Source organism: Vidua chalybeata, chromosome 3 (genome assembly GCF_026979565.1).
Source record: "Vidua chalybeata isolate OUT-0048 chromosome 3, bVidCha1 merged haplotype, whole genome shotgun sequence".
Lineage (NCBI taxonomy): Eukaryota > Metazoa > Chordata > Aves > Passeriformes > Viduidae > Vidua > Vidua chalybeata.
In genome coordinates this window covers 67,759,592-67,818,688 of record NC_071532.1, presented here as the reverse complement: position 1 = coordinate 67,818,688, position 59,097 = coordinate 67,759,592, and the positions used below count along the sequence as shown (strand labels likewise).

Here is a 59,097-nt window from a genome sequence, read left to right as displayed (position 1 = left end):
GCGGGATGCTGCCCTGTGATTGGTCGGTGCTGCCCCGCCGTGCGGCGGGCGGGGCCGGGCCCGGCCCGGCTCCAGGGCTTAGCGCTGTGGGTCCATGTTGGAAACGGGAGTCCTTGTAGGATTCGTGTGGTTAGATGCTGCTAAATAAAGCGGTCGCTTACAGAAATACGGGGGCACATATTGTGTTTGCGCTCAGATACAAGCCAGGCGTATTGCTGCGTCTTTATGATCCGATGCCGTAGCAAGGCTGTGCCCCCTCAGCAGAGAGATTTTTAGACAAACGCGGCGCTGCTTTGGGGTTCAGATTTCATGAAAGCACTTTGACATCACAGAAACATTCGCGCCTTTTAATGTTATGTCTCGGTCTCTCGAAGATCTTTTTTTTGTGAAAAGCATCACTCTGCAGGCTTACTTGCATTATGGAAGTGCTGGGCAGAGGTAACTGTAGGAAGAGTCACGCAGAATCACAGAATCAGGTTGGAAAAGACCTCTGAGATTGAATCCGGTCTATGACCAAACACCACCACCGTTCTTTCCCTAAATATCTCCAGAGATGGTGACTCCATCACCTCTCCAGGCAGTCCATTCCAATGTCTAATGACCCTGTCTGTAAAGAAATTCTTCGTAATGTCCAACATAAGCCTCTCGTGGTGCAGCTTGAGATATCTCCTCTCATCTCCTGTCACCTGTTGTCTGGGAGAAGAGGCTGACCCGCACCTAGAGCTTCCTTTCAGGGAGTTGTAGGGAGTGTAAGGTCAACCTTGCCCTGACCTGTAGGTCAGAAGCAAAGGACAATCCCCACCTTGTGTGTTCAACCTTTGATTACCCCTGCCAGCAGCAAGTGAATGAAGCAGAATTAAATTAGAGGAGGGGAGAGTAAAAATGGCATCTCTCCATACACAGAAACAATCTCAGTTCATCACCTGCTCTGCCAGCATTACTTACCACAATGGAAAGTTTTTCCACATGCTGGATGGGAGGCGTAGAGAAGCTGATGAGAAGCTGTCACTGCTGACAAAGCACAGGGAGGTGTCAACTGCATGATAAGGTATGGTGCTATATATGATTACCAGTGCATAGCTAAGTCATGCGGTCATAGCCAGAAGTTTGTTTCCCAAGGAAAGGCAGGAGTGTAACCATTTTGAGGTGATTATTTCTTCCAGAAGGCAATAGATGATTCAGAATTTCCCTTGAGACAGGTAGCTAGCAACTGAAATTCTCAGAAAACTTCATCACTCCTTTACCAAAGTAATATTTTCCAGAGAACTGCAAGTGCTTTGCTTTGCAGTTGCAGATGTGGATCTTTCTGAGCAAGGCCTGATCATGAGCCGGCAATTTTCCTGAACAGGAGAAAGAACACCATCGATCTTTCACAGTCAACATTAAAGACATTTACTAAAATTAGAGCAAACTATTTAAATTTTGCAAAGTGTTCACATCTTTGGTCACCTAGTAATCAAAACCAATGCTGAGAAGAAAGGGACGCAGACATAAAAAAGAGAATTTATCTGTAGAAGGTTATTTTACCCGGATTTATTCTGACAGTTTTAACATTGATTGGAATATGGACTACCTTGGTTTTGGTAATAATAAACTCTTCAAGTAGTTCCCATTGTCCTCTTTGACCAAGAAAAATAGCCATTATTGCCCATTTTCACCACTAAGGCATTTGTTTTTACTCTTTCAATTTTACAATGTACTGACAAGACTATCTTTTATTATAATTTGTTTTAAGTCCACAATGCTGGTGAGAGAGGGCTAAGAGCACCCTCATTATGGTGACCTGGCACTTGTAAGCCAAGGCAGTATAATTTCCCCTCCACCCTATACTGTACACAGTTCCCTAGTGTTGCAAGCAGCCATTTTATCCTTTCTTCTATAAATTAATTGTGCTTTGCCAGTAAATTTTTTGGCCCTCAGTGCTGCTGCTGGGAGGCTGTCCGAGAGAAACCTCTCTAACAGCTGGAAGCCTTTTAAAAATGTCAAACCTACGTTTCCTTGTGACCAGTACCACGTCCATCTTTTCTTCCTGTGCAAATACTGTCCTGAAGTAGCCTTTCCCGCTCTCCTGTGTGTACCCCTGCCAAAAGTATTTATAAACAGCAGTCTCATCCCCACACAGCCTTGATTTTGCTGGACTAATCCAGCCATGCTCTTCTCATTCCCTTTGTGAGCCCCACCAGTGAAGGCTGGACTAGTACAAATGAGGTTGTGAAAAAGCCCAGAACGTGATCTGTGCCCTGATTCCTTCTCTCTTGACTGAGCCCTACTTCTACTTTCTGAATCCGTATGTTGGCCACAAAAAAGCCACTAAAAGTGTAGAACCAATTAAACAGCTTCAAGCACAGGCCAGCTTAGAGGCTGGTAAGAATGAGGCTACCGTCTCATTTGTGCAGAAGTTTTGTTATGGTTGAAAGATGGAAATGGGCACATTTGTTTCTTCTTGAGATTGGACTATACAGCAGGATTCCGTTTCAAATTCAGAAAGGTGGAAAAAACTGTTTATGTGGCACAGGCTGTCAGACCTGCTGAAAAACAGCTGCCTGGCATCTCCTCTCCAGGTGGTTCCCAGAGGAGAAGCAGCAGCAAGCAGCCATTTACAAAGCACTGACAGTAAATTGTTCAAGAGAAAGAGACAGAAAAATACTGTGACATTCCCATTGCTCTTCCAAGTTAGTGGAACAGTTGAGATACCAGTAACACATATTTAATAGCATTCATGTTTTCTTTTAAAGTGTTTTACCAATTGTATTATTCATTCCTGGTCAGAAGAGAAATGACTGTAATATTTTTAATATGCAGTGCCATATCATTTGTTAATTGTGCTGACACAGAAAGTTTGAGTAGCCCTAGCAATGGAAACAGAAAATTATGGGGTTGCAGATTGCAAGCAGGACTTTTTTCAGCCTGCCAGCCTAAATGAAGATGCCACATTGTCAATCATTAGAATCACCATTTCTTCCAAATCTCAAGTCACTGTAGTTAAGTTTCACTGGAGGTGAAAGATATATCAAGCAAGACTGAAAGCTGAGGAATTGAGTATCCTCACCAGATCTCTAAATAATTTTCCAACACAGATAAGACATGATTTTCTAATGTAAAAAGGAAAAATTTGGTTTTTAACACTTCAGTGCCAAGAAAGTGATACATGCAGAACTTTGTTCTTCTTTCTAGGTTTCCTTGCACTTAAAATACACTCCTATTTTCTTTCCAGCATGTTTCATTCCTTGGGCAATCTCTTAGAATTCTCTCTTCATTTGTTAGTGAGACCAAAAGATAGGTGGTGGGATTTTTTTATTTTTCTTGGCCGCATTTGGAAGTAGCAGCACCTTTTCTTAATTCACTCTCTTTGTAAGCTTTTACTTGTTAATCTAATAGGAAATTTTTTATTCTTAGGGATCAAGATAGCATTTTTTTCCAGTAGATCTTGAGTGGGATATTAATAAACATATGCACTCAGTGTGGACTTCTGTCTGTCACATTTAAAGCCAATGTTGCTTCACTTCAGAGTGGAAGGATGGCTCTCAGAATTCAAAGGGATACAAGCAGAGAAACCTTAGGATGACTAGAGGTCTCATATATACTGTATTATCATCTCTTCATAAGCAGAGAAAAACTAACAGACCTGTGTCAGAATGTGTAGAGATATACTTGGGATTTTTAAACATATTAATGCCAGTGCAAAGAGCCTAATGAAAATGGGACAGAATACCAGAAGATTTCTAATAAGGATAGATTAGAAAGTCCCCAATTGATTCATATCAATTCAAGTTCATATGTTATGATTCCTAGTAAAACTCTGAATTTTGGAATCTTTTATGTCAATTAACTTCTAAACCCCTATAGTAAAAGTATTAACCTTATTATATTGGTTTAAAAAAACAAAGTACATAACTAAGGGGCTCTATCATGATTTTACAGTAAATCTAGAGAGCATGCTAGGAATGAAAGGAGGGAGCGCTGACTTCTGCATTCATGATATAATTATTTGGCTAGCTCTGTTTTGTTGGGGGTTTTCTAATTCATTTTTATAGTACCATATTCCAAATGGTACTAAATGAGAAACCCTGTGCTGCTTTTCTTGAGTATAATCCAAGAACCTGGTCCCAGAGTAGTCTGCACTGCTTTATTCCATGTTAAGAGAACCCTTGCAAAAGCTATTCCCTACCTTCTCTTCACAGACTAGCAAGTATGAACACTTACTTGACAAAATCAAAGTAATTCAGAATTCAGCAAGTAAAAAACAGTAGGAGACAGCAAAGTAAAATTGTTTTTTATAGAAACTAAGTTTTGTTTTCTTATAAAAATAATGGGTTTTTGTGAAATAAAGTGGTTAAAGTGAATGAATTAAAATGAAATAATTCTGCATTGCTCACTGTGCTAGAGTTCATCATTATGCCTCTGTACCTCAACCTTATTGCTCAAGCAGTGTAACCACATGTATATCTTTCTTAGGATATCCACTTACTCCCTGTGAATTGTGAAACAAGATGCACAAGCTTATTTCATTTGGGGAGCAGGATGCAGTATTGTGGGCTGGCTTCAGTTTGACAGAAAAAAAAAAAAGAACAAAAAAGCCACAGGATACTATTAACTAGTGCCTTTGTGTTCACATTTGAGAATCAGTATGACAGCTGGTTTAGAAGGCAAGCCAATACCTCCAAAGCAGAGATTTAGAGAAAGCCTTGAATTCCAAAACTGTATAAGTTGTCCATAATTATGGAGAAAGCATAAACTCTAACTCCAAATATAGCAGCCTAAAATTTCATCCTTTGGAGCTGCACAGTCAGTGTAACTGAGTTTCCTTGTCTTCATTGGTATACGTGGTTTCAGTCTTCCTGCATTGTTGGCATTCTCATTCTAGCACTATCATATTCCATCCACTGTATTTCCTTGCCAGTTGTTAAAGTTTTTGGAAGTTAAGTAATTCGAAACTTTGCATTAGAATCCACTGGAAAAGGCAGTACCATGTAATGAAAAGGAAAGATGTTTCTTTGCTTACCCTTGAAGTATATAAAAGAGAATACAGCTAAACTGCTCTGCTAGTTTTCTGCTGTTATATTCATTCCCACAGAAGAAATAGAATTGTGCTAAAAGGATAACCTGAACCACATTGAGTTCTACTCTTAAGTTTTCAACTTTTTCCTTGGATTTAAGTTTTGGCAGAATCCATCCTAAATGCAAGCTACAGCTACAGAACAGTATTTGATGACAGGTCTATAAAATGTGCATCATTTATATAGAGAGAATATATATTATTCTTTAGTGTTGCTCCTAGCCAATCAGATTCTGATGCCCTATTACAAATGTTTTCAACAGCAAATATTCATAAGGGCATCAATAAATCATCTTAGGGAGGAGACATGGGACAAGGAATAACAAATACCAGTTGTACCAAGTGAGATGTAAATATGGGAAAACCTTTGAGTGATAAAGACAATTACATAATCAATTTTCTGAAGATACTGTGTAGTCATTAGACTAAAATTAAAATCATCAATTTTTTTTAAGAAAAGATCAGATAAACCTCTGTCAGAAATTTTGTAGGTAAGGTAGCATTAACGTGATGAGAAATTAGATTTCTTGTTTTTCTTTCCAGACCTAGTTTCCCATGTCTCTATTATTCTGTATGGCATAAGAAGGACCCTCAGTTCATGGACTAGCCAGTTAAAAGACAAAAGTAAACCGGGAGTTTTCATGACAGAAAGGTTATCCCACAAGGATTCATACCTAACACTGAGCTGTTCACAGTTCATAAATGAACTGGGAAAAGGCACGAATGATGATGTGATAATGTTTGAAGAACATATTTAGTAATTCAGATCTAAAGTTGGTTGAAAAGTACTGCAAGAGGCTTCCATAACAGTGTGAGCAGTGATAGTTCAAAAGCAGTATTCCAAAGCACAGAGCAGCATAATGCACAAGGGGATAAAAACATACAGACATGACAAATTCTAAAAGCTAGTGTCAACCAGGAAAAGCCTTGCAGTCACTGTGAGTAGTTCTCTGAACAAAGGTTCAGTGCTCAGAAGTGATTAATAACACAAGAAAGATTAACTTCTTTAGGAAAAGGATAAGAAAACATAATGAAAAACACATTTATAGTGCGGTGCACTACTTGCATGTTGCTTTCAATTCTAGTTATCCCATCTCAAAGTCCATATAGTAAGGATTACAGTAACATTCAGGATTGAACAAACAAAATCCAGAAAATCAAAATGGCAAAATACAAATACATCAACTGCTTTTTAATACAGAACACTGGCACTGTCTTAGTACGTCTGCAGTACTCAGATTTCTGGAAAATGGGGAGGCATACAGAAGGGATTATTGCTACCTCCTTGCCCTTTTCAGATACTTTTTAAATTGTGTGCTCATTGGGCCTCTAGTCTTGTCTACTACAGCTGTTCTTACGACCCTATGGAGAAAGGCTAAATACATTTGGATTTGTTAGCTGGGAGGATAAATTATTTGGGGGAAGGGAGGTGATAAATGGTAAAAATAAATTGAGACAAAAGGCATATTTGATTAATATTGTGTCATTTACAGCTATTGTATACTATGGTTCAGAGGAAACTTCCAGCACAGGAATTCAGTGGAACACAGTTTGTTAGAATATGAAGAGCTGTGCTAACAAAAGAAACAAGTGATCCAAGAGCTAAATCCCTCCTGCCTGTGAATGATTTTGTGTAACTATGGTGGAATTAGATTTAGAAAAACCTAAGAACTCCTATGCTGAGAGCCTCAATATATTGCTGAAGTTCTGGTTTTCTTATTTCCACCCTAATTTTATTATTTCCTAACTCCATCTGTGCTTCAGTGGCAAAATCCTAAATTATCTAGATTCCAGAACTCTATTTACAGCCAAATAGGAAATGACAGCATTGGCTGCTGGCTCACAATGCTGAAGAAGTTGAGCAACTCTGAATTTTAAAAGAATGCCAGATGGTCTAATGAGAGCAGAAACCAGAAGTTCCATTGTCCTGCATGGTTATATTTCTTTGGGGAGCAGGTTTTCTACCTGTAATGCAAGGTATAATATTTTCCCATCTTTATGAAAACTTTTATATTTAAGTTTTATGAAAACTATCACTTAGCTTTACTAGCTCTGTCCATCAACCAGTAAAAAATTTGCACTCAGTCAAATTTCAACCAGCCTAAAAAAAGAACTGACCAAAATCTTTTTATACTTCAGGCTACAATATTGCCAATACAAATCAGGAAAAAAAAATTCCTGAGTCAAATTCCTATTGTTAATGCCATATATAGAAAAGACTTAAGCTCTGACTGCTGAAGAAAAAACATTTTTTAAGCCCTTGCTACCAGACCTCAAAAAATTTATTGTCAAACCGCTACAGTGCTTTTGGCTGGATGAAGTAACAAGGAGAAGGTGACTGAGGCCTTACAGAAGATGCAGAAACAAGACTAGAAGCATGGGGATGATGCATTCACAATCACTTTTACTACAGAACATGAATGCCCTTGCTGCTAACTTCTTATCACTTGCTTCTGTCTTACCTTCACTCCAATTTTACACAGTCACTCAGTAAAATTAGAACAATCAAAAGTGTTAAATCAATGCTCCTAAGCTGAAGTGCGTTTAACTTCCACATTAATGTTTCCTTGAAGGATAAAGTGCCCTTGGTTTCCTGTAGCCTCTGGTAGTATATTGTGTCTGGTTGGGAGGGAGTTAAGTTTCCTCACAGCAGCCTGTGTGGTGTTGTGTTTTAGATTTGTGGCCAAAGCAGTGTTGATAACACACCCGTGTCTAAGCTACTGCTGAGCACTGCTCGCACAGCATCAAGGCCTTCTCTGTTTCTCACTCTGCCCCCACAGCACGTAGGCTGACATGAGCTGACCAAAGAGGTCCTGCACGCTGTGCAACATCATGCCCAGTTATGGAACTGGCGGGGAGGTTTTGCAAAGTTGCCATTGCTTGCAGACTGGCTGGGCATCAGTCTGCTCGTGGGAGGTGGTGAGTGCCTTTCCATCACTTACTTCTTTTTCTTCATCCTTTTTTCTTTCATTGCCTTATGAAACTGTCTTTATCTTGACCCATGCCTTTTTCTTGCTTTTGCCCTTTCAACTGTCTCCCCACCTCAGAGGGAGTAAGGGAGAAGCTGGGTGGGTGTTTAGTGGCTGGCCAGGGTCAACCCACCACCCACAGAAAAGCTCTGAGGAAAGAACGAGAAGGAAATGGGATGCATCTTACTGGACTAATTGCTTTGGCATGGCACTCTTCTTCAATGCTGTAGGTGGAAACAACCAAATTCTTATTGTTAGGGCCTTGGTGTAAGAAGTTACAATTCATTTTCTGTTTCCCATCTGCTGGTGTCAGCAAGAAGGCAGTATGGATCATTCTAAAGTTTGACCTCTCCTTAGTGTGATGGGGTGTCATATGAACTTGAACTTTCATCTCTTATCTTCCTTAATCTGAAACTGTTGTGTTTGATTCTGCACAGACCCAGTCTGATACCATGACATCCAAACCTAAATTCTTCCCTGACTGAAGTTTTTCTATTGATGCGTAAACCTGTGGTAAAACAAGCTCCTCCAGTAACCCTGAGACTTCTGAGGAACTGCAAGAATTTGGATTCTACACATGCATGAGCTTTTCAGGACTGTTGGAAAGCAAAAAAAAACATGGAAAGGGATTTTTTGTTTGTTTGTCCTCTCAGAGTAAGGAGACTCAAATTTTAGGAAGTGCATTTAGTACACTCTTTAAATAGAGCTTTAATAGTAAGTTAATGGAGACATGTTTAACTCAGAGTCTGTTTCAAACCACTTTGTTAGGAAAGTAGAAAAAATGCATCATATGTGTTTCAGTTCTTCTATAAAGTAAGGAACAATCATCTTTAGACATCCTTAATAGGGCTGTCTCAAATCTAATCAGTAACTGTGGGCACTCTGAATAGTAACCTTTCCTTTAGTAGTCCTTTCCTTAGTAGTACTTTATTATTGCAAAATGATAGCTGCTAGTGCAAACAAAATTTTCTTCATATAACCCATTGAGTCCCTCACTTGCAATGGATTTTCTGGCATAAGAGAAAACACTGGGAGCTGTAATTTTATCATGCTTGTTATAGAAGTAACATACTTGAAATAGAAATACTTGTGCTATCAATGGTAACAGAAACAATAACAGTATACTGGCATCAGATTACCAAGCTGTTCTCAGTAGTGAAATCCTGACCTTTGTATGTAAGGAACTGGATGCTTAAGGGAAAGAAGATAAACTAAGATAAAGAAAATTTGTTGAAATGGTGACTGTTGTGCTGGTTGCACTAAGAATCCATTTTGGTGCTAAGCTCACATCAGTCTGCTTAATTTTGATGTGTTGCTTTTGACTCTAGTCACTCCCAAGTAGAGATCAAGTTCTGCTCTTAAGAAATGAAAAGGCCTGGCTTCTTTGGGTCTGTGTCCCATTCCTTCAGCTTTCCCCATGTCCACGCCTCAGGTTCACTGCCCATCATCAATCTTCCCTTCCCCCAGTGCCCACAGCTCCTTCCTCCTGCCTCCCAGCTACCAGCTGGGTGAGAACCAAGGGGCTGCTTTTGAGCTGAGCATGTGCTGGCTGCCAGCAAACCCAACATAATAAATAACCTTTGAGCTCAGGCAGCAGCCTTTCAGTCACAGAAGTAATTTGAAGGAAGTAGTCTTTCCTTTAGTCTTTCCTTGAGCTGTTATGTTTCTTAAAACTTGGAGGAACTTCAAGCCTAACTTCATAGCCTGAAGTTTATTGTTTCTGAGCCAAATGTAACTGAAATGAACTTACAGATTCTAAAGTTATTAGAAGAGGGTCTGACAAGACGGGTAGGCAAACAACATATCACCTAAGCCCTGTTTCCTGAGGCTTACAGTCCCAGAGAAGTATCCTTGTTCCCAGAAGTTTATAAATAAGGTTTAATGATGGAAGGTATGGGCAATATGCAAAATATTGATCTCAGGAGTTTCCTTACCATTTACAATATTCAAGGGAAATCTCCAAAGCCATTTAGCAGAACACGCACAGTGGGTTTGATTTATTTGGATTCATACAGAAATTAGTAGACACTAGGAGCACATTTCAGGAGCCAGAACATGTGTCCTTGTTAAATATCTCTTCTCCAGCAGTTAGGTATCATTTCCCAAACAAATATAATTGTAGTTTATTGTCAGAATTATATATTATCCTAGACAGGATTATATGTAAATTAAAAAGGAAAAAGAAAAAAAAAAGTATTAATAGGTCTATACCATACAGTTCTACTGAATGAAAGATTTTCACTTCCTTTAGGACTTCCTGCATACAAAAGATCCTCTACTTGAATATCTACAGATGAGAATCATTGACAGTGTATGTATGACTGTACTTTCTGCTTTTATTAAGTGCATTATTTTTTCACATTTTGGGCATCCTAGGCTGTAGCTGACCTGAATTCAGATGCAAAAAGAACTGGTTTTGGCATGGTTCAAGTAACATGATACCTGTTCTAAAACCTGATAAAATTGCATGCTTTCTTTACTGTATAATCTTTTTTCCTTGATATCATTTGAATATTGATACCACATGTCATGCTTATCCCTTCCAAAGCACACTAAAAGGTAAGGAAAAAAAAAAAAAGCCAGATGCAAATTCACCTTGGCATGACCTTGATGGAAGGAAGACAGACATGTGCTGAACTCAGTGGCATTCCTAATTAATTTATTTATGACTGGCAATAATTTGGATTGCATTGAAAATATGTCAGGTCCCTGAAATAATAGAAAAATCCATCTAGTGTCAAAAAATATGTTTCAGAAGAACTTAATATCTGAAAGCATTCTAGTGAACATACAAATTCTGGGTAAACTGAAAATAGAGGAGTAAATTTGGTAAATTACTGATGAGGAAATAATATACAGTGACTGTAGCTCCTGTTGGTCAGGCAGCAGAGCACATCATACACTTTCACAGAGAAAGGGGCTAATAGAGAAATTCTGCACATATATATGAGAAACAATATTGGAAATAAAGATAAAATATGGAAAAAGGCCTCAGAATATGGGGAATTTGATTTCCCAACTCAAACTGATTGTGTGTAAAATGCAGATCTAAGTGCTGTGCCCTGACCACTGCAGGGTTTTCAGCAGGCAAGTCACGCAAAATCCCCTTCAGGACCTCTTTCCTACATACAGAAGCTATATGGACTTATTTCATGCGCTATTAACCAAACAAGTTCAATTTTTGTGTGTGGTTTCTCTTACATCAACTTAGACCTATTTTTATCCATTTATTTTATGACTATACATTTACACCATAAGCACAAATTAAGTTTTCAAACATTTGCTCTATTCAGAGTCAGTATTTCTCCTCAGCCCTTTATCACTCACCATTTGCAGAAGGCCACTTACCACCACAGTTCTGCCAGACTGACCCCAAACAGGTCCCTGGTGCCAGCAAGGCTGGCAAGCAACCCCCAGTGAAGTATCCAAGGGGATGAGCCAAAGAGCACCTGCACAACAGGTGTGGGTGCAGTAACGTGCTGCTGGATGGTGACAAGCAGCCAGGTGCTGGATCTTCATCAGTTCCAGCTGTGTCGGGAAGGAAACATCCATCTGCAGCCCTGCTGACAGCTAAACCAGTGTAAACAGATCTAAACCATGCTAAAGCCTTGACTGCACACAGCCTTGTGTAATATACTTGCTATATTGATTGGAAAAATCAATAATGCTAAGCAGGTAACCCCCCTGTGCAAGCACAATTATAGCATTCTAAAGGAGTTTTTTTCACTGATGGGATATTCCTATAAATTTCTCTCTAATACAATAAGAAATTTTATTGTAATCTACAGCATGAAGTAGTGTTGCATCCTGACCCAATATATAAGCATAAGAAATTAGTATCTTTATCTATCATCTCATCTCATCTCATCAATTTTAATTTAATATTATCTAATTGCACTGCAGTGTAAAATAGTACCATTTTAAAGTAGTTTTAGGATGCCTTTATTAGCCAAATATAGCAAAAGGAACAACAACAAAAAAAAAAAAACCTACTGAGCAGGGCCAAATGAAGCTGCAGGGTAGCTGGGAGGGTCGGGCTGTAAGTTATGTTGTTCCCATGCTGTGTGACATGGAATGTGCCACACTGAGGGGTGCTTGTAGCCCTCAGCTGTAGCCAGGTCTCCTGAATGCTCTTTGGTGGCAATTTGAAAGGATACAACTTGAAACCAAGTAAAACAGCAGAATAAATTGATAGTTTCTGATATTAAATTCCTTCAATCACAACATTTTATTTATTACTAAATATGTTTCAAAATTATACCCCTTGTTTAAAAAGTATCTTCCTCAAGAAACCTAGCCAGAATTCATTGCTATATGCAAATATATATGGAATGCATAAATACATAACACATAAAATTACTAACTTTTTCTAATCATAAGATTGCATTAACACGAGTAACAAGGCTGCTTACCTGCTTGGATGCTTCTATCAGTGCATTCACTTTGTGGGTGTAACTTTCAGGTGCAGTTTAGCACCATGTCTTCTGCATATTTACTTGCCACTGTAAAGGTCTGCTCTTCCTTTTCCCTTCGCCTGAATCACACAGTCCTAAGAACTTACTGTCCTGCTGAGTTGTGAAGCTGTGGACAAGCACAGTAGATCTGGGGAGCCAAAACCTGCAGGCAATAATGCATATTTGAGCACTTGCCAGTGCCCATGGCCACATGGTGGGCAAGTAATCCCGTGCTGTGCCTGTCAGCCACCCAAATTTCTAATAGAGTTAAGAACGGAATGACAGTCTTCCCAAAGGCAGCATCAGAGTTAGGGAGTTCAGAAGTGGCTTAATACTTGCTAGAATCTCCACCTAGGCAATCCACAATGTCTTAGGAATGCAAATATTTTGCAGCACTCTGATAATGGCAGGAGGTTTCTTCTTTGTAATCTTATAACAAATCCAAATCACATAATTTGATACTGTGGGACAATTTCTGCATGAGAATAGCAAACTCAGATATCTTTCTTAGTCAGAGGATTTTAAGCTGAAGTAATTCTGAAAGCTCCACCGTAATTAATATATATATATATGTGTGTGTGTGTATAGATATATATATATAAAGAAATAGTCTGCTGATAGTAAAAATAGCATATTTTTATGCTATAAAAATAGCATAATATTAAAAATAGCATATGAAATAGCATATGAAAGCAAGATATTTAATTTCTTGATTTAAATAATTTAGATACAGCATTAAAAATCTTTAGATGAGATTTAAGATTGCACATTAAGACCTGAATCCACCTACTATTTCTAGCCAAAATTCCATTTACTGGAATAAAAACATTTGGACAGGCAAGTAGCAAAAAGAAATGGCAGGAGCTGATCTCCCAGTAATGAATTGTATAAGGGTATCCCAGAATAGGGGCAAATTCTGGGACAGCACATTGACAGCCATAATAATTAATGTAATCTGGCTGCAATTAATGGGATTATGGCTACCCTTCCCTGCTTTTCCTTTAGAATAACCTTGTATAACAGAGAGAGTTTGATGGAAGATGTGTGTTTCCCAGCTCAGGTATCAGAAACCTCTGGGAAGAACCCTGCAGACAAACAATCCCTGAAGCAAAAAAAAACAGCACTTCCCACTGAAAGTCAAGACACAAAGCAAACTTGAAGTACACCCAGTCTCAGAAAAGATTTGACAAAACATGACTCCAAACTGCTCAGCAGCTCAAAACAGGACCATTTGGTACTGCGGGTGGGAAGGCTGAAGCAGGTCCCGTTATCCTTGCACTCTCTTGTCTGGTAGAGGCCACATTGCACCTTTATCAACCGTTGTTGATAAAAAATAAGGGAGTGTTATATCCCTTTTTTTTCCAAAACACACCCTGTCAGCTCCTGGCCCAGAGCATTTCTCACGTGTTCCTCACTGCCCTGAGTTCAAGCAGATAAACATGTGACTGTGCTGTACAGGGACTGCAGACCCTGCCTTCACATTACCTCAGTGAGATGCCTGTCTGCTACTGCTACTACATTTATGCAGAAAAGGCAGGAACACTCAGCAGCCAAGGTGTGTCCTGGACAGATGCAAATACCTTTTAGTCATTTGCATAAAGTTTCACATACTGCAAGACAATCAGTACAGGAGGGAGCACGAGCCCCGGAAGAGCTAAACAATCCCAGTGCTCAGAAGCCAAATTTGTGGCTTGAAAGAAGTTGCATTGGAGGTAGGGTTTGACAAGAAGGTACTCTGTCTGTTTCACTGATGGACTTAAGGTTTCTCTCAGATCCAGTTGTGACTCTGAGAAATTTAGCACACAATACAGAGAATAAGGAGTTTGTTGTCTCTATCATTTTTTGAACCAATGTAGCTCCTGAGCTGTGTGTGGCATGTAATCAGAATGTTTTCCACCTTTGTATAGTCTCCCTATTATCATCTGGAGTTATGTGGCAAAATTAACCACTTTACTCTCATACTAAGAATGCTACTTTTGTATTATGCTTATTACATTATCTTATATATTGTTAATAATCATACATGCTCTTGCTTTCTTTTTAATACTAGCATTTTCCATTAAATGCTCTCGTGTCATTTAAAAAAATCTATAGTGTATTATCTTCAGATTGCTGCCTATATTATGGCACTGTAAGAAACTGGGTGTTGGAAATAAAATGTTAAGCCACCCAAAGCCACTGCAGTTAATCATATTTAACACCTGACTGAACTGGGCTTACCAAAGCTGGGCAGAGCTTTTGGTAGAGTCCTGCTCAAGTCATTCTGTACTATTATGTGAGAGCCCATTAATAATTGCAGTTTCTATTAAAGCTGGATGTAATTCTAAGAAGCCAAAGCTGTTTGTATCTAGTTTCTCTGGTACCACAAGGGCTCTCGGAAGGGCTTATCATTCCTTTTTCTATGACCTACAGATTGACTACTGATCCTGAATCTATTTGCTTTTGATTGGTGTATCATCATGAAAAGCATATGAGAGGACACAGCAAAGAATATGCTCTGCTGGTCAACCTCCATAGTGATGCCATAGTTCTGAGTGGCTTTTTATTTACTGTCTTGAACCTGTAATGAATACATCCTCTATAGCAATCAAAGTGTTAACTTTTGTCATCTCTATCCATATTTCCTCCACAAAACTGATGTGAAAACTCAGCTTTTGTGTTGCCTGAATGATGTAATCCCCCCAAACAGCTCACATTTGAAATGGATCAAAACCCCCAGCTCTGAAGAGCAAGCAGAGTTCAGTGTTAAGGCAGAGCAGGCTTCAGTGTGGAGAGACACTGGTTTTTTGAAACAGGGTGGGATTAGAGATAGATTTACAAAGAGTCAAGTACATCAAGGAAAAGGGATAGGAGCTCAAGAATGTCCTACTGCATATTGCTTTCAAATGTATGATTTTTCCTTTGTGGAATGCTTGAACTTGACTTTTTCTTCACTTGAAAGGAACAGCCTCTTCTTTTCTTCTACCTCTTAGCATAAGAAAGGAAGGCTTTTTATGGTAGCTGGATTTTTTTCAGCTTGCAGACAAGGAAAAAAATCCTGATTTCCTCAGAATATATATTTTACCTATAGAAAAATGGCCCTTTCATCCTTCTGGATCGTTTTTAATCCCTCCACATATTTTTCTTAGGTTCCCAATCTTTTTTCACTCCATGAGGATATGCCCTTGGGTCATCTTGGTACATATGGTTGGGAATCTGCAACTGTGTGTACCTAGGCCTTTGTCACTGCTGGGGACATTACAATGCTGGGGACATAACCACTGCTTCCTGTGCTGAGTTTGACAGTGACTACGCTGTTCCAGTCCTCCTGCTTTAAGATCCACTACATCAGTTCCCCCTTTCATAAGACTCACAGGCAATCCCCAGCAATTTAGCTTCCCTGCAGTAATGCCTTCACCCCAGCAAGCTGTTTGGAAAGGGACAGAAATTCCTGCAGGGAAAGAAGTTTCAGGAATCTCCTTCCTGTTACCAAGAAAATCGAACAATCTCTCCTTTGATGGAAGCTCATAGAAAACTGCAGTCTCCGTAATTGCTGAAGGATGGATGGAGATTAAGGGGGAGAACGGGTTAAACAAGAGATAATAGACTTCCAGAGCCTCTTTATTCCACAAAGAATGCTGACCATGAGTATACACAGTAAAGGGAGAAATATCCTGGGGAGATCACAGGAGAAAATCCTGTTGCAGAAAAACAACATGCTTCAATAAAAACAGAAAGGCAGATAGGTGCATCTGTTATCAATCAGCTCTTTAGACAAGTTGAGGAGTCGTGGAGCAAAAGAAACAAGCGTTCCCTCAGGCTCAAATTCCTTCTTGGAATTTCTCAAATGTCCATGGCTGCAGAGCTGTAATTCCCGGTCTGCCCTGAGAACAGCAGCTACCGCCACGTTCCTTACCAGCCCGATTACCCAGCCAGGGAAACCGGCAAATCTGAGTACCTGTGCGGAACTGGCTCACTGGGAAAAGGCAGGTTTAGCCCATTAATCTATCAAGCCAAAAAGTGTTGAGGAATTCTTGATCACATACATACTCGCTCATTGCTTCTTTTTTTGCTTGCTTTCAATGAGGATATTTAAATTGCAAAATTAACTTCCTGTGAAGTTGTTCTGCCGTACCAATTCGGCTTTTCTCCCTGAGCACGGAAAACTGCAGAGTACATTACCGGTGTGCTGCGTGCCCATATGCCATTGCTAGCAGCAACCAAACCCCGGCAGTTTCGTTTAGCATAAGAATAGGTTTGCTTTGTAATGACAATGCTGACTGAAAAACAGACGTTTCTGTAAAAACACTTTCATTTAAAGCTTGACCACACGTCCTTGTACAGCACAAGCTTGACCACATGCCACACGCCCTAGTCCTCAGTTCTGACTCGCAGCCCCCTGCTCAATCCTAGCTGCCCTTACCAGCCATGCGCTCCGTCTGTAACTCCAGGCAGCCCCGTCTGCCTTGTCCTTTACTTGTCACAGAATCACTCAGCACCAATTCGATTGGAAAAGGCCTCTGAGATCATCGAGTCCAACCTCGTCCTCCCTGGCTGAGCGCAGGCAGGGTGGCTCCTGCCGCTCGTCCTCTGGCACTGCTCTCCCCGGCAAAGGCGCCGTGCTCCCCGGCAGCTCGAAAAGAGCAGGGCCTGAACTGATGAATTTCTAAGGGCAGGAAGAGAGGGGGAGGAAACTCAGAGAGAATGTTCTGGCCGAGCAGCGAGTGAATACACATTAGTATTTTGGTTTGGAAGGGCTTTTGTTCTGCAGATGCCTTCCTATAAATGTACCCCTGAGATCATGGAGGTGGCAGCAAAAGGAGGATTCCCCAGAAGTACCCTACATCGGTGCTGCATGTTCTCTTTGCTTCCAAAGTGTATTCTGTACTCCTGGGTATTTCCAAACCCTCCTCTAGCCTCTGGACTCTGACCTTAAACCAAGGAGAATTCAGTAATGAATGTAGTTAATTTGAAACCAATTATTGTTTCCAAGGTCAATAATGGGAAAACTGACTATCAGCAAATAACCCTCCTGAGAACACAATTCTGAAGGGATCCTGTGTTTCCCTTAACCAAACAATGCCATAGAAACTGACCAGATGTTTGCCTACTCAACTTGCCAACCTACTACCCTGCTTTTCCTATTGCTTAAAGCAGGCCTCACAAAACCTGAACTAAAAGTACACAGCAGTCACAACAGCATGCTTATTTCACTCAGACCAGGCTTAATAGGGTGTGTTGTTTTTGAATTTTAAGAAAATCAATTCACTGAGACATTCATATTGCATTTGCTAAAACAAAAGTTGGATATCTTCTTTTTGGTTTCTGCATTTGGGAAGAAAAGGCCAAGTTTCACTACCCACCCTTCAATAAAAACAGTCAAAGAAAAATGTTTCCTGTGAGTATTGTAGATCTTCCTTGATCAGCCAAGGTTTACATCATGGACAAATATGCCCATTTGTATTCAGAGGATGCAGACTCAGGATGCGCCCAACCTATTTCCCTACCACAACCTCATCATCCCCCGCTTCAGATTCCTCTGTTCCCCAGGCACCACCCTGATTCATAATCTCAAGAAAGTAGGAGATACTTGATAATCTTGCAGACCTGCACAACAACTGTGCTCACTGTGGATTTTCCAGCCCAATTGATTGCCTACTGTCTGGCTTGCTAACTTCTAGAGCATGAATGCTATTTGCTTATCTGTCATCAGAGTGGCTCTCACTTTGGTGTCTCTTTGATGAAGGACAGGGCCAGCACCTCTTCAGCATGCAATTTCATTTATGTGGCTTTCTTCACTCTGAATTTCTTCATCCAGTGCTAGTCACACAAGACCCACAAGCAAAACAGTTTCACCTCCTGGTGCAGTGAGTTTTAGGCCCAGAAACATTATTCCACAGTGTTATTTTTTCCAGCTCAAAATTAAATCATTATTTTCCTATCATGAGTCATCATTTTAGAAGGACTTAGTTAAGTTCCATGTATATGAGATATGCAGATGAGAAAAGTAAGGTACATTACCTTTTACAGATCTTGTGCTGATGACAGAAAGTTGCAAAGTATGGGTTTTTGTTAAATAGAAAAAGAAAATAAAAACTGTGCAACAGAGAAATGTGTGAAACTGATCCTAATGCCTCTAATGGAAAAATTCTGCACAGAGGAGTGCAGTGCAAGTTAGCACAGGGTGACATCACCTTTTGGTGTTGCTCCACCCTGCACAATCACACTTGGTGAGGCTGGGTTGTGTCAGGCTGAGCAGCCCTGCATGAGTGTATTCTGGTTGCAGTGTCAGCTGTTGCAAGCTGACAGCAGAGTTTTTCATGGAGCCACATCTATAAACCCTGGGCTTGTCAGTTTCCAACTCCACTTTGACTCCAAGTCAGATGCAGACATCAGAACTGCAGAGATCTTAAGTTAGATAATGAAAATTCCAGTGCTGGTGCTCTAAAGATGGAAGACAAATGGTCTCAGATCAATGTTCAGCCGGGGTCTTACTTGCCATTTTTAAAAATTTTTCTAAGAAACTTTTTAATATTTTCTCTCCAGTGAAGATGCATCAGTGTTTCAATCCCTGAAACAGCAAGGCATGATTTTTATGCAGACACTTTTTCATCCAATCTATGTGCAAAATTCTTAGCATTGTAAATAAAACATATTAATAAAATAAATTCTTCCATAGACTATGATTTATTATAACATAGCTTATAGGGTTCCTGAAAATGAGTAATAAAACTGTTACTATTCCTGCACAGATGGTTCATTTCTCTGCTCACTCTTCCCAGACTGGACATATAGTTTCACTGCCACGCTTCCACTTACTTTTCCAGTAGAACAAGCAGATCCTTTGGTGTACCTAGAAAATGGAATGAATCCTTGTCTAAAATATGTTGGGTGATTCATGCCCTAAACCTACCTGTTCTGCTACACTGACCACCAAGGGAAGCCCTGGGTGACTCATCTTGGTCATCAACATCTGCATTGCATATGTAAAAGTTAAATGAGATTCATTTTTCTGGTGGTATATGCAATTGCTTCAGACAGTTCCTAGCAAAACTGTCATATTTCAAAGAGCTCAAATGCATGTTTTTTTTCTGAAAGCCAAGAAAGCACTTGAAAGTCATTTGACCAAAGGAAAACACTGATCAGCCTTTCCACAAATCTTTTTGCCACAGAGTGATGAATGTCTTAAAACTGTCCACAAAGTAAATGCACACAAACACAGATGAGAAGAATGCACCAACAGGGAAACATGCAGAAATTTGGATCCAATAAACTGAGGCAGGAAGAAATAGAGAGAACCCGGGCAGGACTTACTGATGTTCTATATCAATAATATTTTCTAGTTTCTCATGTAAAACCCAATATGGAAAGTTTAGTATCACAACTGTGCTAGAAAATTAAACTGAGAAACAGAAAAAAATCATCACTTTAGTGATCCTGTCAAGTGAACAGTGTTAGGGTGCTGAATTACACTATTTTCTTGACATAAACAAACATGAATACAAAGAAAGATAAATAAGTTCCTAGATTATCTGTCTAAATCTTGCCATTTGCCTTATAAAACTAGAGACTGAAGAGTATGTCTGAATTAATGCTTTGTTTTAGATCACAGAAATCTGAAGTATATACATTTGTATATATCATATTTACAATTTGAAGAACTAATTTGAAGTTATCAACTTCTTGTACCCCGACAATATGAGGTAACTCTGAGTTAAGAAAATTGGTACAATATCCTACCATTGTTTATGTGGACCACAATTTGGTTATAGAGTATCTAAATCAGCACAGTTCTTCAGATGAAAAGCCTTGCAGCCCTTGTTGACACATGAATTGAAGAGAGCAAAGAGATGGTAGGTGGGAGAAGAAAAAAAAGGTTTTTAATACATACAATCAGGTTATATTTTGACACTGTCCCACATGACATCCTCCATAAACTGGAGAGACATGGATTTGACAGACAGACCACTGGGTGGATAAGGAGTTCCATTGGATGGCCACACTCAGCGCTGCAGTCAACAGCTCAATGTCCAAGGGGAGACCAGTGATGAGTGGTGTCCTCAGGGCTCCATATGGGGAGCAGCGCTTGTTTAACATCTTTGTTGGTGACACGGACACTGGGATCGAGGGCACCCTCAGCAAGTTTGCCAATGACAGCAGGCTGTGTGGTGCAGTGGACACAGTGGAGGGAAGGGATGACACCCAGAAGGACCTTGGCAGGCTCAAGAGGTGTGCAAACCTCGTGAAATTTAACAAGGCCAAGTGCAAGGTCCTGCACCTGGGTTGGGGTGATCCCAAAAACAAATACAGGCTGGGTGGAGAATGGACCGAGAGCAGCCCTGAGGAGAAGGACTTGGGGTGTTGGTGGAAGAGAAGCTCAGCATGACCCAGCAATGTGTGCTTAGAGCCCAGAGAGCCAGCTCTGTCCTGGGCTGCATCCAAAGCAGCGTGGCCAGTAGTTTAAGAGACGTGATTCTGCCCTTCTGCTCTGCTCTCCTGAGACCCACCTTGAGCACTGCATCCACCTCTGGAGCCCCCAACATGAGAGGGATGTGCACTTTCAGGAGTGAGTCCAGAGGAAGCCACAAAGGTGATCAGAGGAGGCTGGATCACCTCTTCTATGAAGAAGAAAGGCTGGGAGAGCTGAGGTTGTTCAGCCTAGAGAAGAGACAGTTCCAAGGACACCTTACAGCACCTTCCAGTGTCCAAAGGGGGCTGCAAGAGAGCTGGAGATGGACTTTTTACAAGGGCCTGTAGTGACAGGACAAGGGGGAATGGCTTCAAACTGAAAGAGGGTGGGTTTAGATTAGATATTAGGAAGAAATTCTTTATTGTGAGGGTGGTTAGGCACTGGAACAGGCTGTCCAGAGAAGTTGTGAAGGCATGCAACATTCAAAAGGTGGGTGGGGCTTTGAGTTACCAGATCTAATGGAAGGTGTCCCTGCCACTGGCAGGGCATTGGAGCTAGATCATCTTTAAGATCCCTTCCAACCCAAACCACACTATGATTCTATGATTCTGTGTTATAAGTTCCAAATAATAAGTTAAAAAAAAAATAAAATTATTATAATTAAACTGATGGTATTGCTTAAGGTGTGTCTTTCCATAACCAGGCAGCATATATGCCATAATATAATTGCACACAGAGACTGAAAGCACTTGTGAGAGATACTCTGTTGACCAAATGACAAAAAGGCTCCTGTACCTGCAGTTAGCAGTAAGTATAAAAGTTCAGTGTATGCCTTCCACCACAGCTGGCATAGCTGGTGCACAAATTCAAAGCTGCAATCAAAGGCAGTTGTGCATTTTAGACCTTAGCTAGTATTTTGAAAACACAGAGGGAGGGGCAGTATTAAACTACCGAAAAAATATTTATGAAAAGGAAGGACACAAAGTAGATTCCAGTTAAATTAGGAACTACTGATCCACAGAGAGGAAAAAAAAAAACAAAAAAAACCCACCCTGAAGTTATGAGAAACTGATATTTTTCGACAGGACCTTGTTGGGTTTTATGATGAGCTCCAGTTATGCACAACACTATGTAACAGTGTTGTCTGCCAGTCTCCAAAACAGCTAGATCACTTTTTAGATCATTCAGAAATATGCTCTCTGCAACAATTTATCTTAGAGAAACTTTCAGAAATCAGTCACAACCTTTGTTTAAAGGTTTTATTTTTGAAATGCTGACAGCAGCTTAGCTCTAGCATTGTCTACAGAGAACGCTCCTACAGAGATACTTAAATGATGCTGTCACACAGAGTAGAATAAATTATTTCAATTGTAAATCAGCTAATTATATATTAAATCTGGTACCTACCCTTCTTTGATAGAAAGTTTTTTTCTTGCTCTGGATGAAATATAGAAGTGTACCCAAAGCCATATAAAGAGCCATTTTGTTTTTATGCTATCAGTATCACTCAGTGTCTTAGTTTAAGATTTGTATTTCTAGTCATATGATAGCCTCAAGTTTTCACTTCATTTTTACAGTTTTGAAATGTTCAATGTACACATTGACAAATACCCCAGAGGTCAAATCCCAATTTATTAATGTCTGAAATCTCATTATTTTTGAATAATTCTCATTACTTTAAGACCTAACTGGTGATTTTTTATGCTTAGGCTTATTAAAATTGATGATACTATAACCAATGGAAATCTCTTCTTTATATAAATGAGCAATTAGAAACAATGTAAGCAATTACAAGCTAGATAATTTTTTTTCATTAATTTTCTGATAAATATATGAAATTTTCCCTTTGGAAGGCTGATTATAAATCACTCACAATCAATCTCTGCAGAAGCAATCAGCATAAAGAGGAGACAGACTGGCTTTCCTCAATCAAGTCTAAAAGAAATGAACTTGCTTTACCTCAAAGACAGACTAAGGGAAAACAAAAGCAACATAACTTTAAACTGAACTTTGGATATACCTAGGTTCTCTTGGGAGAAACATGCATTTCAGTGTTGTCTCCCCAAAAATCCTTTCAGCTTCAACCATAGGCCTTGTGTATGGGATCATAAGAAAAAGAGATGCATCTTTGTTAGCTCTGTCTAAACAAAACTCCTCCATGTGGTTTATATCACATCCTTCCAAGGCTGATTCCTTCAAAGAAAGTTTTCTATACAGCCCAGGTTGGGTATTTGGAAAGCTGGAGCTTTATTTCTTCTTTAAAATATTAAAATCTTTTGGGGGTTGGGGATTTTTAAAACAGATTTTTTGTTTTCTCTTTGCCTACTGTACCTTTCTTAGTTTAGCTGCTTATCAGAAGATAATGAAAAGGTCTCAGATATGAACTGTTAACAATCTACATCAAGGAAATGAGATGGAGAAACTTTTAATAAAGATCTCTTATATGTTGATTCAGTGTTAAACTACAGTACGTGCCAATACAATTAATTAATTTAACAAATACATCTTATTCTTTGTGATGTTTCTACTAGTCCCTCACCATGGGCAAACAGAGGGAAGAAGGTAGAGCACATGGCAGTCTGAGTTCCTATTGCAAAAATTAACAGAAAAAAGTTTTGGTTTGACAAGAAAAGTCAAGGATGAGGAGAATGGGCACAGTTCATTTTCTTCCCTGGAACCCCTTCTCTGAAGGTCAGTTCTGATTATTCTGTACCCTGGTAAGAGAAGACAGTAGATAATACTGTCAATTACCATTCCTTCCTTCCAGAGGAGCTAAGAGGAGTCTGCCTCTCTCATTCTGTCATGCCTGCTAATACTTCTCTACATTAATTGCTTCTTAGACTTGTGTACTTTTGTTGACCTCAAATTTAGTTTAAAAGTTAAATGTGTAAATGTTTGCATGAGCAAGGCCTGAGTTTGTGTACTGACATCCCTTAGACTGGACTAAAATGACTGATATGACCAGGGGCTTTTGGAGATTGGGGAAGGGGAGAAAGTGTGAGTTTTGCTCATATGTGTGAATTCTCTTCTTCAGTAACACAATCTTCTCAGGGAAGTTTATGAGCCTTTTCATTTTCAGGAGCACAACTACAAAACATTTCAAGCAACAGTTTCCTTGTACTTTTTAATTGCCTAAATGTAAGGGCTGACACAAGCTTTTAGAGCACTGAAAAACAAATACCAATAAATAAAAAACAGGACTACCCAATTCTCTTTCTTCAGTTCCTCTTTGAATATCAGTTGTAACTGGTTTAGACTTTGTTTGAATAATATAGTATCTGTAGTAAATTAGGTACAAATAAAAATTGAAGGTAACTGCAACTGAGCTAAAGGTATTTCTAAGCAAAGTTCATAGATAAAGATAAAACATTTATGTTGTATTTGTGAATTAAATTCATTATTGCATTCAGTGTATTACATTCATTAATCAAATACATATAAAACCTATATAGGCGTGATAATAATTGCATTGCCATTGACCAGTGATAGGGGGATTTGACAGATGTACAATGATTTGGTAAGGTAAAAATTGATTTGGCAGAAGATCCAAAAGCAAATAATATTCTCAATTTCACAAAGACAAGCTTTGAGAAACCAGAGAATTTATTTGTGAAGTCGGGGACTGAGGAATACAAATATTGAGGATAATATAATTATTTGAAGTGAAAAGGATAAAGGTATGTGGACTTTGTCTCAAGAAAGCAGAAAAAGTTTTACTGAAGAGAGCTAGTTGAATAAGTAACCACAAGTAAACCCCAAAACATTTGCCAAATGGCAAAGAGACTTAAGCACAAAGGAAATGTTATCTGGGGGATGAAGAAAAGGAAGGATAAAGTGAGAATTACCAAAAGTCAGGGTGAATTAGACTTTCAAAAATATATGAAAAGCAAATAAAAAAGATTCTTCATCGCCATAAACAAAAGACAATAAAGAAAAGGACTGTAGAGCTATGGAATAAAAAGTGCAGAGGAATGGAAGATAATCTTGGCAAAATATAAATTGCACTTTGCTACTGATCTGAAGTGAATGCTTTGCCTCAGATTTTAATGAGTACATTGACTGATCATGGGAGCAAAGTCAGTTTAGACAACAGCAGGAGTGTGGGGCAAAGCATCATTCAGAACAAGGACAGAACAGAACTCAAGAAAATTAATGCAAGACCCTGCATCTTCTCCACCCCATTTCTGAAAGGAACTCATGTGTGAGCTCATGGATCTACTGCCAGGTGGCTGGAGAGGAGCAAATTTCACACCCATCACTAAAGTGATGGGTAATTTCAGCAGTGGAGTTTTTATGGCCCATCATCATGACATCCAGGCCTGAAGAACACATATAAACCAGCAGCAAGTATAATCTAGGTCAAAATTGAAATTCCTAACTTCTTCATTTAATTCATCTTTTCCAAATGTAATTGATTGATTATTCCATTAGCCAAATATTCGCAACAGAATCTACAAACTAAACCTTAAGAGCTCCAGTATTTAATGTTTTTAATAAGACATACACTGTCCATGTATTAAAGCTATACTACTTCTGCTTTACAATTTCATACATAAAGAATTTTACAAGAGTTACTTAATTGTCAGCGCTTCCTTTTTTTTTTTTTTTTTTTTTTGTCAGCAAGTATCATTTATCATGAAATAAGTCATACGGCAGCACTACACTTACAAGTCTCAGTCAAATCTGAACTAACTGCAGAGGAAATCATAATGGCAAAATTATTTTGCAGGACAATTCTTCACATTTACCTTCCTCATTTAATTTAAAAGGATATTTCCTGGTTCTAGATAATAAATCCATTTATTGAGCAGGGAATAGCAGCATTAGGTGCTGAAATCACCATTTTGAGCTAAAAATAGCTCCCATTGCTGAAAGATCATTTCTGCTTTTTGCTATGCCAGTTTCAATTTCTACCATGTAGCAGAACAGCCCAGATTTGCTGAGAAATTCTGTTCTGAGACCTTTGACTCTCTGAACTGTGAAGCTGGCTGTGGTTGCTGTCTTTTCTGTAAGCAGAAACCTGAGAAGCGGGGCAAGTAAGTCAAAATGAAAATGGAGGAGCAGGGCCAGGTTGGCAACAGTAGGGATGAGTGCTTTTGTTTTGAAATGAAGTGAAAAAATGCCTTGAAAGTCATGTCTTCTCTATGCCTACACTGGCTCTGCAGCAACTTTCTTTCCTGTTCTTTTTGTAACAACTGGGGAAGACACTAAGACAGTGCTCCTCCTCACAGCACACTAGTTTTTACTTTTCACAGTGACATAGCAGAGATGCAGAGCATTAGCATTAATATAACTTTTACATAAATATTAACAAAGAGTGAGCACGATCCGTTCCTGCTCGGTGGGTGGAGGGCTGGTAAAGGCAGCTTTAATTCCCTACTCAAATCTCAGTTTTTCTTGGCAATGCCTCTCCTGTAAGTTGGCTACTCTAAATGACTTTGTTGCCACAGGCCCCTATGGATCATTCCAGCTGCTCAAAATAGCTGTTCAAAGTGAGAAAACCTCTACACAAGAACTATTCCCTAGGGAGAAATTTCAAGAAGTCTACAGTCCCTATGTGCTACTGGGAAAGTGTCAAGAGACTGGCTAAGAAAACAGAATTCATCATTGTCCTTTCCATACCAAAAAAAAAAAAATTCATACTTTTTCATCTTTCTTTCTGAACTTATTTGTTGACACCAAGCTTTACCCATTCAAGAATATGGGTAAGAGGGAGTTAGCTTCACACTAACTCTGTGAGCTCTATGCTCTGCAGCTGGTTATAGCAATGAAAATGGGGAGCAGCTTCAGCACCATACAGGCTTGCATTCTGTTTCTGACTGCCCCAAAGCTCTGTTTAGCTCTCTTTTGGTAGGCAAAAACTCTGAACCACTCTGACTGTTGGGCTTCGTAACACCTAACAATTAAAAAAAAAAAAAAAAAAAGGTTACAATAGTCACAACAGGTTTTTTGTAACACAGAATTTCCTCCTGCACACAGGGGAATGTACCTAGCCAGTTACAGCCTGTTGTGCCAGCAGATTACTACAAAAGAACAAGATCATAAACAATTTTTGGCCCTGTGTCTCACAATCATATGATGATATCTGAGCCTTCCCGTCTTCCCAAGCTATTCTTCCTCCAGATTAAATGCCTGATTAATGTTATCAAAACAATTTCAAAACTGGTCTAGTTAAATTAGTGCAACCCCTTTGAATGGATATTTTCAAACCTGTTGGTTCTTCAGCTCCTGTCCTGCCCTTTATCTCTGGGTAATCTCAGTTGTAAACATAAATTCAGCAAACATCTTTCCAACACTGACTCACAGAACCTCCCCCTAATCCAAAACAATCTCCTTCTGTCCTTCCTGAAACCTCAGCCTGTCCCTCAGACAATACTTTGTTCATGTCTAGTTGTCAGTCAAGTTCAAAAAAGAGCTTTCACTGTTTCCCTCCTTTCCCTCCTCCACCTGTTTTTTGTGTATCTGTCAGCAATCCAGACTCCTGTGAAGGAAGGCCTGCAGCCTTCAGCATTAATACAAATCTCTTTTTAGGTGATCTGGCTTCAAATATACAACATCACCCTGCTACTTTTCCAACACATCAGAAAAAATACTATTTCATCTTACTCAGTGTTGAGATCATTTCCCTCCTCATGTCAGCTGGTGACACTGAGCTGTATTGTTCCTTTTTAAACATTCAAACAAATACTTCATGTGGTTTCATAGGTTATCCATCCCACTGAGAAGCTTCCCAGAAATAAAAAAAGAATGTGTTTCTTTTTTTTTTTTTTTTTTAATCTTGTCCTCCTCTGAAATGTCTCAGAAGCATTTTTACAGGCAATTGGTGTACCTTAAAACCATGGGACAGCAGTCAGATCTAGTGGGTTAGGGCCACTCTGATTGTAGCGAACTCTGTCTGGTAGCAAGTGCCAAGTCCTGAACTGGAAAAGTCAGAAAAAGAACAAATTGAGGGGGCAGAACTGTTAAGACTTCAGGAAATGATGAAGTTTGTGAGCACGTGGTCCAAGACATGCTATGAGACCACACCATAGTCAAGATCAGGAAGTCAGAAACTCCATACGAGACAGACTCCATAACAAGAAAAAGATATATCTGGCTGGAGCAATGTCACACAGATCACTTGTAAACAGCAAGTAGGATCAAACACCTGACTAAAAACTACAGAGAATATTACATCAACAGAAGACAGAATTAGGAACTAGTACTGCACCTAGAAAGAAGGATGGGTAGACTAGTATTAAAAGTAAATGTGGAATACGGCTGGACTGAGTCCACAAACACTCAGATGTATTGCTATTAGCACTTTAAGCAGATTTAATCCATTGTGAGTACTGAAACTAGTGGTCCCGCACTCCCCATCCATAATTTCATGTGCATGCCCAAGCACAGCTTCTTATTTATACCAATACAAGCATCTATGTAGCTGGGACATGAACTAGCTTGGGAAACTGATGCCAATTACAGCTTATCACAATTAAAAACGATTAACCATCATTAAAACTAAGTAGGCAGCATTAAACTTGATGCAGTCCACTACACAGCCATGCAAGTGGTTGTACTAGCACAAGGAAGGAGGCAGCATGGAGGTACAGACAAACGGCTGAGAAATTAAAACCTTTTTATTTAGAGTTGTTACAGCTCACACTAAGTTAATAAAAACCAGTGAAGCCCCAGCACTGGAGAACACGATTCTCTGCCAGCTATTAAGGTTGTGCCATGGGAGCATACAGCGGCAACCAGCTACCTAGGGAATGATTCACGTCCAGCTGCCTTGGCAATGACTCACTGGCTCAGTGACTCACTCCTCCGCTGGTGGACAGAGCCCACTGCCTATTATGCCGTCCGATACTGTCTCACTGTCTCCTAGTAGGGACTCATTCATGTGTCCCCAGCCATCTGCTGCTGCCTGTCCCAGGTAGTGCAAGTACCGTAGGCTCATCGGGGAAGACGGGATTTTCTGTTCTTCATTTGGTCAGTTGCGAGCCTTTCCGCAGACTACGGAGTATTGCAACACTGAGTTTATAATGTGTAATAGTATCGCTAAAAAATGCTTTAGGCGACCATTGATCTATGTGGTTTTCAACAATTTCTTCTAAATATTAGGGAAAGAGTCGCAGGTTATGAAGTAATGACCCGCGCACACAGATCCGCGGTCCCTCCAGTGTGCGCCCACAGACGAACATGCCCTGCCCGGTCACTCGCTCCTTGTGCCGCACACCCGCGTACCAGTCACTCCCCATTTCTCGGTCACACACGCTGGGGTCCTGGAAGGGGCAAAGGGAACGGGAACTACGCCTGAACGCTCGGCTGAGCTCCTCTTACGAGCGAGGGAAGAGCCTTGCGGCGGGCGCAGCGGGAAGGAGCGCTGGGTGCGGGCGCAGCGCTCCCGCCGCGGCCCCGGAAGAGCCGGAATTCTCGGGCTCGCCCCTCGCTACGCGCCGAATGGTTTCGGGGGATGCTCCCCCGCCGTCTCTAGGCCACGTTCAGCCCTGCTTCCCCTGGCACGGTTCCCTGCCGACCACAGTTCGTGCTTCCCACCCATGTTAGGGGCGGCGTGGTCCGACCCCGGTGCCACACCGCGGCCCCGAGCGCTGCCCCAGCGCCGCCGCCGCCGCCCGCGCTCCATCTCCCGCTCCCCGCGGTCCGGCGGGCGGGAGGGCTGCAGCGGGAGGGGCCAGAGGAACCGGCATATGCCTCGACGGGCGTCGCCGCCACCCTATGGGAAGCGGAGAAGGGCGGGCCGGAGCGGCGGACGACCAATGTGCAGCGCGGCCCGGCGTGATGCGCCTACCTGCGGGAGTATAAAGGCGGCTGCGTGCGCACTGGCTTCTCGCTTACACAGTATGGCCGGCGACATTAGCTAGCGCTCGCTCAACGCTCTTCTCTGTAACAGGGGAACACACGGACTACAAGGAACCGAACCGCATCGCCCGCCTGCACCCCCGCTCGGACTGTAACCCGCTCACACACGCTCACGCCGCATCCGCCGCCGCGCACTCTGGGTGATTTTCACCCGTTTAAAAAAAATCTCCTTCCTTCTTCTACTTATTCCTCTATTATTTTTTTCTTTTTTTTTTTTTTTAATTAATATTACACAAATCCCCCAGAAGGTGAAACCCGCCCAGGACGGACTGGGACCCGGCGGCGGCAGCAGCAGCGCGGCCCGTGCAGCAGCAGCGAACGGTGGCGGCCGGGGGCGGCAGTTTGGTTGCCGTTTAATTTCTGTGGTTGTTGGTTGCCGAGTTGTCTCACCATGAAGGAGAGCGGTGCACACTTCTTCGAAGGGACCGAGAAGCTGTTGGAGGTGTGGTTCGCCCGGCAGCAGCCCGCGCAGCAGGAGCCGCACCAGAGCAAGGGGTCCGGCGACCTCCGCACCATACCCAGGTCCGCGAACGGCCGGGGCGGGGTGGGGTCGGAGCGGGGAGAGGCGGTGGCGGGGGCAGCGCTGCCCGTGGGGGGCGGCCGGCGGGGCGGGAGGGTCCCTGAATGGCCCGGGTGTGGCTGCGCTTTGGGGGGCGATGGCGGCCGCGCCGGGGGAAGGCAGGTTCCGGGGTGGCCGTCGGTGGGGGCTGGGCTCCCGTGCTATCGGCCGCCTTCCCGCTCCCCCGGTGACAGCCCCAGCATCTCCCCGCCGGGGGTGACCTTCCGCCGCCCTCCAGAGACCCCCGGGCGGGGAGGCTCCCCTCGTCCCGGCGGGCGGGAGGTGGCGGTGCCGGGGACGGAAGCCATTCCGCGCCGCCACCTCGTGCAGCCCCGCGCGGTTCCCGCTGGCAACATGTGGCGGCGGCGGAGCGCAGCGTGGAGCCGGGCGTGTGCCGCGCCGGCCGGGAGCGCCGCGGGGGGAGCGGGCGCGGTGTCGCAGTGCTGCTGGTGGCCGGGGCACGGCAGCGGCGCCCACCGCTCTGCGGCGGCTCGTCCCGCTCCTGCGGCCGGTTTCGGGATGAGAGGGCTCGGGAAATCCCTGCCGTACTGCGGAGAGCGGGGGCTCAGGAATCTCCCTCCCCGTTAGTGCGAGCTGGAAAGGGAGATCCCTGTGGCTGTCGTGGCGAAGGTTGATGGCTCCCTCTCACATGGCCGGTGTGGCGGCGACCTCCGGCACTGCGTAGCCGGACAGGTCCATAGAGCGGCTCTCGCAGAGAGAAGCAGGCGGTACCCGGGGACCTTCCCGTGTCTCCCAGCGGTGCGATGGGCACCAGAGCGAGGGAGGCACGGGGAAAGGAGTGCCCCCTCCTCCCCTAGCAGAAGTGTGGCTGGAGCCGCGGTTTACACGTGAGTGTCCTGGCCGCGCTCCCGGCCGCGCCGCCGCTCCCGTCGCTCTCCCCCATTGAGGAGCCGAGGCCAATGGGAGCGGGACGCCGCGGAGGGCCGGGCCGCGCCCGTCACCCAATGGGCATGTGGGGAATGCGCTGGCGCCGCGCTCGGCGCCGCCTGCGGCGAGGGAAGGAAGGCCCGGGGCCCGCTCCGCGCCGCTCCGCTCCCGGCGCACGTGTTCGGCACCGGCTGCCGCCGCTCCCCGCCCGCCGCACAGGAATGTGCCCGCGCCGCCTTTGTTAGCGCAGGAGCCGATGGCCACCTGCCGGCACACGGGGCGGCTCTGGAGCCGTGCTGGGCATGGGGCTACTGTACTGCAGATTGCCAGTGCTGTGGTTTGGAGGATAGCGTAGAAACGCTGGAGCTAGGTGATCTCAAAGGCCCCTTTCCAATCCAGACCATTCTAGGATTCTATGGAATACTTAGACTTCTGACTGTGAGGGTTTAGCTGTAGATGAACAAAAAAGAGTGTTCTGGAAGTGTCAGAAAATGGTACCTGCAAGCTTGAAGTACAAAGCAAAATCTGCAGAACTATGGACGAGCTTGCAGTTACAATAAAAATGGCATATAGGTGGGATCAGCTGACATAGTTGCAAAAGGTAAGCTTGTGCTAAGCAAACAGGGCAAATCTGAAGGTTATACTCATGTGAGTAGTTCACCTTCAATATGGTCAGCTGTTCAGATTCGAGTGGTTGCTGGAGGCTCTCAGTGTGTCCAGGTCTGCTTGTGCATATCACTGTTGCCCAATGGTCTCTTGTCAGAGTTTGATCAAGAAAGCTTGTCATAGTGTATTCAATATTTGGAATATGCTGATGATCTCCATTCAGCGATGTGTCCTATTTGTCTTTTCCTTTGTTTTGGTATTTCTCAGGAAATTTCCCATGTATATATGTATTGGTAGAATTAGCTATTCACAGATCTGAACTGGCAGTGAGCAGATAACTGCCTTTTTTAAAAAGTAATGAATGGCCCATGTGTGTGTATGTCTGAATGCTCATGGTTAGTGGAAGCTTCATTTCTGCTGTACCAGAAGCACTACAGAATACATTTTTACCTCTGATCTGTTGGTTGTTGAGGTAATTTGTGTAACTTTGACTTGTGAAGCTATTTAGACCTTTCTGAATAATGTACTTAACATGGAAATAATCAAATGTGATTTTATAGCTCTTGGAGGCTTAGTAGTGTAGCAGGTACAGGGTAACAGCTTGTATAGGTAATGTCCAGGCAATCCTGGAAGGAAAAATCCTAGCTGAAATACTTGCAGATGATGTGAGCTACTTAGGTGCTGGAGGAGTCCTGTAGTGTTTGACTTAAAATGTGAAAGATTCCAAAAGTACTCGTTTGACTTTGTGCTAATATGCAGATGTAGTTTAGAGATGGCATTCTGCAAATGCTTTCCTCACTGACACATTCATACTCTCTGGTGTTCCATTTGTGAGCTCAGACTCGTTGTTGCAAAACTGCAAACTTAACTTTTAAACCCAGAGCATTTAATGTAATTGCAGTGTGAGTGCTGGGATAGTTCCTTTGTGTGGTTCGGATAAGGCTGTAAAGTTTTAATAGAGTGGATAAAAACTGTTAACTGTTGAACGTGTGGTCTTTAACACAGTGTCAGTGCTGTGAGCAGGCTTTGAACACTTTTGTGTTAATTGGCTCTTAATACAGCATGCTAATCTAAGGTGCTTGCTTTCTTTGGTAGGAAACCATGATGTGTCTGAAAGTGTTTCTAGTATGAAATAACCTTGTATGAACATTTTCTTTTGGAAAACTGTCAGAATTAAATTACCTGTTACAGCTGATAGATGCAAATGAAAGTCCTGAATACAAAGTATCCTGCTATGCTAATTTTATAAAGGTGATTGAACGAGCTAGTTTATGTTGAGCAGAACCTGAAATCAAAGCTGAAACTGTAGAACAATAGCTAAATTAGAATCAAGTTGCAAACCAGTTGAGCTTGCCTTTTGTATTGTAATACCTGCTTAGTAGTGAAATGTGAACCATTCATCTACTGAATGACTAAGCTGGTGTTCAAAGCTAAAAATTTCCATGTTGTGCATGCTTGTTAGGGATTAGGTATTTTAAAGTCTTTGCTGGATATAATCAGCAAGAAAGTTCTTGAGCTGATGCAACTAAGACTTATTTTCCACATTTTTTCCCTCCTATGGGCAAACCTGCTTTCTGGGTAAAAGTTTGGCTTATGTGTAATGTGTTTCAGAAAAGATCTTTGTCATTTTAATGCAGTCAATAAAGATCCCAACTAAAAAGTATGGCATTTGAGCTTTACTTTGTTGTTAAGTTTTGGGGTGGTTTTGCTCACTTGTTAACAAATTATGCAGAAAGGTCTTGTGGTTGAAATAGTTACTAGCAAGCATCTCAATATGCCTACCCTGCTTATATCCAGTAGTGAAATGAAGTTAATGCTTTTGTGGTCCCAAAATAATTTGCTTTAATTTTATTGCTTGTTCTCACCATGCTTTGTAAAGCATGATTTTTTTTTTTCTAAAAAAATAGCCTTAGACTATTTATGGAAAACAGAGGGTTTGGTAAAAACATTATCAACTTGCTGCAAGCCCTGGATTTCCATGGTGACTATGTAGTGCATTCACTATCCCCAGAGTAAAATAAGCTGTTTATTCCTTCAGATGATGTGCAGCTATGCATTTTCCATCTCGAGGGCTATCAGGATCTTGAATGCACAGAAGTTTGAAACCATAAATAAAAGATGCCAATGTTAAAAGCTCGTATCTCAAGCATTCAACCCTGAGGAATACTTTAAAATTGAGCTTATTTATGGACTTTTAATCTGCTTCCTATTTGTCTATATTATGTGGAAACACAAGCTGGAGAAAACTGCAGCAATGAGCAGTATGAGGTGACACTGATACAACATTCTGATCCTGTGCTACATGAAAGCTCCCAAGCTCTGAGACACTCAAGGATTTGATAGGTGTCCTGTAAATCCTTGCTGTGTGCTGCACCCTGTAGCCTGAGTCTGCTTACTGCTGCAGTGCTGTTGCACCTCTGCCCCTTCCCCCAGTCCTGGGCAGTGTTACCTGCCTGTTTCCTCAAACACTGAAGGTACAAGGAAGCTGGCCATGAGCCCTGCTCTGCTCCTACTCCTGCAGTGCTTTGGAACAAAACTGAAGGGACTCCGGAAAGAAGGCAGGGCTGTGCTAAGATAAGGGCTTCTGTCCCCGTGTACTTGTGGAGCTTTTTTTTTGTGCAATGCAAGTTTATCTGGAGAACTTTATGTAAGAGTGTAGTCTTCCCCTTATCAGAATGGATATTAATCAATTAGATTTTAGATCTGGTTCAAAACTATGGGTAAAATGCTTTCTTGTAACTCAAAACTGTAACTAAAGAATGGTTTCACACAGTGGAAACAAGCCCTTTTATTCTCACTTCTACTGATTCTGATACTGCTTGCAGGAAGTGAAGACTTGTATTGAAGACTTTCTGACATTTTCTACCTTATCATTTAAAGTGCTGAAGCATTTGGGTAGTCACTGTCTGGCAAAGGTGTGGGCCCTTAATGAGACTCTGTAGAAAATAAATGAGCAGCTATTGGTGTATTCCTTAAAGGGCTTTCCTAATGGTTGTTTGCTCAGCCAGGAGAATGGGAAGACTTGGGGCTTTTGGTAGATACTTGCTGCCTTACAGTGTGTTCCTTCTGGAGAAAATTACACTCAAATGTTGAATGTTGCTTGTAAGTCCTGCTGTGCCTTCTGAGGCTCGTGCTTCCTCAAACACTTTGGATGTCCTTGGATATGAGAGACTTGGGAATACCCATTGAGTGTCTTTGGATGTAAAGGATGGAGTCCCCATTCCATGTAACTGCAATAGCAGTGTAAGGCCCACAAGAGGAGAAATATGCAGCCTTCAGAGCCCCAGCTGTGGCCATCTTTGTGCCATTGCTGAAATATCTTGGTTTCATTTGGGAGTGACACTCCAAGTAGTTGGCTTGTGACTTTCTAGGTAAGAAGGATTTTGTGAGCAGTATTGCATAGAATCAATTTCAGTGTGGATGCAATTTTCCACCCAGGTGCCTGTCTCTCAAGATGAAATGCATGTCCCTGGAAGGCTTCTTAGGTTTAGGATTAGGGAGATGTGGACAGTCTCTCTGTATATCTGTGCTCAGAGCACATAGAGGGTGTGACACTTTTGTGCACCCCACAGATACTGCCTATGTAAACTTATCGAGTTGCAAGGGCCTTAGCCTAAACTCAGGCTGTGTAAGTGGTTCAAGGTAACCTATCTTAAACAGCAATTTTTAAATTATGTTATATTTCTAAGAGGAGGTAATTCATGTGCAGCTGTCTGCAGAGAAATACATGAGCTGCTGAGGGGTGCTTTAAAATACTTGTGACTTTTGTATAGTTTGTACTGTTCCTGCCTGTTTTGGGATGCTTGAAAACAATGTTCCAGCTCTGCTGACACTCATGTTTAGCCAGCTTTCGTGTGTCTTGGCTGTATCTTGGCCTCTGTGTAGGCAGTTTAGACAGAGTTCTAGTCTGTCTGGATCATGGTATTGGTAGGAATTTGCCTATTTAACTTGCTAATGAGGTAACTGATCCCTATATGGCTCCTAAAAACACTTAGTGGGTAACAGGTGAGGGGCTAAAAGATTGTTATGCAGTTGAATGCTTGACATTAGAACAAGGTTTTACATAGTCAAGATTAAAAGTCTTATTAATTATGATACTATAGAATTGTCAGCTGTTCTATTCTAATGAAAAGCTATGCAAGAGTATGTATATAGCTTAAGCTGTCTTTAGGAGTTCCATGATTTATTTCCTAAGAATTCCTGCCCTACTGCAATACAGCTTCACAGTGCTGTCTGGCTGCCTTAGCAAGTTCCTGTTGCTCTGTGTGTGTGTATGGTGATGTGCTTGAGGAGGCTGTTGGTTGCTGATAGGAATGAGTTCTTGATGTAGTTCTTAATCTCATCAAATTGCTGTTAGCACATTCCCAGTTGGCCTGAAACAGCAGTATTGTGCCTGGTATGCTTGACTCTTGTTAAAGAATGTGTTTTACCCCTGAAGGTAAAGGCTCAGAAGAGGCCAATAACTTGAGCGTGCAAAAGCGTGGTTTTATCTGTCAAGGAAAACTTCCTTCTGAAATAAAGGAGCAGATATGATGCTTTGGAACTTGGTTGAGAGGAGCTATTGACTATTCATGAAGCATGCCTCCTACAATTAAGCTACTTCTCAGTTATAATAACTCTTCCCTACTGACATACCTGGTTGGCAGTTTGAATGGAAGTTATTTGTACTCTGGTAGCAAGTCTGTTGATAAGGCACTAAATATTGCAACACAGGTATAGGAGTAATTTGTTAAACTTGATTTTTTTTTTTCCCTTTTGGGATGTTCTGCTAGTCAGAACCATTCAAACAAGGACAATTCTTCACACTTGAGTAGATGTATTCCATTTTCATTTGCTATTCTCTGAGAAGGTGCAGTCATTTAAGGTGCATTGTGCTTGCCCATTCAAGAAACTAATTTGACTCTGGATAAGTAGCAGTTATTTGAAAATTTGGAAAGGGGATCTTAAAACTTTGGAATGAAATGGTTAGTGAGCCCACATAAGTGAGAAGTCAATCTCAAATTGGTGTCTGCAGGTCTGCTGCAGAACTTGCTTCCAGTGAGAGTGTCAATGACTCTCATGGGTCATATTCTACTATGCTTGAGTATAGGAAAGCAGTTTCCAAACTGGCATTGTTCAGATGTCTGGCTATGGGAAATAATTTAGGAAATAGTAATGCCTTGCAGATTGATCATTGAAGGGGGAATTTTGAAGAGCAGAAGTTCATGATGGCTCTTCATTGAGAATCAGTCTTACTTGGATACCCTTTTTCAGTGTCAGGCTTTGCTTCCAAGTTAAAACTTAGCTATGAAGTTAGTAGTGTTCTCAAATACTTGAATTGCTAACTTAGTGATTTTTTACTTATTATTGAATAGCTGCAATGCAGTGATAATCATTGAAATACTACTTACTTTTAAGGTTGGTTTTGTTTCTTCATTCAAGTGTGAGTAACTATTGGTTGTCTCAACTAATGGCAATTATATGGATCAAAAAAAAAAGAGGGAAGAAATGAAGAGTTAGACTTGTAGTGAACTTAATCTACTTGGTACAAAGTAGTCCCAGATGTTCTTCCTTAGCTGTGCTTTAAACAATAGAACATGCCAAATACTAAGGTCATCTTGTTCAAATAGATTATGTTGGCTCAAATCCAGCCTTTCTTTAGTTTTCTGCGCTTAGCTTTAAAATGCAGACAGATACAGGCCAGTATCCCTGCAGAACTTCTCCCTAATGTGGCAACCCTTTGTTAGACTACATATGCTTCTAGAGCAAGCCTAGCATCCTGTCTGTTTCAAAATTGTAGGGTTTTTCCTTAGTGCTGCTCTAGACAGATCAAATTATGAGCTGGCCCTTTATTTCTGTAAAGGCTGAACACAACATTTAGTGCATGCTTAGCTATGGTTTCTGTAGTACGATAGTGAGGGCTTGAGCAAAGCTGTGATACGCGAAGGTCTTGTGCAACTGCAGATTTCAGCCATGGTACCAACATACCAGCTGTGTACCAACAAGCATTACAGGACTTCCTTTGTGTTGTGGGCTTTGCACTTAACACACAATAGTGCACTGTTGGTTCTGTACTGACCCCTCACTGAACTACCAAACTTATTACATCTTCCTCTGCTAATATGTGTCTGGAGTGTGGAAAGACATTTCCCTGAAATGCCTGCACAGAACTGCACTACAGTGATACCTAAAGAAAAAGTGTCACCTGCCTGCAGAAGGCTGAGATTTTGACTGTCTGACTGGATAAGAAGCTTGTGAAGGCTGAGACGTATGCTCTTGCAAAGCCTAAGATAGTTACGTGCCTATTAATACTTGGACAAGTACAAAATCAGATTTGTAGTAATGTACAAATGGGGTTAGTACAGCTCAGCATCAGGGAACTCTTCCTCACCTTTCCCAACTGCAATGTCAGACTCTGGGTGTTTATTTAATGGCAGATAAGAGGTCGGTAGGGATGCTGGAATGGTTTGAACAATCGAATACATTACCTAGTTCAATTTACAGGAAGAGTGACTGGCAAACTTAGGCCAAACTTAGGTGTGCTGTAGCCAGAGAAAACTAAATCCTATAGTACTCTTACTAGCAAAATTGTATGGTTTTCTGGAAGCATTTAAAAGATAGTCTATATTATAACTATTTTACTCTTTGCATTTACCAGCCTTTTTAAGGTGAGCAGCCACTTACATTTTCATGTACATTTGAGTTTTAGGAACAGCGCTAACTCCAGTCAATGACATAAGTATAGAGCTGAATAAATGTGTGGGACTTGAGCTGAGCACTCAAAATAACCTTTTTAATTTGATGTGGAGATTTGAGTGTCTGTGCTGTCATGTCTGTTTGCAGAAAAGTATTTTGTCAAGGGTCACTAACTGGAGTAAACATCACTTTGATTTTAAGTATCCAGTTATATCACTGAATTTCTAAATTAATCAGATGTGCATTGATCATGAGGGTTTTTTAAATTGATAGGACTTTCTTAATCTCTGTTCTGGTTGAATCATATATATAAATATTACTATTCTGATGTACTTTAAATGGGAAAGTCCTCAAGTATTACTAAAGGTACAGAATTTGTTTCAAAAGGCATTCTCCTGAATGAATGAATCAATTGAGGGAGAAGTTAAGGCATTTATTTGCTGACTGTTTAGAAAGGCTAAAGAATATGTGGATGTTTTAATTATACATATAACAGAATCTGAAACTTCAGTTTCATGAACAGACCAGTTTTCTAAGGGGAAACACTGGTGGCTGCAGGAGAAAGTGTGTTGGGGGAATTAACAGTGGGTGCTCAGTCCTGGCACACAGCCACAGACAGGGCTTTTGCAGTGTCAGTAAAGGGTGAGAGGTCTGCCTCCTGAAGAAGGATTAGGCTGACAGTTTTATATGGGCAAGCTGAGCTTGGTGATGAAAAATTGGCAAATTTTTTGTGCTTCTAGCTCCTGCAGTTATTCCAGCTCTACTGATGGGCAGCATAGTTCTATGCTGGGTTAGTAAATCTCTTGGATAATGACATCTCTGAGGACAAGAGCCAGCACAAACCTGCAGGTGGAATATGCTGTGGGCAGGGAGAAGTAGGACAGCTGGCAGTCTTGTAATTTTGTGACGTCAGGAAGCTGTATCTGTTCCTGTCTTATTTATAGCAAAATAGACTACATTGAATTCTACTAATCTGGTGTAGACACAAGACTGAAGTGACAACCAAAGTAGTTTTTTTGCAAGTCCATCATTTCTGTTGAGTACTTGAAAGTCTTTTGGCTTAATTTGAGCCCTTCTTTTTTGGTTGCTTTTTTTTTAGACTCTTGGTAGAAGGAGTAATATTAGTAAAGAATTGAAGTATTAAGCTTCTACCACCACACCAAACTCTAGTACCATAGCTACAGTTTGCACTGTATGAAGGAATTCTGTGATCCTGGTTGGTCAAAGAGGAATTCAGGCCATTGAAATCTATTAGTTTTTAGCTTTTCAGTTAAATTATGAACTTGACTCTAAACTGGTCAATTAAAACATCTTAATGATAACTTACTGGTTTATTACTGTAGTAGTTGCCAATGACTACTGTGGTAGAAGTGCACAGAGGTTCAACCTAAAGCATACCTTAAGTTGCCAACATGTGGGACGCAGGATTTAAGGTTATCCTGACTCACCTGGTTAGAAGCTTGAGGTTCCACATGCAGCAGATCATGGTAACAGATTTTGAGGACTACTGAGACATCAAGAGCAAAGAATGGAGTATTACTGTATTGTGAGAGTTAGTCCCTGTATGAAAACTCTTCCCATTTTGTGCTCTCCGATCCAGTAACTCGCGACTCTGGTCGTGTTTGGGCTTTTTACCAAGGGCTCCAGCAAGCTTTGGTTTGTTTAATCTGTTGTTTGTGCTCTTCTGTAATTTCTTGACAGGATTGAGTGGGACAAACTTCTGGAGAATGTGCATTGTTTGATCATAAGTGTGACAAAAACTGACAAGCAGGAAGCTTATGTACTCAGGTAAGGCAGTGGCTCATTCTTTTAGTCCCTGGGAGGGAAAAAAGTGAAAGCTGTCGTATGTGATTCGCTTGGCTGAGAATCCAGTCTTGGGTTGATGGCTACAACTTGCAGGGATCTCCTGCTCAGAGGTGCTGTTTCTTCATAGTTGTGTTTCTCTTTTCCTTTAACCAAAAGGATGGACAGAGCTGTGGTGGCATCACTTAATTTTGTCCATGGGTAAATAAGTGTCCCCAGTACAGAATTTCAATATTACTTCAGCAGAATAGGCTATAGGTGTCACTTAGAGATCAGCAAAAAAACCTTATTGGTAGATCAGCCTTAATTGGACATAATACAATCAAGTGGAACAACTCTTGCAGCTGACCTAGGGCTATCTGTAAAACTGTAGCTTTCCTGGAACCCTGGAATTTTTGTTATGTGTGCTATTTTTGCCATGTGTTTTTCATCTTGCAAAATACTTTCTTGGTTTTTGTACATGAACTTTACAGACACATTTGACATTCTCTGGTTTACTTCAGATTACAAATACTGAAGTTTTTGTACTCTAAAAGACTGCCTTGAGGGCTAGGTTGTGCTAAGAGCAACATAGTCAAAGAAACTGTGTTCAAGTCTTGTTTCTTCAAGCTTCATGTATTTAAAACAAAATTCTGGGAAGAGTAACAAATTGCACTGCATCCTGGATGAATTTTAACCTTGATTTTGAATTTGTAAACAGCATTCCAAATCGAGTTACTTGAGCTAATTTTTACTCCCATTGTTCAGTTACCTGATGAAAAGATACTTGTTTAGCGTGCTTGAATGTTCTGGATGTGGTATCAATACCTACCTCCAATTCAGCTGGGCTGTAGTTAAGTATCTGACTTAGTTTATATATAGTTAATTTCTATATCTTACTTATGAGGCATATCATATAGCTCTGCCTGTGTACCCACTTCACAGCCATGTTTGTATTTCTCAGGTAGTTTGAGGGTGTCTAATGTGTCTTTTCCTGTAGAGTGACAGCTCTGTTATATCATGCTTGGAGCAGGTGTTTGTTTTGGAATTTGTAACAGCTCTCAAATGTTAGCTGCATTCTATGGATTTGATCTATTTGCTAAATATGTTTGTGCCATATGTGAGTGTTCACTTAGAGTAATGCATTTGGTTGGGATAAGGACCAAGACCTAACAACTCCCTCCTGGTTTGTTTTATGTAAAGCACTTAATATATTCTTAACACCTCTTTTACAGTGAGAGTAGCATGTTTGTCTCCAAGAGACGTTTCATTTTGAAGACGTGTGGTACCACCCTCTTACTGCAAGCACTGGTTCCCCTGTTGGAGCTTGCTAGGGAGTACAGTGGGTTTGACTCAATTCAGGTAAGGTGTCAGAACCTTGGAATGTACAAAAAGCTTTTTGCTGCTATTTCAAATTCACTCTTTCTATTAAATATTCTGAAACTTGGATATTTATGTGTGCTTCCCATAATGGGAAGACTGTAATGCAAGATTGCTCTGCTGCAGCAGTTGCCCTTTTGTTTGTCTCTTGGTGGGTGCTAAATAACAAATGCTGTTGAGCTGAGTTACTTAAGAGTAACTGTGCCTATGCTGTCTAATGGAAAACAAGTTTGTAAGTAGGCTGTCTCCTGAAGCTTAGAAATTCAGATAGGAATAACCCTGTGCTTCTGAAATGGGAATACAGGTAGCAGTGTTTTGACAATGAGAACACTCATGAACATAAAGTTCATGATAAATGCTTGCATTTTTCTAAATTCTTGGATTCAAGGTGGGTGGGTAACACTGAATACCTAAGATGCACCTTTATTTTTTCAGAGCTTCTTTTATTCACGTAAGAATTTCATGAAGCCTTCCCACCAGGAGTACCCACATAGGAATTTCCAGGAAGAAGTAGAGTTTCTTAATGAAATTTTCCCAAGTAAGTTGATGAATCTTCAGCAAAGTTGGGTGAAGGGTTGATGTTAAGTGAGAAGTGATGAGCAGTGCAATAGGTACAGGCTGCCAGGCCAAGAATTCAGCAGTCCTTGCATGAAAGTCAAAAGCTATAAATACTTATTCTCTGGATTTCTGATACTAGCTTGCCAAGATCAAAATTTAAATTACACTAAGCTTGACATTTAGCACCTTGTCTAAACTGGGGTCATCTTCAGACTGCCAATCACTCTGCAGAATTCTGAAAGCCATATTAAAAAGCTAGGATAGTAATTTAAAGTAAGTAATACTCTGAAGAAAAATGTGGGCTTTTCTCAGGGAAGTTACTATGCTAAAACCTGAATTTAAGCATTTAATACAGTTTAAGACTACAAGAAGAATCTTAAATTTTAAAGTGACAGGTTTTTGAAGGAACATAGAAGCTGTGGTAGTTATCTGAGTTACTTGAAAATAAATGATAATCATAAATGCATTTAATAGAGGCTTTAAGAGTACCAGGGTTTCTCTCTGTGCATAGCTATACTGTAATATCAATTTCCTGATTGTAGCCTCTTAGCTGGGGTGTCCAGACCCACTTCTGAGGAAGCTTGCTTTTCTAATTATTAACTTTGCATCCCTGAAGTTAAATGCATGGTTATTTGATACAGCTGCTGACTGCATCAGTGAACTTCAATGGGGTTCTGTGAAAGGTCCCTGTCTTTAAATAGAAATAAATATAATATTTTACATTAATGTTCAGCTGTGGTATGTTAACTGGAAGCTTTTTGTCTTATCTAGATGGAGCAGCTTATTGCATGGGGCGTATGAACTCTGATTGCTGGTATGTATGTGAGGAGTTTGAAGTCTTTACAGTAGAACTTGGTGCTGTCAATATGTGTTACATGCTTGATTTGTGCTTTTTGTAGGTACCTGTACACCCTGGATTTCCCAGAGAGTCGGATATCCAATCAGCCTGATCAGACACTGGAAATTCTGATGAGTGAGCTTGACCCAGTAGTTATGGACCAGTTCTACATGAAAGATGGTGTTACTGCAAATGATGTCACTCGTGTATGTTTGCTTGAAAACTGAACATTTTGGGAAATGGTGGAAATTGGGCAACAAAATGCTTTATTCACTTAACTTTTAATACAAGGTTTATTTTGTGGTAGGAGAGATGCCGTAGAAAGGTTAATACTTTGGGAGGAAAATGGATTTAACCCAAGAGTATTTTGGGGACTATAACTTCATGTGTTCAGTGCCCTTCCTTCAGTGAAAACAACAATATGCAGTGCTTTGGGTGATGGGAAGCTTTTACTCTGAGGAATGTAGGAGTAGGAACAAAACCACAATTTGAGTAACTTTCAAGGATGTAGAGTACAAGGAGTAAGGCTTAGACTGGAGATAAGGAAAGCAAAGGTTAAGTAGGTATCAAAATCAGGGTTAAATCAGGGAGCCATTTGGATGAGAGGAAGGGCAGATTTGGGGTCTAAGCATACCTTGATGGGTTTGCCTCCTTTATCCAGATGGGGAAGTCATGTGACATGAACAAGTTTTCCTGACAAGTACACTGACTTCGTCTTGTTTTCCATCTTAGGCTTTGATTCTCACACTGTATTTGCTATTGAGATTTGGCTGTAGCTCAGGTACTGTGTGGTAAATCAAAACACTTCGGATTGCACTTCTTCCAAGGGTATAAACTAGTCTATCCTTACTCTGGCATAAATGTAAACAGCCTTCACTTCGTGGATAGTGGTTGAAGAGAAGCTCCGCTTTCCATTTCAGCAGCAAAAGCAAATATGTTTAGGAGTTCTAAGCTGTTTCCTTGTCTTGGATGGGTGCAGCTGGGCTCTGTAAGAGGCAGTGTGATAGCTTGCCTGCAGCTTGTCACTGCCATTGATACAGTGACAAGGTCATCTACAGTGGTACATGTAATCAGACTGACTTGTAATTGGATGAATTCTGGTGTTCTCTTTGCTAAATATATGTTCATTCTGCCTTTGAGGTAAATCTAAACAAGTGTTATAAGGATGCATGATAAACAGAATTGTTTAACTTTGTTCCAGATGAGTGGAATTCGTGACCTGATACCAGGTTCTGTTATTGATGCTACAATGTTCAATCCTTGTGGGTATTCAATGAATGGGATGAAATCGGATGTAAGTTTTACACTCATTAATAATTAGCATTGGTAAATAAAAAGAAATAAATATTTGGGGGTAATAATACCCTTTTTTTTTTTTTTTTTCAGGGAACTTACTGGACTATTCACATCACTCCAGAACCAGAGTTTTCTTATGTTAGTTTTGAAACAAACATAAGTCAGACCTCTTATGATGACCTGATTAGAAAAGTTGTAGAGGTTTTCAAGCCAGGAAAATTTGTGACAACCCTCTTTGTTAATCAGGTGAGTTTTCTTGCATTAGCTGATGAAATACATATAGACACAAATGAAGCAAGGCTAGAGATTTTTACTGGAGATTAACAGTTTAGTTTGCCTCTATAGTTGAGGGGTAGTTTCTTTGGAAAGTAAAAATACTCTTAAGTTGTGCTATGGCATGTACTAAATCTGATCTTCAGAAGACTTCTGAAACAGTAAGATGCAGCATCTCAGTCCCAGAATTCTACTGACATCTTATGTAGTTCTGTATAGGCATCATTTCTTGCCTTGGCATTTTTCTGGATTTGCCTGCAACTATCAGTTGTAGAACACCTGCTCTTAATAGTGTCGCTCTCAGGTAATCATAGAACCACAAAATGATTTGGGTTGGAAGGGACCTTAAAGATAGTCTATTTGTAACCCCCTGCCATGGGCAGGGACACTTTCCAGTAGACCAGGTTGCTCAGAGCCCCATCCAACCTGACCTTGAACACTGACAGGGGATGGGACATCCACAGCTTCTCTGGGCAACCTGTTCCAGTGTCTCGCCACCCTCACAATGAAGATTTTTTTTTTTTTTCCCTAATATGTAGTTTAAATCCACCCTCTTGCAATTTAAATCTGCTACCACTTGTTCTACCACTACCTGCTCTGGCAAAAAGTTCCTCTCCAGCTCTTGCCAGTACCCTTTAGGTACTGGAAGGTGCTTTAAGGTCTCCCCGGACCCTTCTCTTCTCCAGGCTGAACAACCCCAGTTCTGTCAGCCTGTGTCCATAGGAGAGGTGCTCCACCCCCCGCAAGTGTTCACAGAACAGCAGTACTGTATGTAGGGAGCAGAACCACTGCTTGAGAATGAAGCTTTCTGCACCACTGTCAGGAAGAGTTTCAAAACATGTTAAGTAAGAACATATATGAAATACAGTGTGCTAATCCATCTCTAAATAACAGTTTTAAAAGTAACTTTCCCTTTTTTTTTTTTTTGTTTTCTAGAGCTCTAAATGTCGCACAGTGTTTTCCTCTGCCCAGAAGATTGAGGGGTTTAAGCGTCTTGATCACCAGATTGCCCAATTCAGTGATTATAATTTTGTTTTTACCAGTTTTACAAAAAATCGCCAGCAACAGCACAGTTGATTAAGAATGAAGAAAAAGCGCAAAAAGAAATCCCATATAGAAGGTGGTGGTTGCTTTCTAGTTAATGATTCAGGGGGCCATGCTTTCCACTCCCACCACCTTGTAGTTGTGGAAAGCCCTAGGTGTAATCATAGTATAACCATTTTGAATTGTATGCATTATTATATCAAGGAGTTAGATATCTTGCATGAATGCTCTCTTCTGTGTTTAGGTACTCTATGCCACTCTTGCTGTGAAATTGAAGTGCATGTAGAAAATTCTTACTGTATGAAACTTTACAACACTTGTAAAAATGATTCAGGTAGAATTACACACAGTATAGTTTTTCTCCAAGTATCACCAAAAATTCCCCACAGACAAGGCTTTCGTCCTCATTAGACTTCAGCCTCAACCTACTCACTGTGGACAGTTCTCTCTTAAATTGTCACACTTTTTTTTTTTAATCTATGTTGTGATTTCAGTCTAAAACAGTTTTTGATTAACTTCTATGATTTCTAATGAAACTGATTCCTAATTAACACTTTCATGTTTGGAGAAAGTTTCTTAAAACAGTTACAAATTGTTTTGCTACTACAGGTGGTGGTTGATTTATTTTTAAATCAGACTGACTTTTCATGCTCTAATAAGGCTTCTAGGAATTTGCTCAGCTCTACCATAGAACTGGGCTAATGCATTGGTCTTTCACTTTTAGTAACTCGGGTATCGGTACTAGTGCAGGCTAAATTTTGTCTCACCTTAATGGTCATTTGTCTGTCCACATCCCCGAGCTGTCACACCGCTACGCGATGGCAGAATTTGATGAAGGTCCGAGACTTGACAGGGGAAGAGCTGAGCCAGGCTTCAAGTGCTTTGGCGTAATTGTGTGACAGCTTTGCAAAGTGCAAGTTGATATTGGCAGCGGGCATTTTCTGTCCTAATCACCTGTTATGTCAGAACAGGGAGCTCCTGAGCCCTGGCAGGTAGGGCTAGTGGAGGAGTGGAATTTGCCAGTCTGGGTGCGTTGATTGCTTTGGATTATTCTCAGTAAAACCTGTGACCTGCCACTTCGGACTGTAAAGAGTGCTTCTAAACTGGTCCAGTGTCACTTCATTTTGTTGTTCCAAGCAAAGCTAATGCCTCTGTCTTGTGACAGTCCTGTGACATTGTTGTGCATGTGACTTATGTTGTACTTGATTGTTGTGACTTCATCTGTTTTTTCCTCCTAATTGCTAAGGTGGTTCCTCTTACTGTGACTTGAGGGCATTAAGTAAGGGTATAGAACAAGAACTGTCTGGGACACCTGGACAGAAGTGAAGAAGAATACTATTCATGGAGCATGAATAAGTGTGTAATTCAAAGTCACTTGACTTAATGAGTATTGACTAAAATGCAGGCTTTGAAAAGTTGGCACACTTTCAGCTATGTTTGTTTGCAAATACTGGGATTTTAACAGCTGTGAGACCAGCATGTCAACAACAAAATTGAAATTATTTTTCCCCTCTTGTCCTTGCAATGTTTTGACTCTTTCTGGTTTGATGCAATGGTTCTTTTGTTCCTTCTGTATTTATAAATGAAGCACTTTTTCAGTGCTTCTAAACTAAAGTCTGCTTGGTTAGAAATCAAGTGGTTGGAACATTTTGATTTTTTTTTTTTTTTAAGCATATTATTGATGTTCTTTACCAATGTTATCAATTACATGCTGTAAATGGCACTAATGCTTTTTGGTGTTAATATTGAGGACCAATATTTCAGTGGGGTTTTATTTGTTCTTGCATTGTCCCAATTGTTCTGACTTTTTTTGGCTTGAGGTCCATTAAGTAAACTGAAGATCCATTTTTGAGTAATACTGAAAGAATGCATCTTACAAAAAGAAGCATAAGCCTCGTCTATGAAAAGCTGTTGAATGGGTTATTGAACTATCTGGGTGATCAGGATGGGGGGAGTACGGTGTTTATAATTTCTGTGGTGTTAGACTTTGATCATTTAAAAATATCTGTACCACAACTTAACGCTTCAATAAAAGTTTGCTTAAATTGTTTGTAGTGATGATCTAGCAATTCTATCCTTCACTCTTCATTTTTTATGGTACCAAATGGTTTAATTCTGAAATAGATTTGTGTCCTTACTGTCCTAATTTGCACTGCTCCTGTAGGGGATGCATCTCAACACACTGGCAGTTGAAAATGAGGCAGCATGTGAAATGAAGCCAAGTGAAAATGTTATGCTGTTTTTGAAACTAAAACTGTTTCTCTAAATGAACTCAAAAATTTGTCTACATTTAACCTGTATCTTTTTCTTGAGCATTAAATATTCTAAATAGCCTTCTGAATTAAGACAACTGCTTCTAAGTAACAAACTGGCATACATTTATGCACTTAAGCTTCGACTGGCTTTGAGAGTTCAAGGTGAGATTTATCTCTTAAGGTAAAGTAGGCAGGTATGTAATCTAGATAGCAACCTAGACCAGAAGCTAGAGGCTAGCAATGTCCGTGCTAAGCAGATGCAGCCAGCATGATTGAAAGTTCATTGAAAGAGCACAAGGCAGTTCTGTGCCTGAGCACTCTCATGCCCTTTCAACATGGGGCAGAAAAGGAAATGCTGACACCAGTGCTGGTACCGAGCCACTTGAACAGGCACTAAAAACCAGTGTTTTTCAATCCTAGAACTTTACTGTGGTGTGTTGATGCCAAAGAGATGACACTGCTGTGGTACTTATCTGGGTGGGATGACTCTAGAAACTCTACTGGCTGTCAGTCTGGCTGCTGCTTTGGTGGTGCAGGATAATGTGTTGGCTGAAATGTTGAAGCTTGCCAGCTGGGATTGTGTAAACTCAGGTTTCCCTTGTGATAATCCCAAAAGCAATGCCACCAATATCTAAATGCACAAGGCTTGGACATAATGCTGAGGATATGCTCCCAAGGTGTGGAGTTCTCCCAAGCTATTTCAAGTTAACTGTTCCATTTTCTTCTATTGCTTGTTATACACTGTACTTAAAATACTGCTGTTACATTTTAAAAAATTAAGCAGGCCCTAGAGAGTCTTGTTTCTGCAGCTGCCCAAAAGCCATATCTTTATATAAATTTTACATTCTCTATAACATGCTTAGTTCTGTCTTTGGCAACTGCCATTAATTTTAAATATATGTGTACAAGTGAAATATGTACAGTCACTTTTAGGAGCAAGACCAGACACATGAATACCAACCATAAGCTCAGCATTTTTCATTCCTGGATTAGCCAGAACATGAACGCACATTTTTGTATCGTGTAATTCCTAATGCGGGCACTTCACCTAATCCTTAACTCTAAATTATGTCATTTATAGCCTTGCTGTTATTTTCCACACATCTTTTTCTAGTTTATATTTATCCTCTCAGTCCATCACTCTAAATTATTCTTAAATACTGATATTTCAAAATAGCATGTAAGGCACATGGGCTAAGTGGGCAGATGCCCATTTAAAGACAGGGAATCACAGAATTATTTGGGTTGGAAGGCACCTTAAAGATCATCTGATTCCAACCCCCCTGCCATGGGCAGAGACCCCTCACACTAGACTGACTTGCTCCAAGCTCTTTCCAGCCTGGCCTTGAACACTTATAGGGATGAGGCATCCTCAGCTTCTCTGGGCAACCTGTTCCAGTGTCTCACCACCCTTGCAGTAAAGAATTTCTTCCTAATACCTAATCTACACCTTTGCTTGCTCAGTTTTCAGCCTTTCCCCCTTGTCCTGTTACTACATGCTTTTGTAAATAGTCTCTCCCCATCTTTCTGGCAGGCTCCCTTCAGGTACTGGAAGGCTGCAGTTAGGTCACTCAAAGCCTTCTCTTTTCCAGGCATTAAGTCCAAATTTTTACAGCCTTGCCTCACAGGAGAGGTGACACATCACTAATGAACTTGGTGTCCTTCCTCTGGACTTGCTCCAGCAGGTCCATGTCCTTCCTGTGCTGGAGGCCCCTGAGCTGATGCAGCCCTGCAGGTGGGGTCTCACCAGAGCAGGGCAGAGGGGCACAATCCCCTCCCTTGACCTGCTGGCCACGCTGCTTCGGATGCAGCCCAGGACACATTTGGCTTTCTGGGCTGTGAGTGCACATTGCTGGGTCATGTCCAGCCTCTCATCCACCAGCAGCCCCAAGGCCTTCTGGGAGGACTGCTCTTGATCCCCCAGCCTGGATTGATATGACACAGGTCCAGCACATTGCACTTGATCTTCTTAAACCTTGTAAGATTCCCAGACCCATTCCTCAAGCTTGTCCAGGCCCCTCTGGATGCATCCCATCCTTCAGGTGTGTCAACTGCACCAGTCAGTTTTGTGTCACCTGCAGTTTTGCAGAGAATGCACTCAGTCTCTTCATCTATGTCATTAAAGAAGGTATTAAATAAAACTGGTCCAAATATGAACATCCAATATTGCCCTCTGCATTAGAAAGGTGTGAAGTTCTGTGTCGCACTACGACATGAAATAACTCATGAACTTATACAAAGATTAAAAGAGTAAAAGGAAGTAACTTACTCCTGACCTTGCAATATATAAAATTCTAAAAGTGACAGTGGATTGGAGGATAGAATTACCACCTCTCCAACTACACTGGTCAAACCAACAGTCTATCAATTCTCTCTTCCTACAAAGAAGAATGTAAAACAATCATTATTTACATGAACAGTGTGTGAGAACTCTAGTAGAAATATGTAAACATAGAAGGTATAGAAAACTTTTAGAAGAACTTTAAAAATTTTCTAAAAGAAACAGGGCGACAGTTCTGGCTTGAGTTTACAAGGTAGCCAGAGAAATGAAACTTTCAACTCTTACTTTCACTAGAATTGGACTTCTGGCTCCACAGTCCAATTTTCATCTTCAATTTCATTGTTTTACTTTACCTGGCAAAAGTAAGTATTTGGTACTTGTTTTACACTATTAAAACTGCTGCACCAACAAAGCCATAAAGAGACAAAGAAAAACCAGCATAGGATTGAACAGAGTTGAAAGTTGCAGTTACAGGACTAAGTTTCATCTTCCTCTCTGTGTGTACAGGAGTTACACAGGTGTAACAGAACAAGACTAAATGTTCCAAATCCATTGTTGTTGCTCAGAAACTTGGAGCAATTTGGTGCCTCATCATCTGCTTCTTCCAGAACAGGCACTGGCTTCTGTGCCTGCCTGCCAGAGATTATTTATTGAAACACACCATATGACAGCTCCATCAACACACCAGCCACTGTAGCTTTACAGCCATCTCCAGTCCCTAAATCTGGACTTGTTTCTTTCAAAGAGGAACTTGCTAAGTACCTGTCAGCTTCACTAGATTCATCTGTAACAGCACTGACCGTAAAAGTTAGGAAATATTTAGCCAAATAAAAGGTCAGATTTCAAATACAAAGTTAGAATCCCAGCTATAAAAAGGTAGATTAAACTAAGGGATTATTTCTTAGCTGCTGTGATATTTTGCAGCCAGAACCCCTAACAGCCTAGGCAGCAGTAACACAGGTATTCCATGCTATTTCAGGATGAAACTAAAATCTTACCAGAGGGCCTAAGCCCTTGAGGGCTGTTGTCTAATGGTAACCCTATCCAAACTCTCTTCTTTTTTGTTAAAGATGCTTCTCTCCTGTTTTGATTTCATGGTGCTGTTCTAAAGCCAAGATAGTGCTGTTGCATTATCTTAGAGGAGAGGGAACTATGTGTATTTATTCAGTTATTGAAGTATCCTCAATACTGTTGCAATATCCTGCAAGACACGTATCAGGTCTACTCATTGTTTGTTCACTTGATTAGGCTTGGAGACTTGGACTCTTTCTAGGCTGCATTTTTCCGAAAGCCACGTTATCAGCTACACTATAGGTAGGATGCTCTATCCAAACAATCTCTCTCACCCCAAATTTGCCAGTTTCAAGGGTTCTTACAGACATGTATTTTTCACATAGTGCAGAAGTTGTTTTTTCATCTTATTTGATGCTCTATTATTTGTTTCTAATTCTCAAATCTTAAAATCTTATTTAGAGTGAAAATATGATATAAAACCAAAAGTATTGATGAAGTTGCTGATTTAAATAAAGACCTGATTTATTTATTCCCCTAAGCTGTTGGGAAATACAGGGGGGAGCTTAGAGGAAGAGGACAGAAAAATGAGAAAATTACTCATTCCCCTTACAGAAGGTATATTTTCCCTAGTGTGCTGTAGTGAAAGCTGGCATATATAACAAGAAGATATAATTGCTGAGGTTACAGTGCCTACAACTGAAGGATACTGTGCACGAAGCTGATGGGGCTAGTAAAAGCAGTAAAGCAAACAGACAAACAGCCAGTGTTGTAATTGTCTGTGCTCTTGATTAATATTGGTTTTAATGTTAGTATTTCATTGGTTCAGCTGTGCTTGCACTGGTTTTAGGCATATAATCAACTGTAAATTCATATGTTTTAATGTTCTAGCTTTAAGCATGGTAAGAAGTTTATTTGTAGTTGTACTCTATTGTTAAGTGCCATGACATGAAAAAGCTGAAGTTTATATTTGTGCTTTTCAGTTCTTCCATTTAGTGTGCTCCTACATAACAGGAAGATATATTTTCTGATTACCTGCTCTCTTAACATTGTAATCTCTTAAATACTTCATTCCTGAAATATTTAAACTATGCAGACCACCCAGAAGGGTTCAGCAGAGAAGTTTCAAACCAGTAAATTTCTCTTCTACTGCTCATGTTACTATGTCAAGCAGTTGGTAAGAAATGAATCAACTACTCAAAAAAGCTATCCTGTTTGATTTTTCACAAAGAGAATAGTCCAGAGACACACAGAGATCATATTTAAACCAGCTTTAATAAAACTGTCTTTACTCCTTTTTAAAGAATCGTAATCCTAGCTATTCTTACTGAATCTGGGTAACTGCCATCTCATTGAGCCACTGCTCAATTTCTTGTAGTAGTCAAGGCGAATTAATAGACAAAAAAATAGATGGTTACAGAAACAGATATTCAGTCCATACTGAATATCTCAAAATAATCAGGTTTTTTCAGTTTATGTGATGGCAACTGAAGAAATCTTTACAATCTCTGTATTCCATGTGTAATACACATTTTAGATACAAAGCAAATACACACTGTTATATATTTATGAATGTAATTATGGAAAACTATAAATGACACCTAAAAAATCAGTAATTCTAGATTACTATTTTTGTAGCAGTTCCTCAAGTTTTATTATTTTGGAATCCTTTATTTTCAAGATTGCTTAAGATTCCATAGGCACTTTGAATTATTTTGATTGCTCTATCTGCAAATCTAACCAAATTGCACTCTAGCAGTGGAGCCTGAGCTCTGAGACAGTGTGGTGGGAAGTCTCTGTTGTTCTAGGAGCCATACATCCCGTACACTTTCTTAATGGGCCTCTAGCCATCCACAGAAAGGTATATGTTAATGCGTTCTGGGGTGAAATGGGAAGATTTTAAGTCAGGCCTTTTTGCAAATGCTGGATTATTCCTTCTGCTACCTCAGGGACCCTACTGGAATCAGTGGAATGGTTACTTGTATGCTGAGGAGAATAGAATTGTCGCATGCCTCTCCCCCTTAAAAGTATGTTCTGTTCCATACCAAAAAAAAAAAAAAAAAAAAAAAAAAAAAAAAAAAAAAAAAAAAAATATCTATGCAAGATTTTACTGTACTGATAAGCAGCCTGGAATACGCTTAAATCGGATATAATCTGAAACCACACAGGAAGAGAGACAACTGTCTCTTTTCATGCTTTAACGACCAAGTGGGAAGGAGATATTACCTATAGGATTTCTTCTAGAGACCTGGGCTGCTATTGAGTTATGAGGACTGCATGCAGGAATGGAAGTGCTTACTCTTTACACAATCCTGTAAGCCAGTTACACAGCATGGAAATAATGGAATTTACTTCATTTCACAGAGGTACCAGTGGCAACTAGAATGTTAGAAAAGGTGGTAACATGGAGAGGCTGAGCGCAATGATCCTTCATTGGTAGTTACCCTAAATCCACAGTATTACGAGGATTCTTTTGATTATATATTCTATTTAGAATATATAATATATATAATATATATTATATATTCTAAATCAGGTCAAGAGATTTGAACTCACCGTCTTCTGAGTAACCAGAATGACACTGATTAAAGACACCAGTGTAAAGATTGAATAGTGTAGAAATTGAATATTTTTTGAAGCTTTTGCTGTCTCCAGCAGTGAAAACACTCATGATCGTATCTCTTGATTCAGTGCTGGATTAGGAATAGTTTTATAGTTCCTAAAATTCTTGAGCACAAATTCAGGGCTGTTGCCTGTTAATTCTGAGCTCATTAGAGAAACTGAAGGAAAAGAGAGATGTTGGCAGTGACCATTGCTCCTGTCAGCAATGCCAGATCTGGCCGTTCTGTAGCTCTTGCCAAGCACACAATCCCTTGCCCACACTGGTCCAAAGCTGGTTTTTCCAGCAGCATCTTTCCATCTGGATTGCTCCCAAAATGAAGATGACAGAAGGGTATTTGTAATGCTTTGCCTTGCTTTTTCTGGTTTCCAGAATGGTACTGGCTGGATAAGGTTAAAGGAACTGAAATGGTGCCAGTTACACATCATTATGTGTTTTAACACACTGAATACAAGGGAGAGCAAGTCTAAAGTGTTACTCTAGCTTCTACAAGGGGAAAAACTCTCCTGCTTCCAAAGGACTGGGCACGCTTTCATGCACAGTGGAAGTGTACAATATTATATAACTATTACTTAAAGACAGAAAGTTTTGGGGTTTACCATAATACCTTCTGAAAAATTATCCTCTTCAAAATTAAAGTATTTTTGTATCTTAAAATTGGTACCTGGTGTTTTTTTCATAAATACATATGTATTTAAATGGCAACATAAACTTCTGTCTGTCTTCTTTGCAAGGGGATTCTGAGCCCATGATAGATATTAATGATTGACCTTATGGCTAAGATGTTTAAGTCTGTCATTTGGATGTCATGTTCAAACCTTTAAGGAGGATAAAGCAAAAATATTGGATTAAAATACAGATATGACAGTATAGACTTATGGGCATCTTCTCTCATTTCCTATAATTCTGATGCTCAATTACAGTGTGAGGACCCTGGCAGATTATGCAGTACTTAATAGCAATCTTCTTTTAAAAATACTCATGTAGCACATGTTCAGATGAATGTACTTTAGCATCAGTCACCATCCAATCAATAACCTTTTATTCAGTATAAGCTACTCAGAATGCAAAAACTGAAAAAAAAGTTATGAAATTAGTTACAAAAGAAGGTGTTAGAAGGTGATGCACTGGGGACCTAGTACGAATGCAACATATGCTTGTAAGAACAGAAATAGGAACAGAAAGTCCTGAATTAATTATGTGTAAAGGGTATTTATGCATTGCTACTGATTGTAAGAGATGCTCCTTAATTTAAACAACTTGTCTTCAGAATCTTCAAGAGAGCAAATAAAGACAGCTAAAAAAGACAATGCATCAGAATTCAATATTTTCCATTTTCATTATAGACTTCTATAAAGTGCCTCAAGTCTATCTACCATTTGGAAATACCTATGAGAAAATATAAATTATTCTCCTATAAGAGCAGATCTCTACGGAAAAAAAGATCATTTCAGCAGTAAGTGCTGCTGAGGCTTTTTCAGACAGCTAATAACTCCCTCCAGAGCTGCCTAGGTTCCAATTTGGAATTTGATGTGACAATTGTATCTCCCTCTTGATTGCTTGCCGGGAAGAAAACATCTATGCTTCACTGCAAATGTAAGTAATAAAGGATAGTAAGGTCTTCAAGCCTTAAAGGTAATAGATCTTTGGTTTTTTAAAAAAATGCCTGCCTGCTTTTCTAGGGGAGAAGAAAACCCAACAAATTAAAATTATTATTTTTAAAAAATAATAATTTTTTCCTGATATATGTTAGAAGTCAAAAGTGTACATTCATACATATTGAAAATATCACGGGTTTACTGCAAGCTAGATGAGACAATTGTCAGCAGTGAGTTTATTTTCTTACGTAAAAGTGAAAATTTCATTTACAGCAGCTATAAAATTATAGATAAATTTTTTCACACTTCATCTCTTGACCTGCATTTCTGACTAGCTTACGGAGACTGCTATTTCTTTGCTCTATTCATGCTTTGAGCCAGCTGGACATAAGTAAGATCAGCTTCTTTCCAGAAATCATGTGGCCACATTAGCACAGTTCTGAGCCCAAGCTAATTTATTCTGTTTCACAGCCAGCCTTAATAACTCAGGTTCAGCAACACACAAATCACAGCTACACAGCTGCTACACTGGCTGGCTCAGGGCACAGGCAGAGTGAACCTGTCACTGTCTGCACCCATCCATGTGGATGTACCCTCAGATGACCCTAGGCACTGTGTGTTGTAACAAAAGCTAGTTTTAGTAACTGCAATAAATTGCATTTTAATTGCATAATACAAACTATACTGTAAATGAAGTCATGAAATCTTACAGGATACGGTAACATGAGTTTTTGTCAACATCACCACAACAGTGTGCTGCCTAAGCTGGCCTATGAACTAACTTTAAAATAGAGGCAAGATACGTGGTCAGTGGGTCAGTGCATTGGCTTTGCACACAACTCCTCAAAATTACTTTTCCAGTAGCTTTAAAGTCTTAAAAGTCATGCACAATACTTTTCAGTCTTCCTACAGAGAATTCTCAAAAAGCCCAATAACAGCCTTTTCCAAGTACCGATCCCTTTGTGAGTAAAAGTAGTGATTGTAGGCATACCAAATGTCATGATGCGTTATGTAACAATGGGGACTTCACAGGGAATTTCATCTCTTGGGTTTTTATCTGCTGTCATTTAACTACTGTGCTATATTCCTGTGCTTCTCTGTACAAGAGACAGTGGAGTTAAATATCTGCAATTAAAAATAAAGCTGCTAAACACAATTTATTACTCATAAAAAGTTTCACCTTTTGGGTCTAGCTCACTTACTACACTGTCTGCAGCAGTGGCCACCAAGTGAAGAACACAAGTATCTATGGTGTGCTCCCAGCTGTCAGCTCAGTTATGTCCTTGGCCTGACAAGATTTGCTCATGTTATTATTCCCAGTGGATCCCTCCTCCAAGTACTCGTCCAATCTCCCATTGAGTTCATATAGATTTTTGCCTTTATAAATTTTGAAAAGGAATGTAACAAGTTTGCCAGCTTTTTGGTTTGTCATTCTGAACCAAATTTGAGAGGCTAGAACAGCCATACAGTCAGACAGATCAAAGATCCACTTAGCCAGTACCCTTGTCACCTAAACCAGCCCATAGAGAATGCCTGGAAAAAGCAGCAGAACAGTCAGGACTAGCATGCAAAGGTATTTCCTCATTCCTCAGCAATCTTTATCTCAGGAGTTCCTGAGACAGAATGGTTGCATTTCACCTGCCCTTTTACTACACAGTCATGTGTTACATCTCACAATAGGCTTTCATTTTTAGAACCCCAAAAATACAGTACCATCATCTAACTTCCATGCCTCACTTTCCATCTTTGATTTTTAAGGAGTTTTTCTCAACAAATAATTTAGAAGTATGTTTCATACTTCAAATTTCCATGAAAATACACTATTAGTCACCCTTCATTTTGGAAACAGACCATTTTCTCCTAACCTGTATCAATAACTTACTCCTTGGCATTTTAGTTTCTTTTAAGAGCCACAGTCCACTGTAATCTATTATACAAACAGATCTTTTTTTTTATGCAAGTGCATCAACTGCAAGTACAACAAGATCACTATTTCAGATTGGCTCTTCTGTTAAAACAGCTTGAAGCAGACTATGCACAATGGTGATCAAAAATCAAGTCCAGGCCAAGAAGCCTAAAATTTATGGCACCAAAGGTTTTAGTCTCATGACTCTGATCAATATATTTACCTACAGCACTCAAGAGTACACAGACTATCTTCTCTCTTTTGTTTTCTTTTACAGTGCCTGATTTTCCCTATCAGGAAATGTTTGCCACCATCTAGATACTACAGTCCTAGCAAGATATATTTCTTATATCTTATATATTTCTTATTTGGAATTCATTTTAACTCGGATTTGTCTCAACATCCTTTGGTAGTGCAAAGGGCTATTTTCACCTTCTGTACATAATTTATACCTGGTGTTTATTCTTCTTCCCTCCTGTGTCTCATATGCACAGCATCACACTATCCCCATTTAAACTAGCTTTTCTTAGTCTCCTTTTCTGGATTTGGGGGTTTTGATGTTTATGGAGCAATACATTTTCAGTAATGAAGGAGTTACACACAGACAGATAACAGGAGTCAGTGCATCCTTCTGTTGGTTGTACAACCAGACTTATTTATGCGGCTACTCCACTCTATCCTGCCTCACTTTTGGCGCTTCTGTCCTTCTTCTTCGGAGACACAGAATGCATTTAAGATTTCACCCACACAATATGAACTAACACTGAAGAAGCAACATTCTTACACCTTGTAGTAATATCACAGTACAAAAAAAACCAATACATATAGTATTGGCCCTCAGGCTTCAGCAATATGATTCTTATTTTTCATACTGTGTCAGAAACATTTTCTGTAGGTCAGTGGGCATAACTACACAAGCACTAATCCCAAATTGCTGCCAATAAGAGCCTACTGCTTCAATAAAAGCCTACTGAATCAAGACTCTGATGCTTCTGATGTAGATTAATTAATAACTGATTTTTATTTCCTGCACTGCAAAACACTCTGGTAGTTCTTGAGGTGTGTAAAAATTGCTTTTAACAGCACTTCACTAACAAGCAAAAGGTGTTAATGTAGATGGAAACCAAAACAAAATTCAATAAAAATATTTCACCTCAATAAAAAGTAAGCCATGGGAACATTGATCAAAATCAGTGAATAAATATGAAATAGAAATAACTTTATGGTTTTACGTAATTGTATGCAAAAAAATTCCAAGAGTCATTTATATCAGTTTGTTTAAAATAAATTTTAAACAAATACTTTCCTATGTGGAAAAGCCGAGAGAATTTGGGGCTGTTCAGCCTGGGAAAGAGAAAGTTCCAGAGGTACCTTTAAGCAGCATAAAGGGGGCTGCAAGAGAGATTAAGAGGAACTTTTCACAAGAGCATGAAGTGATAAGAAAAGGGGGGATGGCTTTAAACTGAAAGAGGGGAAGTTTAGATTAGATATTAGGAAGAAATTCTTTATTGTGAGGGTGGTTAGGCACTGGAACAGGTTGCCCAGAGAAGTTGTGGATGCACAGTCTCTGGGAGTGTTCAAGGCCAAGCTGGATGGGGCTCTGAACAAGTCAGTCTAGTGCAAGGTGTCCCTGCTCATGGCAAGGGGCTTGGAACCAGGTGATCTTTAAGGTCCCTTCCAACCCAAGACATTCTCTGATTCTGTGAAATACAGACAGGCCAGCTGGGATTATATAAGAGCTTGGCCCCGAATAATAATTCTTCCTGGTGAATTTTGAAGTCAAGGTCTTTCAGCTGC

The 59,097-nt window shown here is 40.5% G+C and overlaps 1 protein-coding gene across 1 annotated transcript; it reads left to right on the top strand.

The window, feature by feature from the left end:
* Window positions 1–29,678: 29,678 nt before the first annotated feature.
* On the top strand, window positions 29,679–47,679 carry AMD1 (adenosylmethionine decarboxylase 1). Its single transcript, XM_053939069.1, has 9 exons — window positions 29,679–30,252; window positions 40,160–40,246; window positions 41,476–41,602; window positions 42,056–42,158; window positions 42,950–42,992; window positions 43,078–43,222; window positions 44,218–44,310; window positions 44,403–44,558; window positions 45,522–47,679. Exons 1-9 carry the CDS (start codon window positions 30,122–30,124, stop codon window positions 45,660–45,662), a joined length of 1,026 nt encoding a protein of 341 aa, XP_053795044.1. The 5' UTR covers window positions 29,679–30,121; the 3' UTR covers window positions 45,663–47,679.
* Window positions 47,680–59,097: the final 11,418 nt, after the last annotated feature.

Coding starts and splice junctions, on each gene's coding strand:
- AMD1 (XM_053939069.1), top strand. CDS start 30,122: ATGAAGGAGAGCGGTGCACACTTCTTCGAAGGGACCGAGAAGCTGTTG. Junction 40,247..41,475: donor CAGGAAGCTTATGTACTCAG/GTAAGGCAGTGG, acceptor CCTCTTTTACAG/TGAGAGTAGCATGTTTGTCT. Junction 43,223..44,217: donor CTGCAAATGATGTCACTCGT/GTATGTTTGCTT, acceptor ACTTTGTTCCAG/ATGAGTGGAATTCGTGACCT.